At 38.3% G+C, this 72,089-nt stretch overlaps 4 protein-coding genes across 4 annotated transcripts; all 4 read left to right on the top strand.

Moving 5' to 3' along the window:
• The first annotated feature begins 2,108 nt into the window (after positions 1–2,108).
• LOC146146852 (uncharacterized) lies at positions 2,109–5,493 on the top strand. The gene is made up of 10 exons (XM_083387122.1): positions 2,109–2,144; positions 2,225–2,408; positions 2,812–2,992; positions 3,182–3,355; positions 3,472–3,632; positions 3,701–3,914; positions 4,053–4,174; positions 4,404–4,608; positions 4,758–5,070; positions 5,179–5,493. Exons 1-10 carry the CDS (start codon positions 2,109–2,111, stop codon positions 5,491–5,493), a joined length of 1,905 nt encoding a protein of 634 aa, XP_083243248.1.
• A 9,846-nt stretch (positions 5,494–15,339) lies between these two features.
• On the top strand, positions 15,340–23,573 carry LOC146146851 (uncharacterized). The gene is made up of 10 exons (XM_083387121.1): positions 15,340–15,375; positions 15,948–16,134; positions 16,990–17,170; positions 17,756–17,926; positions 19,126–19,286; positions 19,746–19,956; positions 20,500–20,618; positions 21,506–21,710; positions 22,452–22,764; positions 23,262–23,573. The coding sequence occupies exons 1-10, from the start codon at positions 15,340–15,342 to the stop codon at positions 23,571–23,573; spliced, it is 1,896 nt and encodes a 631-aa protein (XP_083243247.1).
• Positions 23,574–25,625: 2,052 nt separating this feature from the next.
• Positions 25,626–30,305, top strand: LOC146146850 (G2/mitotic-specific cyclin-A-like). Its single transcript, XM_083387119.1, has 5 exons — positions 25,626–26,394; positions 26,971–27,161; positions 28,225–28,396; positions 28,913–29,055; positions 30,114–30,305. Exons 1-5 carry the CDS (start codon positions 25,626–25,628, stop codon positions 30,303–30,305), a joined length of 1,467 nt encoding a protein of 488 aa, XP_083243245.1.
• Positions 30,306–45,205: 14,900 nt separating this feature from the next.
• Positions 45,206–71,703, top strand: LOC146146849 (T-box transcription factor TBX1-like). Its single transcript, XM_083387118.1, has 8 exons — positions 45,206–45,265; positions 47,271–47,854; positions 52,630–52,746; positions 53,369–53,525; positions 57,336–57,503; positions 66,063–66,130; positions 68,774–68,907; positions 71,207–71,703. Exons 1-8 carry the CDS (start codon positions 45,206–45,208, stop codon positions 71,701–71,703), a joined length of 1,785 nt encoding a protein of 594 aa, XP_083243244.1.
• Positions 71,704–72,089: the final 386 nt, after the last annotated feature.

Here is a 72,089-nt window from a genome sequence, read left to right as displayed (position 1 = left end):
TTGTCGCGATGACTCGCTCGATTCCCCAACTGATGATAAACACTTTTTCTAAACTACACTATGTCTCGCTTTGGTTAGTATTCAAGAATAATACAATAAGAATCTGTAAAACGAATTCAATCAACATACGATGCTTAACTAGAGCTTCCGAACTGGCACTGTAGCGCAAAGTTTAGGTTTAGTATGGCGTTGTGTCCCCCGCCCATCTCTGGATATTTCCTTAGTGTCCTAATGTTATTGTATTTGGTTTTTAATCCATATTTTTTAAATTGATTTCAAATTAGGTTTCGCAAATCTAAGAACGTTTTCTGAGCTACAGCAAATGTTTCAAGGATTCAAACGAATTTAGCGGTAAGTTTTTCGGCATTAAATTTTCGCCAGTGCTTTTCTAAATTTTCAGTTGGCGAATCTTTTAATTTCCTAAACTGTCGCCGGCTTTAACGCTTTACAAGGACAAGCAAAATGTTTCCATTTGTTCGATTTTCTGTACACATTTGTTACAACAAGTTAATATAGGCCTACTTGCAAACCTTAAACCAATTTGAACGAGTCTCAGTTTAGGCATATCCTGGTTTAAATTTCAGTGGCTAAAAACAAAATTTGGTGAAAAATGTACTCTTTGCTGAACTGTTTAATTATATCGATATTTCGTGAGTGGTAAGTAGATTAAAAAATGTTGGCAGACCAGTTGATCGCCTGAATAACTTATCGCTTGAATTTGTGTTGGCAGACCAGTTGATCGCCTGAATAACTTATCGCTTGAGTTAAAACTAACCACACACAGAAAGCATCAAAAATTGCAAGTGACGCAAATTGACATTTCGAAACGCGACATTCGACGAACAAACTGAAGAACATTCATCGATGTCACCACTTCAAGTATCCGAGCGAATACCTATGAGTAAACACCGGACGACAAAATTGCAACTAAACAGACCAAATCGATCTGGATGTGATTTTTGCACAAGCCATGATACATTTAACACGCAAACGTTATGTTAAACAAACTTGAATGTGTGTACATTGAATAATTAGAGTGCACTTCATTTATTGCCGTAGCAATAAGCAGTAGCTACCAATATTTTAAATTTGACTAACATGATTTGGTTAACATGGAACGCTGCGGGAAAACAGATCATATCCATATGCGCATCCTGTTTGCATAATCACTACTTCAGCACTACAGAGAGACGATGATTGCGCTTCTTTGTTATTGCAACAACCACATCTAAATTTTGCAGGTTGTCGGATTAACAAGTGTGTCCTTGTAGACCAATTATCAGACCCTCTTCAGTCAGAAAATTGCGGATGAGGTACTCACCTCGAAAACGAGATGTTAAAAAACTTGGAACAACAAGTGTACTTTATTCGTCGATAAGTTACCAAATATTTTGTCTTGTTACAACATCATTGAATCAATTTGTACGAAGCGGAAAAACAAATCATATCCGTATGGTGTGTCCTGTTTGTATAATCGGGACTTCAGAGATGTAATAATTGCACGATTTTGTTATTGCAACAACCCAATAAAAAATTTTATATGTCTTTTCAGACCGATCAACAGCCCTCAGCGGTCATCTCATTGCACTCAACTTGAAAACTGTGATGTTAAACGCTTTAAAACTTTGAACAACAAGTGTATTTCATTCGTCGTCGGTGTTACGAAATATTTTGTCTTGTTACAACATTATTGAATCAAATTTGTACGATACGGAAAACAAATCATATCCGCATGTGTGTGCTGTTTGTTTAATCGGGACTCAAAATGGAAAAAGAGATAAGCTAATTGCACGATTTGTTATTGCAGGATCCAAACTCAAAATATTGCAGGGAGCATTTTAATACGATTTATCTCTGTGAAGTGAGCTGTTATTTCAGGTGCGCAGGGTCGTTCAGAGTCGTTCACGAGGCAAGTTGTTCCTGCTTGTGGCCACGTGTAATGAAGAAGCAAAACATTCAAGTGTCATTCACGGCAATATGGATTTGTAATTTTTACAAGATTCGAGGATCTTGTTTACCGCCATGGAAGTCTATAAAAGTTCTGCAGCGCTCACTGCAAATCATTCAGCTCTACCCAAGGAAGAGATTCAATTGGAAGAGAAACAAAGATGAAGATTCTGCTAGTTCTTCTGGCGTGCATTGCCGTAAGTTGTTGCCATTTCTTTAGGAGTATTTTTTATATTTTATAGACCTTTAGCTTACGATTGTGGACAATATTTTTCAGGCCTCAAACGCATTTTGCACCTATTCCTACTCCTACTACTACAGAAGGCAGTTCTGTGTTCAACCCGCACCACAGACCTTCTGCTTCAACATCTATTTCAACAGAGCCTGGTGTTCCTCCAAGTTCTACGCTCCCATCCTCAAGTACTACCCAGGAGATGACTGCGGAAAAGATGGATGGCAAGGTACAAAATGGCCATGCTTTAGGTTAAAACTTAGGAAGAATAACTTATTCGAAACTAATTGTAAAATGTCAAATTGTTACAGGATAGGCAACGGTGAGATTTCCTTAAGTAAATATATTATTGATGAAAGGCACACACAAACATATGTGTTTAATAACATCTGTGATCTAGCCCCTCGGATGTTGCTTTGTGACCAACGATTACGGCCTCTCTGCAGGCCTCTCTGAGCCTGCATAGCTCAGTTGGTAGACCGACGGTCCCGGCTTGACCGGAGGTCGTGGGTTCGAACCTCACTGCAGGCCAGTTGTTTATCTGGCTTGCTCTGCTTGTATCATAGATCGACATATTCGGCGAGTCTGCGATGGCTTTGCGGTGTGAATATATTATTCGTTTTCATTTGCAGAACGCACCATCGCCGAAGTTGAAACTGAAATGAGCAATTTGCTCAAAGAAAGTCTTGCCACCATTGTTAGCGAAATGACCACAAAGAAGAACGAGTGGATCGCAGACGTTGAGAAGGTTATTGCTGATTACAAGACCGATTTCGCCACATACATCAACAGATACTACGAGTACTATATCTCGTAAGTAGTTCAAACAAATTGATTTTATCAACAATAACAGTACCTAGAGTAGTAGATTGGTGATATTTGTAGATCGGTATATAGATGTTTGTGTAGCGATCACTGGTAATTTGATTTGGTGTTATAAATTTTTTTTACTGGGTCCCTCGTAATAGTGTTATTGAATTCCAATCATTTTTGACGTTCTAGAAAAGCCAGCACTGACGAAGAGAAAGTAGAACTCGAAGCTAAAAGAGACGCCAGGATTGCCAAATACAACGACGATCTTGACAACAGTAAAGCAGAGGCTTTGAAGAGCTACAACACCGCGATGGAAGCAAAGATCCAGTCTATTACTGATTACCACACCAAACTCCTTGAGAAGTATACTAATTTGTTGCTGTTTTAATTGTTATAAAATAATAAATTTCTAATTTTATGTTAATATATTACCGATTGTACAAATTAAAAACAAATTACAACGTTTATTTATATTTTAGTGCCGTAAAATGTCTGACAACCAGACAAGAAAAAATCAAAGAATACACCGAGCAGTTGACTACCAAAATTACCGAATACGTTAACAAATACTACAAGTATCTTTTGGCGGTCCTCAAGGTTCGTGAAGACCGTTACAGGAAGACACTTGAAGTCGTTCATGGTAAATTTAGATTACAAATGTATAACGTTTAAATAGATTTAATTCTTTAACGATCATATTTTTCCTAGGTGACTACGCCGAAGGTTTCAAGGATAAAATCGATGCCGTCATCCAGTCGTTCCACGACCAAGAATGTATTCTGATCAAGACCAAATCTCTGGAATATTTGGCCAAACTTTTGATTACCAAAGCCAAGCTGGTTTCCTACTACACATGTTCCTACCGCTGCTACCTCACCAACGGTTGTCTTCAATTCTACAAACGTAGCTACTACAATACTTGGTAAATATATTAAATGAAATTCGATCTTAAAAATAACAGTAAAAAACATGTTTTGATTTAACAGAATACAAATTATATTTGGGAAGGCTTGACTTAACTTATAACAATAAAGCTTAGAAAGAGCATTTTACTTTTTAGCCGTTCTTTGGGATGTTGGTGGAGCTACACCAGGTGCTCTTATAAAATGTATGGTTGCTTGTCCGGTTACTCCTACTGCTGGCGTGGAATCAGCTACAAGGGATTGAAAACATGTGACGTTGGTATGATACAGTTAGTAGTTATATATGACATGGACAAGGTTCACAACTTAACGCATTTTATCGCGCTTTAATTTAACTATAGTTGCACAATGGTACTAAAAAAAAACAGCACGATTTTTTTGCTTAATTAAGTGGTGACGTTATTACGTAACTTATTACAGTAACTTATTACATCATATGTAAAAACAAAGATAAAATATTTTCCTTGTCTACAAGTGTTTTTCAACAGGAACCATTAACAAGAGCGTGGAAGACATCAAAGCAGAACTTGAAGCACAACTTTCAAAGGCTGTAGGAGAATATACGACAAAATTCAATGAATGGAAGGCGAAGTGGGCTCAATACCACGTCGATTACATTAAGGCATACAAAGAAATCATCGAAGCAAGACACGCCAACATCATCAAGTCAAAGACTGCTTACTACGTTTGCTTGTAAGATAAAAATCTTGGTCAATCTTAACTGATGATAAACTATAAAAATTTTTAAGAAAAACACGCAAAATATTAGGAACGTTTGATAATATTTAGACCCTTATAAAAAACCGCATCTATATTATTTTAATTTTTGTGTTGCGTTTCAGAAACAACAGTACTGAATTGACTGATGAACAAAAGGCAGAAATCGCAGCCCTTACCCAGGAATTGAAGGAAAAAATGGATACAGCAATTGCTGAGTACACTGCAAAATTGTTGGCTAGTCTCATCGAATGCTTCGCAAAGTTCCACAAGAGCATTGCAGATTACACAACTAAGGTGAACGAAATGATCAAGAGCATCACCGACAAGTACACCGAATGCTTAGCCACTCGCATTACGAAGATTGCTGATTACAAGAAGAAACTTGAAGATAGCCGCGACAAACAAAGATCAGCTTTGTTGGATTCTTTGGTCAAGGTTTGCAAAAAACATCTTTTGGCTAAAGTTTTAACTTATCTTATATTATTAGAAAATTATTAGCTTGTCATATTTATAAGATTGTGATCTAAACTATTGTGTTTGCAGTCCAAGAATGCTTTCTGGAAGACATACGTTGCAATGTATGAGTTCCATCACGGCGAAACCCTTCCCGATTCGGTCAACGTGCTTGGTAATGCTTACGCTGATAAGCTGGTGATCTACTGCAACTCGATCCTTGCTGAGTTCGATGCCCACTGGACAGACGTCCTCGACAAGTTGGTGCTTCACTACACTTGCTGCGCCAAGTGTTACGTGGGAAGATTCTGTATGCCGAGATTCTGCTACGGAAGCTACTTCAGCTGGAAATTCACACTTCCTTGTGTTAATTCCTACAGCTACTGCTACACCACATATGTGTAAGTTGTTGCGTTTTAATGATACACTTTTTTTGCTTTGATATGCCAGTCATAAGCTATTATACAGTAAAAACTAATAGAACTTTTAACGCGTCTTATTGACGCAGAATAATTTATTTCGAATTTGTTGCACTGTTTGCATGTGACGTAATGTAACTTTTAAAATTGTTTGCTGCTGTTGATGTTTCTTTTTTTTTGTTTTGCAGACGCACCTGCAGTTACCGTGTCAGGTATTGCAGCGGATACTACAGATACTGCGCCTAACCTTGAAATCAAGAAATGTTGCGCATTCCGAATGCCCGTAGTAATACAGAAAAATAAATTCATCTGAAATATACCTGTCTGGTGTTTTAGTTTTTTCGATACTCGAAGTTTTATCTAAATCATTATTGTTTTTGTGTGAAATAATTCTTAAGGAAGAAAGTTCTAAGGGGTTAAATGAATGTTAGCACTTGGTGGAGATAATTAAAGACACAAGATACTCTTAAGAATAATCGACACATATCATCAACGAAGTTAGGCAAACCACAATCCTCTGGCCTCTAAAATATTTACGCGATCGCTCAACAACAGATAAATTTTAATGCAAATAAAAAATACATACTTAATCTATTGATAAGATAAGTACCACTTCGTATTTGCCTTAGTTAAAACAATATAATTTTATTGAAATAAACAGAAGAACAAGTAATTTCACAACATACAAATATACTTGAAACTCAGGCATATCTGATAACAATGCAAGTATGGTAGTATGAACAATTTTATCCAAAAGACCTTTTGGCAGGGTTTACAATATGCCACTCTGGTCCAAACGAATTGCCTGCTAAATCAGAAGCTGTACTCGACGGATTCAAGTAGAGTATAACTACCAGCATTTTTAGCAATTTGTTAAGTCATTTGTCGAAATCACTCAAGTGCACTTAGTGTCATAAGTCATTAACTTAAGTCATTACAACACTGACAACTACCATAGTATATTTACTCTAAAAAATATATAAAAAAGACGCACATAACACGCCTTGGACATTATATTTGAACCTCATAAAATATCCAATTTATTATACCGCGATACCAGGAGACTGTACGCTATGAAAAATATAATACTCTAGGTTTAATTTCTAAGTCTATCGCTAAACTAATTCATGTTTAGTAATTCTTTTTTCACCTGAAGCTAAAATGTTTTAATCCATAATCACCTCGTTCTTTGGTACCCTACACTGTGATAAAAGTAATATTTGATTTGGCGCAAGTTTGGTTTTTCGCCAGGACTTCTTCATTCGCGGATCCAGGATTTTAATTTGGGGGACACCAGACACTTACCACTTGGGTACATCGTTTATTTATAGTTTAAGTAAACAAAACCTAATTTGTAAATGGTCGTTTTTTGTTTTGTTTAAACAACGGAAAGCATGCGAAGATTTTCGGTGGTCTCGAACCATGTCGGGTACAATTGATGCAAAAAAATTAAATCAAATAAAGAAGAAAATGGTACAAGTCGGAAAAAATTATAAATTGGGGCGGCTTTTATCTGTTGTCTCCTTGTCTATGGATAATTTTTCAATTTTAAACTAATATGGAATACGTCACGTTTCACATAGCCACGGTCTACAAATGGCAAATTGAGTAGCAGTTGTGATATGATTAAGACACTAAAACAAACGCGTGCTGGACTGTGCAGGATCAATTGGAATGTTTACTCCGAGAACGGTGACACCGCCTTCTTTGAACAATTGCAAGCTTTTTAAGAGATTTATTTCCTTGCAACATACTTAAGCAACATGTTTGCATAGGCCGAGTTCTCGTCGCAATTTTACAATTTTGCAAGGGAAGGTTGTCGTGGCCATGAGAGGCGAGCTTGACGCAATCAGTGTGACTTGTGTGTTTAGCGAAACTCGTAACTTATGGCGCGCACACGTTGCAATTGTCGCGATGACTCGCTCGATTCCCCAACTGATGATAAACACTTTTTCTAAACTACACTATGTCTCGCTTTGGTTAGTATTCAAGAATAATACAATAAGAATCTGTAAAACGAATTCAATCAACATACGATGCTAAACTAGAGCTTCCGAACTGGCACTGTAGCGCAAAGTTTAGGTTTAGTATGGCGTTGTGTCCCCCGCCCATCTCTGGATATTTCCTTAGTGTCCTAATGTTATTGTATTTGTTTTTTAATCCATATTTTTTAAATTGATTTCAAATTAGGTTTCGCAAATCTAAGAACGTTTTCTGAGCTACAGCAAATGTTTCAAGGATTCAAACGAATTTAGCGGTAAGTTTTTCGGCATTAAATTTTCGCCAGTGCTTTTCTAAATTTTCAGTTGGCGAGTCTTTTAATTTCCTAAACTGTCGCCGGCTTTAACGCTTTACAAGGACAAGCAAAATGTTTCCATTTGTTCGATTTTCTGTACACATTTGTTACAACAAGTTAATATAGGCCTACTTGCAAACCTTAAACCAATTTGAACGAGTCTCAGTTTAGGCATATCCTGGTTTAAATTTCAGTGGCTAAAAACAAAATTTGGTGAAAAATGTACTCTATGCTGAACTGTTTAATTATATCGATATTTCGTGAGTGGTAAGTAGATTAAAAAATGTTGGCAGACCAGTTGATCGCCTGAATAACTTATCGCTTGAATTTGTGTTGGCAGACCAGTTGATCGCCTGAATAACTTATCGCTTGAGTTAAAACTAACCACACACAGAAAGCATCAAAAATTGCAAGTGACGCAAATTGACATTTCGAAACGCGACATTCGACGAACAAACTGAAGAACATTCATCGATGTCACCACTTCAAGTATCCGAGCGAATACCTATGAGTAAACACCGGACGACAAAATTGCAACTAAACAGACCAAATCGATCTGGATGTGATTTTTGCACAAGCCATGATACATTTAACACGCAAACGTTATGTTAAACAAACTTGAATGTGTGTACATTGAATAATTAGAGTGTACTTCATTTATTGCCGTAGCAATAAGCAGTAGCTACCAATATTTTAAATTTGACTAACATGATTTGGTTAACATGGAACGCTGCGGGAAAACAGATCATATCCATATGCGCATCCTGTTTGCATAATCACTACTTCAGCACTACAGAGAGACGATGATTGCGCTTCTTTGTTATTGCAACAACCACATCTAAATTTTGCAGATTGTCGGATTAACAAGTGTGTCCTTGTAGACCAATTATCAGACCCTCTTCAGTCAGTAAATTGCGGATGAGGTACTCACCTCGAAAACGAGATGTTAAAAAACTTGGAACAGCAAGTGTACTTCTTTCGTCGACAAGTTACCAAATATTTTGTCTTGTTACAACATCATTGAATCAATTTGTACGAAGCGGGAAAACAAATCATATCCGTATGGTGTGTCCTGTTTGTCTAATCGGGACTCAACATGGAAAAAGAGATAAGCAAGAGATAAGATTCTGTATGCCGAGATTCTGCTACGGAAGCTACTTCAGCTGGAAATTCACACTTCCTTGTGTGAACTCCTACAGCTACTGCTACACCAGATATGTGTAAGTCGCACTTTGCTACTAGGCTGAGGATTGATTAAAAATAACCCGAGTTTAATTCCCGAGTCCCACCCCCGACCATAAAATAAACCCGAATCCGGTTCCCTAGTCTCGAGTCAGACTGCGGCTCAATGTGCGATTTCTTCGAGTACCGAATCCGACCCTAGAGCATGTATTTTACCAATTTACAAAACTAAATTAAGATGGATTTTTGGCAATCCCTATAAGAATATCATAGAATTCAAACACTAATGCCACATGGTTGGAAAATATCCACCATTTGCTACTTAACAATTTACAGTTGGCGGCAATATCAGGTATTAAATTTGGTACTGCGCATGCGCAGGTGAATGTCGGACTCGCTAATCGGGTAGTTTTACATGGTGTTACTCGGGTCCAGATTTTGCTATGTGAACCACATTTTTGCTTTTAAAATTGTACGCCAACCTTTAATTAACTTATAATTAAAACGAATGGAACTTTTAACACGTAATATTGTGTCACAGCGATTTATTTTAAACGTTAAATTTTCGCACTGTTTGCATGCATTGTAAAACGACTTTTACCGTGGTTAATTTTCCATTGTTTACTTCATTTAATTTTATTCTTTTGTTTTGCAGACGCACCTGTAGTTACCGTGTCAGGTATTGCAGCGGATACTACAGATACTGCGCCTAAACTTGAAACCAAGAAAAGTAGCGCATTCCGAATGCCCGTAGTAATATAAAAAATAAATTCATCCAGAAAATACTTGTGTGTTGTTTCAGTTTGCTTCGTTACGCGAAGATTTATAACAATTCTAATGAAAAACATTTAGTCGAAATATCTAATTTATGTTGGTGACAATATAAAATGTTGGGGCGAATTCAATGTAATTTTTAAGAGAATTAGAAGCATTCCAAAGTAAGTGTTTTCAAACATAGGAGTTGTTTAGCAATAAAATTTAATTTGTACTCAGAACAGAATAAAACAGTTTTTTTGACGGTGATAAAAATGGAACCTGTTTACCTCACAATTTTATACGAAGTATAGCCTGCTTTATTTTAACATTTAAAACAACTGCAATATATTTACCAAACAAAATTTATGTTGGTTATATTTTTTTTTTTTTAAATACATACTTGGAAACGTAAACACGATAACATTTTTAGTAATTGCGAAAGACGGTCAAAAAGTTTCTCTGGAAAGGACCTCTTGACAGAATATAGTAGAATCGTACTGTTGCATTATATTTCCCCATGTTGACATGAAAAATGGAGGTTATTTAAACTTACCTCAATAATTTTATGTTACTGCCCTTTCACGTTATTTGTGATGGAACAATATTTTTTGTGAAAAATATTCATAAACCGTTGATGGTATGAAATCAAAGAAAAAAAATTAAAATAAGGCTGCTTTTAAATAAAATAAAGCCTTAAACCGATTGATCAAAGATGCAGGCAAGGCAGGCTAGAAAAACAACTAGCCTGCGGTGGGGTTCGAACTCACGACCTCCGGCCGTACTGGAACCGTCGCTCTTTCAGCTAAGCTGCTCAGTGGTTATAGCGAGTCGACAAACAACCAGTAAAGCATTGCTTGTTCAAGCAACTTCATATTGAGGGATATATCAACGGTGACATACTCAGTTAATGAAATGTGTGTATAGCAACTGTGATATAGCCCTCACTCATTAAGTCATTTTTAACCAACTATACCGGCTTACGTATCGCAGTAGATCGAAAGGCTTCGATAGACTAACCGATTCAGTCGATTAATGATGAAAGAAAGACAGACTGGAAAATCTGCTGTAAGGTTTAAACTCAGGACCTTTAGCCATAATGGCACCTTCGCTACACCAACTGAGCTACACTGGCTCAGTGGTTAGCAAGCCTAAAAACAACTATGACATCATTGCTTGCCACATCCTGCTAGTACAAACAAGTTTATATCACGGGGATCTACAGCAGTGCTCTTCAACCTTTTTTGGTTTGGTGACCCTTAAAGTTGTTCTGACGAACTCATGCGCCCTGTTTACTTAAAAGGTAAACTGAGGTAAGAAGCGATATGAAAAATCATTATGCATACCAATGTCATAATGTCAATTAAACCGAGCAGAGCTGCCGAAGTTTTGAGCAGAGCTGCCGAAGTACACTGTCGGTGAGAGTTTGATTTTGTCTGCAGGCTGCTTGCGAGTACTATTGCATGTCATACAACAGCATTCAACGTCAAATATTAATGATTCATTAAAAGTTTGTGACGTACCCTTGTATACCTTTTAGTAATGGTGCACCCCAATAATATTTTGGTGCACCCTAGGGTGCACCGTGCACATCGTTGAAGAGCACTGATCTACAGTACCACATTCAGTCAATATATAGACCGGTCGGCGGTCATGTTCAAATGGCGGATTGCGATCCGGTTCCGGATCTTTTCAGCGTTTTGTGCAGATCTTCCAATGTAGTCTTATTTACAGTATTTCCATGTGAATACCAATTGTCAGTGTTAATGAATTTTGTAAAAAATCAAGCATAGAACGAGACTCCCAAATGCTAATCTTTGTGAGCGTTTGAGGATATCAGTAAGCGACAGAAAGCCCCAATTCGATGCTATTGTAAGACCCAAAGTCTAAAACAGGGGTCGGCAACCTACGGCCCGCGGGCCGAATGTGCCCCGCCAATGTAATTCATTCGGTCCGCCGCCCCTTTGACAATTTCAAATAACTTTTGACTATTTTAACTACGTGAGTGCGAAACCTTTCCCGCTTCGTGCGAATCATCTTTCTACGTCCGGCTTTTTTACGTTTTGATGCGGTCTTTTGAACTAGATCAGCGCTTCGTTACCGTTAATGGAAAACGCATTAAAAAATATTGGACATATATTTTTTAACATTTTGCATTTTCGGCAATGTAATAAAAACTTGCAAGAAATTTAAACGAAATGCCCGTATACCTAAAAAAATCGCACTCGCTTCGCTCGCCACGTGCGCCCTGACTTCGAAAGGTTAACAAACACTAAACAAGATTAACTATTAAAGTTATCGCGTTTAAATAAATAAAGCACCATAAAATTAAAGCGTGTCCCATATGTTTACTATTCGTATTTGGTGGATCATCATGTTGTCAGGTTTGACTGTGGTGAATCATGGCAGAAATCATTTGAACACCCCTGGTATAGACAGTAGACACTTTATAATAAGTGAATCGAGGATTTTATTATGGTTTTCTTTGTAACTGACAATTCTTCCGTTCTTGGGAGAATTCGTATAAACATTTATACATTGGAGTTGAGTGTAAACGAGCGAAGTGCAAAAACAAGATGTTAATTTAATGGTGAAAATAACGGCCCAAATAGACGTTGAAAGCGACATGCTTCATTTTAAAGCGACATGAAATTGCCGAAACGTTTGAAAATAAAGCATGTCGCTTTTAACGTCTATTTGGGCCGTTATTTTCACCATTAAACTTATGAACAGATCCGTAAATAGTGTTCCAAAGATGTTAATTGGTTTAAATTAAAATCACTTTTAGTTTTAACACTTTTTTTTAAAGAAGAAGGCTTGGCGAATTGGGCACATAACCACTCGATTAACTAGTGTTTTTTAAGGTAATGTAAACATGTTGAGGGACATTGACTACACAGCTGCACAAAACCGAAAAATAAATATCACGTTCATCTTGATTTAAACTTTGGAGAAGTGGCCTTCCGTATACAAATCGTCATAGAAGATTTTAAATTCACACAAAGGTTAAGCAAACTGCAATAAATAGATTGGACAAAATTGGCAGTCTAAAGATCACATCGTTCATCTGTGGTTGCATCGCTTATTTAGTTTAACTTGTCATAACTTTTTGAATATGGCCTTTATGTAGTTTTAACGTTATGTTTATATTGAAAGGCGAAAAAAATGGCATGATAAGCATTGCGCTAATAATAACAACCGGGCAAAAATCATTAAAAAGGGTTTTATACAGTCAATGGTGGAAAAATAGGATGCTGAACTATACAGTGTGGGCTTGCTTTATGGCTGTGTGAACGTGAGCGCTGTTTTGGTTGACCAATCATAACCCTTTAACCAGGGGTCGGCAACCTTTTGCTAGGCACAGGACAAACTCAGTAAATTCTTGGGGGGTCGTAATAAATTTTCACTAACAATTTTGTTATAAAAACGTGTGGCTTTTAAAGCACCTAAATGTTTTATGCAATTGAATTTAAAAAAACTGAAAAAAGGAGCAACGCGCGAAGCGCGAAAAAAGTGCGCTTGTTTGGTTAAAAAGGGCAAACCTTGTAATTTACAAGAAGACGTGACGCATTGCGCACAAACAAAATGAAATATGGACATATTTTATATACTCTTGTTTGTTATAAAATACGAATTACATCACAGAATATTATATTAGATTGAGTTTGGAGAAACTCTCATTTTAGAGAGATGGCCCTTTAGGAAAATGTACTTCAAAGTGAAACAAGATTCTCATAAGGCGCGAAAATGGTTTGCCTTTCCGTGTGGTTAAATTAGTTAAAAACATGAGGCAAAAACTTGCGTCAAGTTTAAAAAAGAGGTTACGGGCGCGATGATTTTCACTGTATGGCGGGATCCGGCCCGCGGGTCACAGGTTTCCGACCCCTGCTTTAAAACGGATTGTTTTTTGTTTTTTTTATGAGGCGTGATCAACATGTTTGCATGGGCCGAGCTGTCATCGCATTGGTTCAGGTTTTTTTAGCATAAGTGGGATCTCGTGGGCATGAGAGGCGAGCTTGACGCATGCAGGGAGGCTTGTGTGTTTAGCGAAACTCGTAGCGTGCGACGCGCACACTTTGCGAGTGGCGAAATGACTCGTTGTTTTTTTAAACTCGAAAACATCGCACTTCACTTTTCAGGTCCGCTTGCCTTAGGTGGACAGTAAATGCTTCATATTGTATTGAATTCAACCCTTACTGCTTTGGTTGATGTACGCGAATATAACATTAAAAAACGAAATATTGGCTAACACGAATAGTAAGGACATTAATGTCCCATACTAGACTTTACATACTTTTCAGTTTTTATTTTTTTACTGCTAATTTATTAAAACGTTTTAAAACCAATTGGGTTTGACAGTTTTAATCATCAAATGTCTTGTTATTCGCTTGCACACGCTTTTGTCGAAGTCATTAATTAGCAAATCGGTTCCTAATTTGGTTTGCAATAATTTTAACGTTTGCATTTTGAAAGTCAAGCAAAAAAAATTGATAAGGCTGTAAATATTTTCTAATTTATTCCTGCCTTTTACCATCTGCAAGTCGCAGCAAATCCCTTCAATGGCTACCTCAAGTTTTGTAAGCTCAGGGGTAAACGTCCAACACATGACCGAACAAAAAATACTAAATTTGTTGTTCAACTAATTGTGAAAAAAATAATAAATTTATTATACATCCAATTGCCATTGTTTATTCACAATAACTATCGCGGCAATTGCGACAACTAACAATTACTGCTGATTTTATAACATTATACTGTAATGGAGGCAAACTTTCACATAACTATAAACCTTGGTGTGAAGAAGCAAGAAGCAAAAGTCAGCTCACCGACGGCGACGGACACTTAGATGCATAATGCGCATTACTACCACACAGCTTAAGGCCAATCTTTCGAGTACAAAAACAAACGTTTGCAAAGAAGCAGACAAATAATACTCATTTGTAAACAAACGTTTTTATTATTTGTAAAAAAGCGCCTTTAATATTAGAAAGAATTAGTTATTAAACTTTGGCACGGGAAAAAGTTATAGGATAAAAATTGACACGTCAGCAGTTCGACCCTTGCTATACCCATAGAATAGATACTTATTGACATCGAAAGCCGAAAAACAAGCAGTAAAAGACCGATAGCCACCCGCAGTGTTGCAATACAGTAATAACAAAGATAATGATCCGACCGAAGGGCGATCGTCGTCACAACTCGCTGTATTGTCAAACACATCGCTCGATTGAAATACGTAAGCGGGTTGACAAGCGGCGGCCTATGCATACCTCGGTACGCCACGGCGTTAATCCCGTTAAGCAACAACGCGATGTAACGCCTATAGTAAAAATAACAAGGCATCCAGGAGGCTACTTGAGCATGCTTAACTCTACGCAACTGCCAACGTGTTGCGTCACGGCTCGTTCCAACGAGGATCACAACATCACTTGTAACTGCACACAACTGCCTTCTGTTTGTTTGGTCTCGTGTACGCGCGGGCCTTTTCTCCGCTCTTCCGTTGGCTATAAGAGCCCCCCACTTACCAAGCCATCGTTAGTTTGACTATTATTATTTCTTTGCCGCTGGGAATCGCGCCACGAAAAATTCTCAGGGACCATCATGAAGTTGCTCCTAATACTTTTGGCCTGCATAGCCGTAAGTATTTAGCTGCTTTTAAAGAACTAAAGACTGCAGAATTTCGTCATGACGATTTTAAATCTTCAGTATTCTTTTGTAGCAATATGTTTAAACCCCTGTTAACTACTAAATCACAATAGTGTGTTTCAAACTTACGTCGCTTTCTAAAAAGTGCGATATTTATTCGAATAATTTATTTATCTTTTGGAATAAATTTATTTTTTGAAATAAATTAACCGTTTTTTTTATCTATTTTCCAAGAGTCAACGCGAAGCAAGAAAAGTTGTCATTTGAGGTAGACGCTTTCAGGAAAAACTAAATGTCTATTCAATTTTGCATAAGCGCAAACGCCTGGAAAGAAAATAAAAATTTGGCAGATGTTTGTTTGAATTTCCAATGTAGTTAAATAGAGCTTTTTCATGGCGTCAAAAATGAACGTATACGCTGTTGTAAAACTGTCTTCACTTCAAGAAAATAATGCTCTTTCGATCTACTTCTTTTTCGGTCTGCAGATCTTCCACAAAACTAGCTTATCAAAGAAATATCAGTTGGAATACAGCAATCTAAAGTGTTTTGAATTTCGGTTGCAGGTAACAAATGCATCGACCGTCGTGTACAGCTACAGTTACTTCTGTCATATGAACTACTGTGTTTTCCCATCCAACCAACTCTACCACTATCGCCTTCGGTTCAACCCGTATTGGTGCTCGAGCAAGTTTTACTCGCCCATCCTCAAAATGTATCCCGGTGAAGATTGTGGCACTGAAGGATGGAAAGGTACGTTATTTTATTTTATAGAATCCTTACGAATTATTTTGACTTTCACACAAAAAAATTAGGTAGCATATAACTAGTTCGCACAATACGAAAACAATAAGTAAGCATACCAAACACGATTGCGCCTATTATATTGGCTTTTATACGCAATAAAATTTTAGGAGGGTATAATTCCCATAAAACGAAAACCATAACAAAAAACGTTTTCGCGTTATAATGTATTTTTGCGTTTTGTTTTGTAATCCACTAGGCCTATATTCTTTCCTAGGTCGGCAGGTAACCGCAGACATTATGAATTAAAACCTTCGCCATGATTTTTTGCACATCTTTCTCCTAAAACACCACCTCATCCGTTGCATTTAATTGCTTCAAGTGCAAACTCCAGTTTCGCTTTAAATGTAGTCACTTTTTGTTTACAAATGAAAGACACAATGAAACGAATTAATATTGGATACGAGTGGACCGCAAAAAAACATAATAATACACGCAAAGTTAAGTTGCCGACATGTTGTTTTGGGGAAACCCTGTTAATTTATTGGTGAGATAAAATGCGATGTAAAAATGCCGTGGATGATGGTGGGTAACTGTTTTGGAAGAGGACTTACTAGGGCAGGGATGGCGAACCTTTTCATCGCGGGTCAGTGGTTCGCCATCCCTGCACTAGGGTATAACAACAAAAATTAATTTAAGGCAGAAAAAATGACGTTTTTATAGCAATTGCGAAAAGTAAAGGTTGTTAGATTTTAATGCGAACAACAATTTAAAAAAAAACATTATCTTTCTACGGAATGCATTTAAGTTTGGTTTGTGGCAAAAAAGTCAACATTACGTATAGAGTGTATTCAAAAAACGCAGAGACTCCAATTGCCGAGACCGTTGACGAAATGAGAAACCTACTCAAGGAGAGCTTGCTCAAAGTGGCGCGCGAAATGAACTCACAGCGCGACGCCTGGACGAAGCAGGTCGATCAGAGGCACAAGGATTACAAGGAGACCTTCGCCCTCTACGTGAACAAGTACTACGCCTACAAGATGACGTGAGCATTTCTCTAATGGACTTTACCGCGCGGTAAAGTAACCGTTTTACCAAGCTTAAAGTTTTTTTTTATCTAATAGCGACTATCTTTCCTTTGATTAACGATAAATCAAGTTAATAAAGTTCGATCGAAATTTCATACGCGGCCGCGATCGGGAATCCTTGTGGTCACGTTCTTTTTTGAAGAAAATTTGATGAGTCTCTCCCAAACATTTATTTCCAGAGTAAAACACAGAGTAATAATTAGAAAGGTTTCTTAAATTTATATAAATTTGCACCATATAATTCGGGTAGGAGTAACAGCCCTATCGTCAAGGGGAGAATTCAATACACAAATATGGAAAATAAAACAATACACATAACAGCAAGTTAATTTTGTTTAGTATTTGTTTGATGCCATTTAGAGTAGAAAGCAGGCCATTTTTTGCTCTAATTTTTTAACATTTTCACAACTTGCTTGTGTACGCGGCAGCAGTGCAGCGATTAATCAACAGAAACCTTCTATCAACGGGTTGAGTAAAAACTATACGCACTCTTTTAAAATTATATGTACGAAAGTTTGCAAACAGCAATCCCACCCTTTCAGGTTCGCCACCGATGTAGAAAAGGCTGAGCTCGCCAAGGAAAGAGATGCCAAGATTGCAGAGTACAACGCCAAGCTCGACGAACGCAGAACAGACGCCTTGAAGGCCTTCAGCGAAGCCGTTCTCGCCAAACTGCAGAGCGTAATCGCCTTTCACGAAAAACTTGTCGAAAAGTGAGTTGTCTTGTTTTTCTTTTATTTTTTCAAGACCTCTAAAATAACAGCGGGTGAAACTCGAAACGCGAAAGTTTTTTTTAACTTTAGTTGTTTTATCGAAGTGAACTTGGCGGCATGGTGTAATCGCTATTTGACTTTTAACCATACAGAACTTATTAGGCCTACTCCAGCAAAGCGCAGATTATCACATTTATAAAGCGTGGTACAAATTAATGGAAAAACTTGAAATAATGTAAAATTGTGACCCAAACAGTATTATTACTTGCACAAATTCCTGTCAACCAAGTAAAAATGCCAGTGAACAACAGCATTCCAAAATTGGACGGCGAAACACTGACAAACTCTTTTCAAAGACCTCGCTCCAGTTTTGCTGATTTATTCTCTTTCAAGCTATATTCAAGCTATGTTTGAACTAACGTCAATGCAGTGATCATTTATATAATTGTTATTATTTGTTGCCTGTTGCTTTCTAAAAACATTGTTATCGAAAATCAATCTTCGAAGTTATTTTTACTACTTTGAAGGGTTTATTGGCTTTACAGTAAACTGTTTTTAGTATATTTGTTTAATTTAACAATTTAATATTGTGAGTGTGTTGTACTTTATTTTACATTTTGTGTCATCGTAATATTTTATAATTGATCAAAGGTCGAAATGGAAAAGTTCATACAATTCAGTTACAAATAAAATCACTTTACTCGAATTTGCCATGACAATTTTTAATGCCTTAGGTGGCATTATACCATACATCAGTGCTCTTTAACTGGTGTGCACAGTGTACCCTAGTATGCATCAAAGTATGAATAGGGTGCCCCAGAACAAACAGGTATATAAGGGTGCATCACACTATTTTTTATGAAATATTAATGTTTAACACTGAATGCTGTGTTATGACATGTAGTAGAACTCGCAAGCAGCCTGCAGCCATAATCGAACTCTCACCGACAGTGTTTAAAACTTCGGCAGCTCCGCTCGGTTTAATTAACATGATAATATTGTTAAGCATAATGATTTGTTAGATCGCTTTTTACTCAGTTTGCCTTTTAAGTAAACAGGGTGCATGAATTTGTCACAAAACCTTCAAGGTTCACCGAACCAAAAAAAGTTTGAATAGCACTGCCATACACAATACAAAGTCTATGTAACTAACTGTCTGCTACACAGTCCTGCAAATGTATTTGTTAACACCTCTGTAGTGCCGCGAAGTGCCTTGCAACCCGCGCCGCAAAAATCCTCGATTACGAAAAGGAAATCAACAAAAAGATCAAGGACTACACCATCAACTACTATAAGTATCTCCTCGCCATACTCAAGACCAGGTCCCAAAAGTACAAAGAGGTCCTTGTAAAACTTGACTGTAAGTATACTTTGTTGCATTCTATATCGGATTAGTAGGTGACGTTTGATACCACAGGCATATTGTATAACATAAATAAATTAAACCTTAACTTCTTATTGTCTAACAGTCATTGCTACAAATAAATAATTAAGACCTTTAATTGCTTTTGGAAAAAAAAAAAACTTTAGGAAAAAAAGCCTTAATGGTGGTATTTTTAAAACAATTGTATAAAGTGATATTTTGTTGAAAACTTTTGAATAACCATTATTTTTAAATTTGATTTGTTTTGTTTTTTATTGATCGATTAAAATGGCTAATCATATATAGTAGAATATTTTTTAGAGTTTACGATTGGCGAATTTTTATTATTTTTAGAATTTTTTTAAATTGAAAACAAAATACCTAAACATAAAGAGATCTAAAAACGCGCATTGCCCAAATGGCCACATGTCTGACAAAGTCCAGCATTTTTTTAAGGTAACCCAGATAGCGATACCAGCATCGTCGATCGAGTGATCGTTGTTTTCGCCAAGCACGAAATGTTTAAGATCAGGGATATGGTGGCGGCCTATACGAAGCAGATGCTCGTTGCCAAAGACACATTGCTCGGATTCTACACTTGCGCCTACCGCTGCTACCTATCCAACTCCTACCTGAAGTTCTACCGTGCCTACTACTACAACGGATGGTAATCTATCTAAACCGGGCGCTTAAATATCCCAACACACACTTGAAAAGTCTCGAGCTATAATTTGTATATTATGCTAAACTTACTTGCTTATAATACGTTAACAGTGTTCGAAAACTTCAAATAAGACGCAAATATACAAATTTGAGGCAAGTTTCATTTCTAAATTAACTAGTGTGGGCCCGGATTTGAAACAACCTGAAAAAATAATAAAATGAATCTGGTTTTGCATTTCGCAAAGACAAACATTCTTATTCTATTAAAACATGCCGACTCGAATATAGTCGAAAATTTAGCTCTTCATATTTAATCAAGTGTGTTTGTTGCGAATTGTGTAAAATCACTAATTCCCTTGTTATCACCAGTTATTTGAAATCACTTTTTGCCGACCATAGATCTACAAAAAATATAAAAAAATATCACAAACAAACAATCCTTGAATAGTAAAATGTCATCATTTTTAGTACTTTTCAACTATTATGTGCCACGGCACGCATAGCCTAACTACCGCATTTTTAACGTGACAACGCATACTGTTTTCAGTCAAAAGCTTGGACGTTGGTATCAGCACAGCAGCTACAAGTACGTGAACTACTCCATGGGAAAGTTCAGCTTCAACTGGCGCAAAATTACCTACAACGGACTTAAGACTTGTGATCTTAGTAAGTGTTAAAAGAATAGCAATTTTGTGCAAATGTCACTATAAGCCACTGCTTGATGATCATACTAAAACACTCGTTGCAAAAGTTTATGCAAAGAAGGATTTCTCTATTTTTAAGGAGCAGTTCGTCAAATGATTTACGGGCGTGTCCTATAATCGTAACCCGTTTTGCTATTTTTTAAACAATTTTGTTACGAAAAGTGCATTATTTTGGATTTCCAAACTTTGAACTTCAGCTACGTAGAAACGACGTTTTTCTCACCGATTGCGTTAACTTTTTGCAATATTCTTGTCAAAACCTCCTATAAAAATGAGATTTGCCCCCCTAAAAATCTTTATGCGTTCCAAGAAAAAAACATTATTATACATTCATCCCAGCTCTATACTGGCATCGAATGATAAATATAAATAAAGTTTGATGCAGTCTCGGTTACTGCTAAGCAGTCTAATGCCTCTAAAAGAACTAGAAAAAAACAAATAAAGATTTTGAGGTTTTGCAAGTTTTGGGGTGTTTTTTGACTGCCAAAATAAAAAGAGTAGCCTACCCACAAACCAAGTTGTTTAACCATAAACTGGATGTATGCCTTTTCTTCCGTGTCACTAACATTCCGCGTTTGCAAATACTACAACTACTTGTCATACATATAGCCTACGATTACACCCACGTTTTTGTGTTATTTTTGAGACTGGTAAATTCACCTCACGCCTCTTATTTTTACTTATTACAACAGTTAGCTACTTTGCGTTTAACCTCTGAGCATTAAAATATATATGCAATAAAATTCACAATTTTACCAATATAACGTTTTACGAAACAAAGGGCACTTACATTAGTCAGGGAACGTGTAGGTCAGTATCTGGAAATTTACGTTGTTTTGTTCTGCTCAGACACCTTAAACAAGCCGGTGGCCGACGTGAAGTCCGAATTGCAGAAAAAATTGGACGAGGCTGTGGCCAAGTTTGTGGTCGACTTTGCTGCGTGGAAGGCCAAGTGGGTCCAATACCACGTCGAATACTACAACAAGTACAAGGAAATCGTCAAAGCCAGACACGCCTTTGTGATTGACAGCAAAGTCAAAACCTTCCAGGCCTGGTAGGTTTGTAAGATGAATATAGTTCGTTGACGGGACCAGTCGTGAACTCGATTATTTTTTGAGGGGGAGAGGGGGGATTAGTAGCGCGTTCAATACCGATGCATATTTTAAATGCACGATTTCACATTCAAGATTGCGGGCATGTCAAGCTTACGTCCTGAACAGTGTTGGGTAAAAGTTCTATTACCGCAACAAATTCAGGATTCTTTTGTAGCGTTACGAAGCAAAGGAATGTTTCGGTTTTTAGACAGTAGTGTTTCACCTGTATTCCGCGAATATTCTTATCACAATGGATTAATAAACTAAATCAAAACTTTTGAGACCCTAAATCAAAATTTTTAAATTGCATGAGTGCTATCTTGAATAATTTCTGCTTGCCGACAACTGTTCAGCTGACGTGTATATTCAAGTAAAACCCATAATAATATACATGATCACACGTTTTCTTTAGGGTATATCTATCGAGCCACAGCGGCATAACCAGTTTGTTGATTGAAATTAAATTTGTACAATCTTTTGTAATGCATAGATAAAAAGGGATCTTAACCAACACATCGAATTCCTCTCTGTGTAACAAATGCGCTTTCAATAAGGATTGTGCTACTTGATACGCTAACGAAAGCCAATTTCATTTGTACAAGCTTTGATATTCGTTTTATAACTACAAGCTTTATGCTTTAAATGAGCTTGTTTTTTTGGCATTCGCATTTGTGAAATCTCTTCCGCTGATCGATATGCAGGAACAAGAGCCTAGAGCTAACCGCCGACCAGAAGGCGCAAATCGCCGACTGCACCAAGGAGCTGGCTGAGCTGTACAACAAAACGGTGGCCGACTACCAGGAGAAACTCGCCCAAATTATCGTCGACTGTGCGAGCAAGTTTAGCGCCAGTATCGAGCGCTTCCGTCAGCACGTACAGTCCTATTTGGACCGTGTCGTGGCCTCTTACGCTTCCTGCCTGACCGACCGCGCCGCCAGAATCGCCGACTATAAGAAGAAGCTCGACGGGCAGCACGCCTCCCAGCGGAGCGCCATGATTGCGTCGATGTCCGCTGTGAGTGCTGTCGAGCTTGACTGGAAGGGCTTGGAAATGTCATTTGTTGTGGCAAAGTAGAAGTAATATCATAGCCAATGCTGTATAGCTAGCATATTTTAAACGTTTCCAACAATTCTTTATTAATTTTCAACGTGGTAACGAAAGTACTGGTCCAGGTCTAACCATAACCTTAAGTCATTAGGCTTCAAAATGATAAAAATGCAATACGATATCACGCGCTTGGCTGTAGAATGCAATTTGAGTTGTCATTTGTCCGAAATAATTGCTTATTTGCACCTTCCTTACAACACTGTTTTTATTTGGTTTAAATCTAGTATTATAAGTTTGGCAAGAACAGCACTACACCGCTTACGCGTGGTATAATAGAAATGCATCGGCGTCATTTTAGAGCTTTTGTGATTCGGCATCTTATAATACGACATTACTTATGTAAACGTGACCATTGAGAAACCAAACTCGCACAGAATTAAACTTACGAATGCGCTCGTTCATAGGCCAAGCTTTCGCACTTCAAGAACTACATCGCTATGCTGACTGCCTACCACGGTGAAAATCTGCCTGAAGAGGTAATGGAACTGGTTCAGGCCTACGCCGAGAAGCTGGTCATCTACTGCAAGTCTGTAACTAGCGGTTTGGATTCCTACTGGACCGACGCCAGCGCCAAACTGGTGCTGCACTACAGCTGTACTGCGCGCTGCAGACAGGCCCAGTTCTACATGCCTTCATATCGCTTCGGCAGCTATTACACCTGGAAGGCGTGCTACCCGCAGCAGTCCAGCTACGGCTACTACTACAACGCGTATTAGTGAGTTTGCATGAAATAAGATTTGTTACTGAGTCGAATTTTAAAAGTTGGGTTATCCTTTCGCGGAATTAAGTTTAGATAATAGAAGTAATAAGAAAGATTCAACAGAGTGTATAAAAGGGCCAAGGGCGTCACAAATAAAAAGGGCAATACAGTACCTGGTCCTAAACCTATCAGTAGTAGGCTACTTTTTTGTTTTGACTGATAAACGCTCAAACCAAAAACCAAGGATGTTTCTTGTCTTGTTTAACGAAAAAATAAAAGTTTGGAGTAAATAATGTAATTTTTCACATTTCAAGGCCTTAAGGTTATTTATAGCCTACTATAGTCTTTTGTTTGTTTCACCTCTTGAAAAACTTAGCAACCAAGTTAAAGCTTCTATAAAAATACACCAGCAAATGTTTTGTGCGGCTCTGCATACATAGGCCACATCTACACTTTTCCAGTCTCAAATACCTTTTATGTTTCAGTTCCAGTTGTATCAGCTCGTAAACATCAGATGAGATGTCGAACTGCTCAGGGAAGGAATTTTAAAATCGAATAGATAAACTGCAGATGATCCTTTTCACCGAATCAACTTAGATGACGCGTGTGCTTTCTGGTAGATTAGAACATCATTTCGGAAAATAAATTATAACTGTTGGGTGTAAACATCCCATTTCGTCATGGTGCTTTTTTGTAAATACAACCCAGAAGCCTAAACATTGAGTTGCATTTGTGAAATATTTCGTGATTTACATTTTAAAGCAGCATGGTCTAATTTAATCGCGGACCGTTGGAAGCAATTCGTTACAAATAGCAGACCAGTGTTGTAAGGTCGAATCCAGTATTTTAGTTTGGGGGGGGGGGGGGGGCATACAAATCTTATATATGAATTCACAGGTTACGTCATAATTTAAGTAGTCTTACGGACGATTTTCTATAAGACCTTGTTAGCAAGCTGAGTTAATCGAAGCGCCAAAAAAAATTGCATGACCCATAAAAGTAAGATCGCGGGTCAATAAGAAGAGTCGGCCGGCCTATAATTAGACCACGCTGTTTTAAGGATGTAATTTTCACAACCAGTATTTGTGTTAAGAATAATGAGGAATTTATTTCGATAATCCATATTATGGGCAAAAATACCACAATTTGACCTGATAGCAAATTACATCAGTATAGTCAAGTAACAATATGTTTAAATTGAAGAATGCCAGGACAATATTAAACAAAAACCAAAAATTATGTATCAGCTTTGAAGCAAGTTTCTGAAAGGCTTTAAAACAAAAATCGTTGCTACTGCTAGTCCATTAAGAATGTGGTTTCAGATTATAGCAAACAATTAACTTATTTTGGAGTTTATGTGTTAGTTTATTATCTCCCTCAAATCGTTCGTTTTTCAAACTAAATTTAGGCCTTTTATGCTTCTTACCCTTAAATTAGGCCCTTTTCGGAGAAAACGGCCCGACAACAAGTTTAAACACAAAAGTCTATAAAGGCCTTTCGAAGTAAAACGAGTATGGAAAACTAATGCTATGCTATTGTCTGAAATTTTATCTTATTGATTAAACGTAATAACAAATATATAAGGCAATTCACTTGACTTGTTTGTTGACATCAGTTTTACCAAACAATAGGCCGTAACATATATTTCGTACTCTATGACAGAATAAACAGCATATTGTCTAATATTTGTTTTTGTTTTACTAACCTGAAAAACTGGAAAGTTGGTTTGTGAAGAGTAGTTTCCTAATTTCGTTGGTTACACATGAAAGTGCAAGTTTGAGTCAAATTCTGAGCAATTACAGTTACTGGTCTAATTGTAAGAATATCTGAAAAGGTACGTGCAGGCATACCGAAGATAATTAAACCTGTAGACATAAATTAAATATTTGTTATAGTGTTCTATACACACAACGTTGTTCAGTTAGATATGTTAGCTTTTAGAGTAATTTATTATATTCAAGTCAGACGAAGTCAACGTTTAAGCCTAAAATGAATAAATGTCCAGCATATAGGAGCAAAACATGTTTAAATTTACACAGCTGTTCCGCTAGGAACACCTGCTCACAAAATGCTAGCTGTGCGTCAGCCGCTTGGTACCCTTGACAGCAATGTGCCAAGAGTTCAGCCGTCACGGGCAGCAAAAACTGATCATAAATGGCTGGGGAAAAAGCACAACAAAAACATTCAAAACGACAACTGCTTTCCAGGCCTACTCGGCTGCGCTGAATTAAACAAAGCCATGTCCTCAAATGGAAGTCACGAATCGTTTGGCCAGGAAAACTGCAACACTAACAGCTACACTCGTGGACAAAATCAGTTTCCCCGACTGCCGCTAAGCGTTATTGAAAATAACAGTCGCAATCTCGAAGACAATGACCACAAGGCAGCTCATAAAGGCCGCTTCTTCCCGCCAATTTCTGAGACAATTAGCATGGACACGTCTTCTGACTCGTCATACCGAAGTCTGCCAGAATCCGAGTTGTCCCAGGAATCGGGGATAGGCTTCTCGCAGAAGTTTCCGATTTCGACTGGAAAATCAAAGCGTCAAGGGCGATGCTACGGCGGCAAGGTCGACTTTCGCTTTGATTATTCGGACGAGTATTGCGCTGACATAATGCAGTGCCTGAGAAAGTCCGAAGTGCAATACGCACCCAGCGCAAATTACCTTAGCGACCAGACCGAGATCACGGCACCGATGCGGGTCAAACTGGTGGATTGGCTGGTTGAAGTTCAGGACGAGTACAAGCTGCACAACGAAACGTTACACCTGGCCGTCGCGTACGTCGATCGATTTCTGTCCACGATGTCAGTTACGCGGGCGAAGTTACAGTTGCTAGGTAAGATGCTTGGTTTTGTGCGTTAAATGCAACTGGGAAAGTGCATTTACCGTAGGTGGCAGATATGTCTCGTCCAATTTGAACCTTTTTTAATACTAAATTCAGCATTATCTTAATGTACATCATTTTTCTACTTTCGTGGACCACATGACCTAGAATAGATTATTTTAATCACCAAAACTATCATTTTGAGTTGAGCTTTCTAAGATTGAATATCAAAATTGCTAAGCCAATTGAAAACCATTTACCATTTTTTTTAAATTGCCAGAAATAGCATTTTGAGTGTATTCCATGGCACAAAAATGAACATATAAACGAGTGAAAATTTTGGTATACTGCGTACAACGATATACGTTCTGAAAAACTAACGATAATAACATTAAATCGACAGCTGGGCTAAAATGGGGTAGATTGCTCGAAAAAATGGTGGAAAATTAACTCCACAAATCAAGAACAGATTGATTGCGATTAACTTGGGTTATTACTCTGATCCTGGGTATTTTAAAGCAAAAAATAAAAACGTTTTAGCATCGTATAATGCAAGACCCGGACAGCGTTGTGGCATTTTTAATACAGGCACAACGTGCATGTTCCTGGCGGCCAAGTTCGAGGAAATCTACCCTCCAGACGCTGACGAGTTTGCTTACGTCACGGCCGACACTTACTCGCGAGCCGAGGTTCTGATGATGGAACGAATTATTCTGAAAGTGTTCGACTATAAGCTGGTTGTGCCAACATGTCACCAGTTCCTCGACCTGTTTGGCGACGTGAGTTGTTATCTACAGGTTACTTAAAGTGGTAGGCGGTCATACGCGTGTGATTGTCAGAAAATAGCATTTTAAGTATAGTCCAAGACGCAAGAAAAAACACAAAAACGAGTAAAAATTTGGCTGTACTGCGAGCAACGAGTTACTGTGCTGTAGTAAAATTACATTTTATGCAGAACAGTCTCATACCACAAAGTCTGTGAAATCTCGCCTTCAAAAGATATATAAAAAACGCGCGGGTTTTATTTTTTGCTCGTCAAACCGAGTGCTATGTGCCTTTTCGTGTAAAGTGTCCAAATACATAAGTTCTGGGAATGTCCGATACTTGAGATTTTATTCTGATACCGATACCCGATATTTTTGACAAAAAGGTTGCGATCCGATACGATACCCAATGACGTCATTCCTATGCTCAAACAAGCAAAATAGCAAATTAAACGTTCAAACGTTTTTGCCAGGTATTAAGTCCATAATTTGCTTGAACATTAAGAGATTTAGTTACCGCCAGTTGTTAGCGTAGTTACCTTCAATGTTGAAATAATTAAGAAATCATGGGTAAAATTTCCATGTTTGGTATCGGATCGGCACCCAGGGACGCCGGAGAGGGGGGGCAAGTGCCCCTCCTGCCCTTTGCAAGGGAGGGGGGCAAAAGTGCCCTTTTCATGAACAATGATATATTGCTTTCACAACGTTAAATATTATGCGACGGAAATCATAAATGGGGTAGGGCTTGAGCTACGGAAAAATGCAAAAAAATTCGTAAAATGACATGCTTGACATTTGTTAAAACATTTTTGGTACCATTTTAAGCCAATCTAGAGGACGTGGCCGCAAAAAATTTTCCGGGGGAATACCCCCGCACCCCCCAATATTTCGGCTCGCTACGCTCGCTTGCGGTCTATGTTGCCAAAAAAGTCGCCCTCCTTGCCCTGCAATCGCTCCGACGTCCCTGTCGGCACCGATTCCAGCCTAGTACCGATACTACCACTTACCATCAAGGATCGATTCTGATCCGATACTCGGACATTCCTAATAAGTTCGTATCAAACAAACTCTAATTTAGAAAGCCAAAGTTGGCCACGAGCTACGATCCCTGTCGAACTACCTGGGCGAACTGATGCTGCTTGACGAGGTCTACCTTAAGTTCCTGCCTTCAGTCAGGGCAGCAGCCTCTCTCACCCTGGCCCACGCCACCATACGACACGTCCGGGGACCAGCGGCAAATCTCAACGGATGTAAGTGTTATTTAAACGGTTTCTAACTTTCGAAATAGAATAAAGAATGGTTTTACACCATATACGATGATATATAAATGGACTTCGGCCTTAAGATCGAAATAAGAACAAAATGGACGTCGTGATAAACAGTTTGGAATAAAACCAATATAGGACTAATGCCTTATAGTCGCAACAACGTAAATAGGAATAAGTCTCAAATTCGCCGGAATAAGGCTTAAATGACCAAAATCAGTCCTATACAACATTTTAGCTAACACCAAAACCCACCTCCAGGTACATCAGTAATATAATACCAAAAAACAGTGACATATTACCAATGACCGACGCTCATAATTCGAAAGTCCTTAAATTGGCAGCCGCAAGCACAAATCAATGTGCAGAACAATATCCATATTTTAATCCCAAGTGGCGTCGTCAGTGTTCTGTTTTATTGGACGTTGTTACGATGAACGGAAGTGGCGTATTACATTCGAGAAAAACACAGCACCCACACCTGCTTTTAAATTTGCGCAGATTCGCTCAGTGAGGCAACCAATCAGTGCCGGGAATTTCCCGGTACAAAGGGCTGCGTGGCCCGAGAGGTCAGCCGCTTCTGCGCCGGTCGACTCGAAATGACGTCATCATTGCGCGAGCCCATGCGCAGCAGCTTGACAGAGGTAAGCCTGGCTTATGAGCGTTTGTCCTATTCTATGAAAAGTATTAGGAAAGTTTATATGCAATAGTGAAGTCACATTAAATTAACAAATGCATAACACAAAATGCTTTGTTCGAGAAATGTTGCCCTAAATAAAAAAATAATTCTGCCAACTTATTTAACATTTAAACGTTTTTACTGCCCAATTGCTCAACCATCTAATCTAGACACTTTCGGCGCTATCGAGTAAGATCGGTATTCATAAAAGTACGGTGTTTTCGGAACTTTAAAAATATTCCCATTAGACAAGACAATACTGGCGAATCGCAAAGGTTTGGTCTTTGCCTCTCTAAATTTGCAATAAAGATTTTGTGCCTTGTTTTCACATTCGAAGGTAGTGTTTCTCAAACTGTTGGTCGCGACCCTAATTTTGGCCGCCGTTTAATTTGGATGAGTCGCCGACTGCAGTAATCTTACATGGTTAAATTTATTAGGATTACTTCTGGACAAAATTTATCCAACATTTCTAAAAAAAATAGCGGATACGAAACAAGTGAACCACATCAATTAAATTCGAACTTTTTTATGCTAATTTCTAATGTTTTGTTCGATGACAAAAAGTTCAGTCAAAAGAATTTGGGTTACCAAAGCTTTGCTGTTACATTTACACATAGTGTTTGGGTCGCAGCGAAAAAAGGTTGAGAAACACTGTCTACGGCAGAAATTCTCAACCAATGGGCCATGAAAAAATTTGGGGTGGGCCACAGACCAATTTCATAAAGCTAGATGTATTGAAGAATTTTGTTCATTAGTCTGGAAAGTATCTCACTAATGCACGAATGAATAAATTGTCTGTTTTGAAATATGTCCTGCCGTTTATTGTTCTAAACCTATTAAGTGTTTTTTTTTCTTTTTCAAAAAAATAATTATAAGCCACAAAATTTTGTGCAACGAAAATGGACCATGAAAGAAAAAAGGTTTAAGAACCACTAATCTAAGGTATACGATACGGAACCTCTGCATCTGCATGTTTAACACGCGCCATTTTATCCACATAACGGAGTACTTATTTTGCCTTAGCTGTACGAGTGCGTTCATCTGCTGGCCAAGAGCCATCGATCGGAGGCCGAAAAACAGTCGTTCGTTTACGAGAAGCACTCGAGTCCCAAGTACAAGAACGTGGCAGCTCTACCAGCACTGCTCTCTGGCGCCACCACCATCGCGACGGCCGGTCTGTCGTGGGATTCCATCGTGGCGTCGTGGACCACCTGATTGGTCAGAAGGTTTCATGACGTCGGCGAAAAATCTTCTGCCCATTACTCGACGAACAAGAAACCAACATCTACCAGCTATATCAAGTGCATATATATATATATAGACATTGTATAAAGTTCGTCATCCAAAAATGTTTTTTTTAAGGCAAAGCATGTGCCGCAGGATCATAGCTTTCCTCAGCAGCATTATATGAAGTGCATTGTCGTTTGAACTAACTTCTTTTTTTCGTCCATTTATTGAACTCTTTTTTTCCCATTCTTTCTATACTCCCCTTTCCTTCCTCGATATATTGTTCTACACTTCATTTATTTTCGCCCCGATGAAATATCACAGCTAACGCTCTGTGCAATGCGCATTTTACTCCTTATATATTATACGCAATAAATATTACTTATATTCATATATAGGTGTAACGAAGGGTTTTTTAACAGTTTTCTGTTGTGCTTTGGAACTATTCTACTTTTCCATATAAACTGCTACAAAGAAAATTGTAAAATTTAAATTCATCACCTTCGGTAGAAAAAGAGTGGCCCAAATAAATGATAAAAGATTCCTTGTTTTATTTACATACGTTTCGGCAAGTGCTTATGCCATCTTCAGTGCGGTTTTATCATTTATTTGGGCCCCTATTTTTCTACTGAAGATTATGAACAGATCCGTGTTTAGTGTTCCTTAATTCATCAGTATTCACATTTTTCCCATTTTTGCGCATTTAAAACTTTGACTCGGCCAACGGAATCGCGTGGCACTGTGGTCACAAAAGATTTCTAAGAGTGAGACATTTCTAAATGTTTAAACTAGTTATATTTAAACTTATATGCCGCGGCACACCATCAGTGTACCTCAAGATATTTTTAAGTGTGCCCAGTGACACTTTGCTATTTTGCCAAAAAAACGCATTTGCATTACACACAAGCAAAATGTAACACTTGAATGCACTCTTCCCAAAAAAATGATAAAATTAGGGCATTCATTGCCTTACATATATTAAGGGTAATTGTCAAGCTATAAAATTGTTATTTTGTAGAAAGTTGCCGCGTACATTTTTTTTATTTGCTGTGCGCAAGCTAAAAAGTTTGGTAACCACTGATTGAAACCAGGAGGCCCCTTCGGGAAACATAAACTTATTGGGTCAAACGAAGAAACACAACGGTAAACATTCGAACTGCGGTAATTTAAAAAAAATAAGAACAAAAAAAAGCACACCTTCTTGGTGTAACACTAACGCTTTTGTAATTAACACGTACCAAGTTGTCATTACATAGAAAAATGAAAGTTATTATCACGTGGGGGGCAGATATCGTTTATATTGCAAAAATCACAGTCAAAATCAAAAAATCGTAAAAGTGTCGATATTTTTGCAATTAGTCAATATTAGGCCTACCATATATCAGGGTAGCTAACATGTCGATCGCCACATTTCACCTGGTCGATCGTGTCGAATATGTGTTACGTCATTACAGTAGCTTTCGCACACAAGCGGGACATTAAAATGACCAATTGTTGTCTGGAGAAGCCTAATAAAGCGTTATTTGACGTAACAAATTGAATTCCTTTGTTGGCTTGAAATGCCAATCAACGCTCGAAATGTTTAATAAGTGTTTTGTGACTTTTTTACAGAACCAGTCGATCGAGAGTCTTTAAAATGTATTTCAGTCAATCGCAACCAACATAAGTTGGCTACACCTGCCATATATGATGTTGCACAGTGGTGGAACGCTTTCGGGAAAAATAAATGAAAGTATTCAGGGTGTTCCTGTAAAACAAAAACAATTGAGCCGTGAATCTGCAAGATAAAGCGAATAGTGTAGAGTGCATAACGGACTGACTTAACTAAAACTATTCGTGGTACAAAGCGTCCCAAGAGAGCGAACAATGCCTTGTTGTCTATCAAGCAGACAGGCAGGCTTTTCGGCACATTGCGGTCTGGCTCCTGTGCCAATATACAAGGCTTAAGTCTGTTCGCGATCGCAAAACTTAAAATCCGACTGAAGAGGCGACTCGTCATCGCGACAAATATAGGCCTGTTGGCTCTAAAAATAGTCGAGAGATGTATATTTGTCGTTGGCTCTTGGGATTAGTGGTTGGATTTTGCATTGGAATAATTTCCCTTTGTTAGAAGTGTCCATATACAAGCTGCAGCTAAATATCACTTTTAGATAGGCATAACAAGTCATCCATAACTATGGTAACATTTCATTTTAGTACCAAACCAAAATGTAAACGCATTCAACTACAAAATCAGTAAAATATATACCTAATGGTTATAAATACACCAGTTTTTTTTTTTTTTTTTTTTTAAACAACTTGGTGTGGACAGAATGCATGGAAAATATCTATATTAACAAAAAAGAAATATTAAAACGAAACATAGCTATTTTAGTTTGTTCATGCTAAGAATGAAACTTTTGAAATTACACGAGATCTGCGCCATTTTTATAACCATAGCCTACTTCTACAACTTCGTAACGGAATAAGCAAAAACGTTATCTTTAAGTTTGAATAGAAGGACCTATTTTATAATATAGCCTTATCGACAATCAAAAAATGTTTAACTCAAATTTATCACACGAGCAAAAAATAGTTGCTCATGACGAAAGTCATTGTGGAACTCGCAAAAAAAATAAATCATGTTCGATAAAAATACTAGAAGTGGTTATTGAAAATAAATCAGTTATTGCACAGGATATTGACAAAAATGTGCGCCGATTCACAGTAACTAAACAGTGCGTTTGTTCAGGACGGCCTGGCCAAAATTTGCTGCTGGTACTTTATGGTCATTTAGACTTTAGAGAGAGTCGTTGGCGTGATCAGCGATTATCCCGACGATTAAAGAAGCGTGCCTCGGCGGCTTGCACTGTCAACAGCAATCGCGCCAAAAAAACAACTTCCGACCGTCCAGCATAAAGTCCGGCCTTCGCCCTTAACAAGACAAGCTTTGTACCGGCGTTTCGCGTTCAGGCGAAGTCCGGCGTGCTTAGAACCTGGCCTAGCGGCATTTGTAGTGGCTCGTTTGCGAATGATGCGCTGTCTGCCGAGGCCGACGTCACTCGTCGCGTCAATCACGAGCCGACGGACGGGCCTCGACTTGTTGTATCAGGCAGCGCGGAAACAAGCAGCCGGTCCGAACCATACCGAACGCGGCTAACTACTGTATACCTTCCTCCCACACGCGAAACTTTGCTGAGTTTCTGTTAAGCGGGACTCTACATTTATACGTCCAAATTAGGTTGTTGAAACGAAGAGACATAACGCATTGTAAGCCTATGACAGTGGTCTCCAACCTTTTAGTTAACCGCCCCAGTTTAAATAAAATGAATTAGCATTTTCGTATGATTCCAGGTTGTTTTTTGATAAGTAAAGCTTATACTAAATAAGACGAGCGTTTAATTATATACTTCCAGAGAACTTTGGCTACACAGCATGTGTATCAAATTAGAAGTTTAAATTAACACATGGTTTTAAAGCTGACAAATGAAACAAGAGTTTTTAATTTGCTTTAACATTTTCAAATACTCATTGCGCTCATTTAAACCACCCCGAATGAAATGAAATCATTTAAACTGCTAGGGGGTAGTGATTGCGACCCAAAAGGCTTTTCGTAACCCCACATGGCGCCGCGACCCATAAGTTGTAGACCACGCCTATGGAGTGTGGGCGTAGGCCTATATATAAACTACACGGATGGAATACGCTACGGTTAAAAATCGATTTTAGGACAAAAAAGCTGCGCCATTTCTAAAGGATTTTCAAAAAAATGGGATAATATACTTTGGAACACAATACATGTAGTTTTAGTAATTTAAATAAAAATACTACAGCCATTATATTCTATAAAATCGTTATTTCGTTGTTTACAAATGTTTCGGCAATATCTCGTGCCATCACAAGTGTAGAACTACAAGTGTGAATTTTAATATTTTGATAGCTGGATAATAGAACAGGTGAAAAGGAGAATATGCCGGCACATTGCTTCTAATAAAAACTCAAATGTTGTTTGCCTGGATAAGGGAGTCACCACGTGTTTTGCCGCAAAGCGATCAAGGTCAAATCAGGAGATGCTGTCTGCCGTTTGCTTGTCTACCTCCAACTCTCACATTTCTCGGGCGAGGTTAGAGGAAACAACAATCATAATACGCTGTACATGTGGTCGCTATTTCGGAGCATTGTGGTTTATAGGATTTAGTTAAGCGTATAGGGATATCAAAGCCCTATCAAACAAGCTAACATTTTGAACGTTTCGAATATATATTTATTCATCGTGATCATCAGGTGTTGGCTTTGGTCGCTAATTGAAAGAGGGTGATTCTCAAACCTTGGATTTGCGGGATTTCAAAAATTAACGCATTTATGAATTTATTTATGGCAGATGGCAGTTACTTTATATTTTATATTGATATTGGTCGCGCGAGGAAGAAAATTCTCAATCATATCCGGTATTGTTTCCCAAAATGCCGTCCTTAAACGACGGATTTCTTTAAAACAAATTTAAACGTATAAACTGTACACTAATTTTAGTAGCATTAACGAAAAAGAAATCATTAACATTTCATGGAATGCAAGTGCCCAAGGATTTCGCCAAGTATTTCCTGAAATGGTTTACTTTTCTCGAAATGGTTGTGAACATCAGATGTGGGCTTTAGTCGACATTTAAAATCTAATTCGCCCGATGAATATTTCTCGGTCATATCCGGCATTATTTCCCAATTTGCCGTCCTAAAGCGACGGTTTTTTTGCTAAGAAATTAAACGTATAAACACAGCACATTGGTTCTAGTACCAAGTGCAAAAAGGAAAAAAATTACATTTCATGGAAAGCTTTAGTGCCCAAGGCTTTCCGCCGCCAAGAATTTCTCGACAGGCCTACAAACATTTGTCAGCTCTCGCCGGTAAAATGACTGAACGAAATTGTTCGAGACGACCCTATACTTCAAAGCGATTTTCAAGTAAGAGCGCACGCTTTGTGTAGCAACCCCAGGTGAATGCCACAGGTTCAACAAAAAACAATCGCAACACAACAAGATATGACAATAAAGTTCGGTGACTGGCGCGCGTGCAATTAAAATACCGATATCCCGACGACGCCGTCGCTGGCAAGGAAAACGCCCACCAGTGTTCCTAATAGTCAACGACAAATCGAACAAGTCCGCGGTTGTAAATCGTTAACCGGCAGCAGTAGGGCTCGGTAGCCTTAGCGGTGTCTCGTCAAGACGTCGCCACCGGGCCTGCCTCCGCTACAAGCCAACATCTCTCCAATGAATTAGTATCACTTAGCGTTTGGCACGTGACCAGGTCTCGGCGGGCACCTCGCATTGCCTCTCCCAAGTCTAATACCGGTCCTGTAGATTTTCCAAGACTTCGGTCATGGAGTATTAATAGTTGGGCTAGAAACAATAGCCTTTATTAACGCCCGGGCGGAATGGTCGGCCCTCATTTCTAAGGTGAGTGCAAGTATTTTACAATCGTGCTCAGTGCATTCAGCTCACTAAATCAAATTAGAAATAGGGTCGTATGACATGAAGGTTCACGCCATTCTCTCGCGTTTAATCCTGGATCGGAAATTCAACTGGTAATCGAATATTTTTTTAATCTGATGATACTTTAAGCAGGTGCTGCTGTGAACCCCTTGGAAACAGTTAAGTAAACATATTTGATTCGTTTAGTTTTTAGTTTAACGAAATGGTGAGTAATGGCTTAAAATGTGTTAGGAAAAAATCCATTTTAATCATGTGCACTTGTCGTACCTCAGGGTAACTCAGGGTAAACGACAAAACCTGCAAAATCGGTGTTAGTGGGGCAATCTTTACAATGGTATATAATTAGTTCATTAGGGGCTGTGATATGACAAACATCAAACCTGTCGCTGACAAGTAAAGGTTTTCTTTGCTTTTATTACCCCGAATTATCGTAATTATTTAGGCGTTTAGTGGCGAAAAGCTTTTTTTTGGCAACCTGCAAACGGCGACTGCGCTTTATTGAACCGGCTGAAGCTTAGCTGTATGTATACACACACCTTTATCGTTGCGCATACGACAGTTGTCGAAATCGTATATAGGCCCTGAAACCCAGTCGCAAAACCGTCGTACCCTCGATCCAAATAAAGCACGACAAGCGGCGTGCTTTTTTGAGTGGTCGTCTCGCAAACCAGGGAATGACACAGGGTCCCGATTTTCGTCCGTCCATCTGCTTTCAAATCAAGCATGGAAATTACGCCGAACTAAATCGCCGCAGCCGCAAAGGACTTCTGGTTTTGCGCGGGCTCGAGTTTATATGCCGATGGATTCATCCATTTCGCAGCATAACCGGCACGTATATCACGTGAAGGCGAGGAATTTTTTAAGGCAGACTTGACACAGCGGCTATGCTAAATCAGCGATCAGGGGTTTCGATTTTCAGTGTCTACAAATCTGCACAGATCAGGTATCGGTCTATCGGCGTTCTAAACTGAACTTAACTAATAAGGATAACAGGTAAAACCGCACAGAGGTAGCACAAACGAATATTCCAATAACACTGTACATTGCGTGGGTGTCATGTTTGTATTATTCAAGGTGCAACCTACAGGCAGACCAGAAACGATTGTGTCGCCTTTTGGCTTGGTTTCTTGCTTGTTGTGCAACTAATTAAAACGAATTCTTTATCACAAGTTTGAAATCAATAATTAAGTGAAACCGACACATAGCTGTTTTAGTTTAGTTTGCTCAGTAGGTCTTTAAACTAATTGTATTTGGGCAACATAGCCACGCGCCAAGAGAGCCGCAAACGGGCGATTGGACTTACGATAGGCGCAGTAAGTGATAAGAGAAACACAGGCAATTCGTGTGTAGAGTATTTTCGCAATCGGCAATGGTTTGCTATAGCGAAGAAGTCGATATTGGCAAAGCGCGTGATATATTCAATTGCTCAGGGATGGGCATATAGGCGGATAATCTTACGAGTGTTTGTACAGGATTCGTCCGTAAGCCGATTACGTTCGATTGCGGCGCGAAATCGCTCGTGATTTCGCGGGTTTGACTAGGTGCCGGTGCTACTATGGTCGTCTTCAGCTCGCTGAAAGCGACGAATGACAGGTGCGTGTTTGCATTGCTGGGCCGCTTTAATTTGACACAAGCACTTGTCTTCGTCGCTGCATCCACGGAGCGGCGTTTACTTGCTGCAACCGGCAGCGCCAGGCCCCAACCCAATTCCCACGTCGCGAGTCGAAAATCTGATAAGCGCCTTCTATAAACAAGGTGACGCGTTTCGGCAACGCAGCTACTGCAGCGCGCTGCTGTGATTTTGTGTAGTGGAATGGCCTGTACAAAACGTTGTCACTTTGGTGATTTCACCAATAGTTTACGTTACCTTGCAATTAAATCAAATGCAAAGATTTTTGTAAAGTTCTGGGTTTGAATTTTTCGCAGATAAACCGGAGCATATTTGTAAGCAAACGCCAATTATTTGGTATTTTTGGTGTTTATATAACAAACCCTCGCTTAAAATTTTACCAATATTGACAAATAATTAAGGCAATAGGGCTCTCAACTAGTGCCCTACCACAGCCAATACTAAAACAGTGCCGGTAAGTTGCATATTGCTATCTGTTTATCAAGTACTATTTGTATATATTGTATTTTAGCCAAAAATGATCGCTTTATTTAATTGCGAAAGTTTATTATTTTGAAACGTTGGCATGCCTGGCGACCACCTTGATTAAGTCCAGGGAAATGTAATTGAAGTAGGCGGAAGAATGTAAGTTTCACACTTGACAAACTACTTTATCGTTAAGAGGGAACACAACATGCCAAACATTTGGCGGAACGAGACTTGAGATTTGTGGAAGTTGCCTATTGCGCGATCGCCCGTTGTCCGGATGTTTTAAACTCAAAGTGACTTCCCGGACTAAGCCTTGCCTATCTAGAGCGCCGATGTAGCGCGTTGTATATGTATGGCTTCGGTTGGCGGTAAAGCAAGCTGACACGGCCTGTACATTAGCCATGCGCCTTTGCCCGATCCTATAAGGCGACTGCTGCGAGATATCAAACTTAAATTTTTCCTTGCTCGCCCGAAACCACATTTCTCCAGAGATAAGGCTTGATTGGCCGTGCAGGCGAAACAGGAAATTCGCCCGGGCGACCCTCGAGCATTTAAGGTTTTCCGTTGGTCTCAGGTTGCTAGAAATACGCAATGCGCCTTCTTGCAAATTGAATTAGGTTTAATCCACTGACTTAGTTTTGCTGTGCAATTTACATTAGGCCCGCTGTATGTAAATACGTCATTAGACCCATGAAAAATGATTTTAGTTGGAACTGTTTGTAGTTGATAACATTTCGTTACCTTAATTTGCTAATAAAATGTCCCAAAGTCCTTAAACAAATGCACAATAACCTTTTTATAAATATCTAAGAGTGCCGGAAGGTATTGGATTTGAATGGTAAAACGCACTCGTGTTATAATTAGGTATTCCAAGAATAGGCACATGGACCTACCTTTAAAACCACCAAATACTTCTTCGTCCGGGCCATTTGATCTGGCTGTCACTAAAAGCACGCGTAACTTGAATCCAACCCAGCTCCCGCTTGATACAAAGTACCAGCGTCAAAATCGTGGAACTGTTCAAACATTTTGTTTTCCTCACGCGAGCAAATCCACCCGAAAAAGAAAAACCGCCAAGCCCACCCACAAGTTCTGCTGGAAGGCGGTCGCAAAAATCGCCTATGACGCAATAATTAGCTGCGTGCGGTGAAAAACAAGTGCACGCTTTGAAGTCTGCTAGCTGCTGGTCGGTTTGCGGCCTTTTTAGCGCAACTATGCCTTTGAAGGTGCCCAGTGCTGGGTGTAGAGCCAACGCCGCTGCCGGCACCGTGACTTGGAGATATTGAAATAGGGGCTAGCGGCGTCATTAGCCGTGAAACAAAGGCGGATTTCTAGTAGCCATATATCGGCCCGGGCACGTTTTCGTGTGTGCCCACGTCTCATGCCCGCCGACGAGTTGGGAAAAAATCATGCCTGCCTCGTCTCGGGTTTAGCCTTTGAATTCACAAAATGGCTGCCAGGCAAGCGACGAGCACGACGCTGAATGCTTAGCACGGGGATTAGTCAGTCTTCTCGAGGGCTAGCCTCAGGTGTTTAGTGTCCCTAATGGCCGGCAACCAGCTGTGTACATAGCTTAGCCTAAAAATCGGTAGGAATTGCCTGTAGCGCCACTTGGGGCTACCGCAGCATCATCAGCCTGGAAAGTTTATTTGTTATTGCCCAATGGTGAAGTCTAATGGGAATTTAATACCTTTAGGCAGCTTAGAAAGTTGAACTTAAGTAACTAGAATTTTATTAAACGTGTTTGTATCAGATTATGTCCTTTGTAAAACAAGAAATTGAAATGCATCTTTTTGATGGTTACGTAACAATTCAAACATCGTTGACCTTTGACAAAGGTTTAAATTTAGCAGAATTTGTATAGTTGAGATTGCAGTGTGTCTAATTTTAGTCCCGTTGTGATGAAACACTAGTTATGATATTGAAAGCGTTTTTTTATTAGTGAGCTACTGGGTGATGTCGTTACGTATTCAGTTGACATATAAATTATATTTATTGAAAATGTAGATTAGATATTTTAATATATCCATGAAGCCATTATCAATTTTATCGTGTAATATCTGTGTCTTAAATCGCCAATTGTTGATAACCTTTGTTCAGCATTTCGACCAGTCGTAAATCAGCTGAAACCGTGTTCTGTTTTTACGATTGATACCAAGACCGAGTTTTAATCAAGTGAACGACAAGATATAGTTACCCATCATGTTACTGTGTTGTTTGAAAGTGTCGCATACTCCCAAATGGAGTTTTACACTCATAGTTCGATGCGTAAATCTGTCACTCTCTATGTGCATTTTCTTGCTTGGGAGTTGAGCGCCATTTTAATAGCAAGATCCTGTGTACATGAAATGTGCATCGCGATATACTTGATCTAATTTCGATCAGTCGTCACCGAAGGTAAATGTTAAACCTTCGCGGCTGATGTGTCTATAGCTGACATGCTGTTGTAGAATAACGTTCACCCAGTTCTCGGTGTTTCATTCAGTATTACAACTGGATAGGTATTTGTGAATTAGTGCAAATCTTGAAAGATTCTCGTATATATAATTTTGGTGTATACTGCCGATATGCATTTAAAATGAATATATATTTGAGGATTGTGGCTAATTTAACAATGTTGTTTCTAGAATAAAATTTTACTTAAAATATATATGCCCTAATGCAACCGCAATTTAGAATACTGTATATACTTAGTATGGCATTTATTTTATTTTACCCTTAATAATTTATTTGTTGCGAGGACAGGCATCGCGAAACTGTAGCTGCAGCGTGTCCAAAACTATTCTTGTAATACAGCTATAGCAATACTAAAAGGTCATGGCTTTGAGTTTGTTCTAAAATAATTGTGATTTTTAATTTGTATGGGCATTGGTTACATGTAAACCTTAGTAGACCTTTTGACAAGATCTTCGAAGTTGCTTTGGTCATGAAATCAATTTGGCAGAACGTCTAAAACTCCTCAGTACGTTTTGATTCTCGTCACTTGGTCAAATCGCTTCAAGTAACCGATTCTTTGCGTATTTGTACAGTATCATTCATTATGTGCAGTTGCTGACAAAGTTTCGAATAAGGTAACAGACGAGCTGTCGTACAAACAGCTTGGGTGTCATGGGAAAATGAATAAGGTCGAACATGTAGCAGTTTCTGTAACGAATCAAATTTAGAATTGTAGACAAAGCTTCTTTTATTGTTGGGGATACGGACGGTTTGATTATAGTACTTCGTTTATCAAACAGGTTTGTGTCACAGCGAAAGGCAACTGCAAATTAAGAAAACAATAATTTATTGTAAAACTTTAGGATTTTAGAACACAATACACGTTTTTTTTTAGTAATTTCAATGAAAATACTAAACCCATTATATTCGATAAAATCGACATTTGGCTGTTTACAAACGTTTTCTCACAAACGTCAATTAAACGACTGTTTTTCTATTTTCGAATTACTGAAAATCAGTCACTATTTTGGAGCATAATGATTGGAGGTTGTAGTAAGACGTAATAAGAATATCGAAGCCCATACAGAGGTAGGTATCATTTTGAACGGTTCGAATAAGTCTTTATTCATTTTCATCATCACATCAGTCACTATTTTAATCTATCATAAAGTGTTTTATCCCAAAGTTGGCCCGCGAGTTCAGCTTTTTTGGGCCGCGAACTAATAGTCAACTTTGTTTCAATCTGGCAATATCACTTCAATTTTTATTTTTTTAACTTTTTGGTGTTGAAATTATTTCATAACCACCGTAATTGAACAAAGGTATACATTCCATAAAGTTAGTATATATGCCATAGACTATGTATAATTTGCCAGCAATAAGCCTAAGAATCGCAATTTAAAAACATTGGCCCGCAAGATAAAATAAATCTTGTTTTTGGCCCGCGATGAAAAGAAGTTGGACCACCCTGATCGATATAAAGCAAAACGGAAAGTAGATGATTAAATTACTTGAAATTTACGATGTATAACATTTTGATTTTTGCAGCCAAAAACACTTTAACGAAATTACATTTAACCAGTCTACAATTTTTTTCCCTAAGCGAAAAAAATGAATCCTTAAACCAGGCGTTATTGATTTATACCATTCTCATTATTACGAAAAAAGCCTTGGTAACAATATACTTGGGAAATAAGTATAAAAGTATGTTAGAATTTTACAAAAATTATCGCGACTTAAAGACAACTGAGTCCACAGTTTTTAACGAACACTGACGTAACCTATTACAATTGTCTCATGCCAAAATTATTATAAAACGCTTTTTTATTCTTAAAGGAATAACAAGAAAAATATTGCCCTACATAGTCTATGTGTAATTATTTTAAAAATAGCAAGGGAAAAAAATTGAACAAGCGAAGCGCGTGCGGCATTTTCAAAGCATCAGGAGACCATTTGCTTTAGTTCAGTGATTACAGTTTTCGAACTGTAAAAAAATACTTCTGTAGCAAGATAAAATTAGCGTAGTCATACCGCCAGTCATTCGACCCTGGCCCAAAGGCTGTCGTTACACTTTCTCGTACATTTCTCGAAGACTTAGCCGACGACAGAAAATGTGGTGCTTTCCTACCATCGCTTCAGTCCGACTGTTGTTTTAGAAACGAGCGGCCGCTCAAAGTAGTAAGGGCTCAAAAACTTGCGGCGGCCTCCGTTGATAAATAGAAATCGCGGCGACGGCTGCTGCTGTTATAACAGCACGCAAAGAGATAGCATCGTCCGCACAAATGTTGTTGTTGTGCCCATGGGGCCCTTGTCAGCCGACAGTCGGTGTTTTCGCCAGCTTGAACGCACAGGAGGTAACGCTGATTGCCAGCGGTCGCTCATTACTGTCAAAAGACCCTCAGCACATAAGAAAACCACTGTTGTCTGGTGTAGTTTTTTATCCCTAAGTTTAGGCAAAGGTGGCTAATTTTACCTGCATCACTTAATTCAAACACTATATTTCAGCAACCAAAATCTGAGTATATGCTACGCTGTGTATTTCGGTTATTTCGAAGCCTTGGTGGTCAAATGGATCACTGTACGACAAATTCATCCAAATAAACTATACACTTTTTTGCGGTTCTACCAGTAAAACCCCATAAACATAACGTAATTTAGACAAATAATACCCTACCTAATTCGACAAAAAAATGATTTGTTATATGCTAAGAACACTTATTTATCAGCTTTAACAATACAGTTTAATTTTTTTATTCTAATTTGTTGTTTTTACTCTTTTGTTTTCAAGCTGTCGTCTTTATTGTCTTGCTCCGAAATTCAGATCATTTAAGTTTGTTTTGTATGAATTTTTTGTAAAGCTTTTGTCCGTAAAAAAGTTATGGTGACCTCTATATGTGATAATATCTGAACTTCATATTATAAAACTGGTCATATCAAAATATAGTAGTACCAAGAGCTAATAAAATATTATTATCGTTTATTTTAAGTTCTACCCATGTTCCATTCCTGCCAGTTTTTGATTTTTTTCATATGCAATACAGACGGAGGTAAACTTTGGCTCATTGACACGTTTTTTGTGGCCGTTCCAACTAAATGAATACTATTCCAAATTGATGCAATGTTGTTACCTCAATTTAAAAGCTGTTTCTTTATTTTAAATGTGATTTTTTTGTGACAAACACAGCATTTTAGTCATATTAAACTAGAATCGTAGAATGGCCTACTCGCTAATTATAACATTCTAAAACTGGATTGTGACCTCACAAAGAATCAAACCTAAACGATTTTTTAACAGTTATTAAATTAAAAAAAAGTGTAGCTTTGTAGATGTGCGGCGGTTATATATAGAAAGTTCATAACTTATAGTTAACGTAGTTTTAAGCAGGCAGCAAACATAAGGCTTAAGTTAGTCAACCTAAATAACTGCAAAACTAAAGATGGCATTAACAGTTAGTAAGGAACGAAAATATGAAGATAAAAATATAGGTTTTAAACCAAAATGAAAATGAAATTTCGTATTTACTAATCAAGAAATACACCTCTGTGGTAGTTCTGCAATTAATTACTAAATCAAAACAGCAGTAATGCGAAACGTTACCATAAAATAAATCACAAAAAAATCAAATAATTAATATCCACCTTAAACAGAACTATAAGAAAAGGAAAGTAAGCTTGGTTGCAAATCAATTTGTAAACTAATATTGATCAATAAAACCGTGTTAAGCTTTTGTGGAAAAGATATCGAAATAGTTTTTAAAGCTTTTTATGTATTTTTTTACGGTACATTTATGTTAAATCTTTAAACATTAATTTATATATTTCATATTGTTAACTTTTTGATAGCAGATTTTTACTTGTGACTTATAAAAGTAAAGTAGCGTAAAGTGGCTGGTGTTCGACATAGTGGCAGACTGGCAGCCAGATTTGTCAAATCAGCACAGGTTTATCTTAAAATCTCCAAGTGCGAACCCATTTTACCAACAATGTTATGCGGTGTGCATCATCGCAATACCCGTCCTATTGTTGATTGGAAGGAAAATGGCCAATAAAGTTTCTCAACGAGGGCAACTTCAACCAAGTTAGGAAGCCTTTTGTAAACCTGCGTTGACTTGTTTACGACACGCCCGTGGTTGCGTGACGTGTCAACTTACAGTTTTCGATGGGCCCGCCTCTAATTTGGTCGATTTCTGTCGCAGATTGTCACCGTCAGTTGATTACCTTAAAAACACAAAGTTTGATCTTCAAGAACCAAACTTCGCGGCTGACGAGATTTGCCAACAACGGCAAAGTCTTTAAGAGACATAGAGCGACGTTTTTCCGTCATGGCACTTTTACCCCGCGTTGTTACCCCTTTTCTTTTTATAGCATTACAAGTTGCAAATAATTTCGCCTTGTAATGCCCTCGCGCCTGGTATGCGCCATATTGTATCTTCTTCGTCAGATTGAAAGCGCATAGTTTTCGCTTTGGCCATAAGAGGCGTTATAGATAAACTGTAGCTCGATAAGCGTATTAAGAGCCTCTGTAACGGTTGCTGCCAAATCTATGCTTTAGTATCGCATCAATTTAACATTTTTTTAAGTTTTAACCGGCACTTGGATCTTCCTACATAACAAAATATAACAATACACGTTAAATCGTTAAACACCTAAGTAAAGATTTTTAACAGTGTTTTCTCCTAAATCGAAAGAAAGCCCCCAGTAACTAATAACATTGCACAGTTTATTGGCAGTAATTTTGTTAAGGGGTTTATTATATCGCAGCACTGTGGTGAAGGATTTACCGATTTCCCTGCTTGTTGACAGGAGCGTAAGGGTTTAACGTCACTTGTGAGACCACTGGCTCGTAAAGCGGCAAAACTTCGTGGTTTTTTCGTCATTCGGCCGGCTATGTGCACTCGGATTGCCGTCGCTAATGATTCTTTCCGCTCGATATTGACTCATCATGTGGTAAGCACATCATACTATCGTACTTTTTTGGTGAATTTTATTTCAATAGTGTGTGTTTCGTTAATGTGTCAATCTGTAGTTATGGTAAAGTAGTCCAGGTTCTGGTAAAGATGGACTGGCTAACAGCTAGGTCAAAATAAGTATATACAATTTTAAATATACTTATCGCCTATATATGTAAACTTTTGCTGCCAGGCATAGTAATATAAATAAATAAAAAACAGCTCCTTAAACAATTACCAGAGGAGTTGTTTTTTTATTTCCATTATCGCCTATATACTTGTACCTAAATTGGGCTTGTCGTTTTAGTACTTAAAATGCCCATATTAATAGCGTAGCGGCCTTTAATAAAGCTTACTGAAATCAGTTTGCCTAACTAATGCCTAAGTAATTTTAAATGTTACTAATGTACATAGTTCACTAAATACAGTTTCGTATTACACATTGGTTTCGGTAATTTTTGCTCTATACGTCATATTGCGAGTCAAACAAAATATATACCTTTTTTCCTACCCAACACGCGTGTTATTTCGCATAACAACGCTATACAATCTCTCTTCTGAATGAAGAAAATGTAGGAAACAATCAGCATTAAAATAGCGTACACGAAGTAAAATAAATTGGAAATTGCGGCAACAAAACAATTATTTGCTACTTATCGCTGTAGCACTCTTTCTATACTTTATTCTATAACATGGACGATCGTGTTTTGTTTGTTGAAGGGACAGCAAGTATAACAATTTTAAATTAACAAAATAAAAATATTCTTACTTTAGAAATCTAATAAACAATAAAATCTTTGTAATTTAATATCGCAAAATGGCTCCTATTACAAAAATTGTGGTGTGATAAACAAAAGAACTACACAAGACAAAACAATTTAGGTACTTCAAAACATAGTTCTCGTGAATTAAAGCAAAACATTTTGTTCAAACAAGAAAACAGGGCGATTTAATATAATATTTTAGTATTTAGTAGGCATTCTTTAAGCATGGCTAAAATTATATTGTTTTTTAAAAAAAAAAACTCTATGAAGATCTCCGCTGCACAAATAAAAGCAACAAAAAACTGTTAATAACGAAACCTCATAAGGATGTATTTTGATTAGCACTGAAAACAGATGTCATTATTATCTTAGCGCTGGCGCCAAATCGCTAATATTGCAATCTGTAAAACAATTCTGCGTGATGGTTTACTTAATATCAACAACACATATATAAAACTCCGTAATAGAAATTAATTATCGAGACGATTGACCTTCTGACAGAAAGCGTGTACAGCGCGACTGATTACTTTGGTTTTACGCGTTGTATGTTCGACTTTAATCACCGAGGTTTACCTAAATGATTTTCGGGGAGAGTAATTCATATCTACATGTAACGTTGAAATGTTTATACTGCTTTACGTCCTGTCGGTTGCCTGGGCGCTACATCGTACGTTCTGCAACTGTATTATTACGAGCAGGGCGGATATAGGTAAAACAGACTAATGTGTGTGAAAATAAAATAGACCAGTCACTAACTTGGATTATATATAAAACGCTAAACAATTATACGATAAAATTTGGCTGTCATAGTGTCATACATACGATGAAACATGCACACACGCATATGTGTGTTAAAAACTGTGATCTAGCCCTTCTGAAGCTGCTTTATGACCAACGATTACGGCTAACGTCTGCGATGGCTTTCGGTGTATCACACAGACAAATGTGTTGGATTACTAAATAGACCAGTGACTAAACCAGATTGGATATAAAACGCTAAACAAATGTACGATAATAATAAATTTCAAAGCCAAAAAGGTCGAGTAGATCGACAGCATACTCGACCTTTTTGGCTTTGAAATTTATTATTAAGCTACATTACAGATCCGTGCATAGTGTACCCAAATGTACGATAAATTTGCATATCATACAAATGCTTTGATTTTTTTCTGCTTTCGCTTTCACCTCGCTGCCTCTACCAAAAGGCAATCGCAGAATAAAACAACTGATTTGTCTCAGGTAAGAGGAACCGACTCGTCTCCAGAGGTGGCCGACCAGCACGTGGAACACTCGGCGCCGGGCAGCGGCCAGGTGCAGCTGACCCCGGTGTCCGTCACCAAGCAACAGGGGCGCCAGTTTGACCACTTTATCCATTACCGCGAGCCGACCTGCTACAGCGTCGGCGACAAAGACCGCGTTGGGGGCGCAGCGGGGTCCCCTCACCCCTACGAGTACCCAAAGGGGCAGGACGAGTACCCCGGCAGCGCCCTGGATAAACTATACAGAAGCTATCAGCCGGGTAAGGACCTTGAAACGGCCGACGGCCAGAAACCGCATCATTACCACCATCCCTCGCCGCCTCCTTATGACGTAACAAAGGACGATGGGGTCAAGTTCGAGCGCGCATCTGTCTCCTCTGACGTCAACGACGACTCCGCCACGTCACCATCGCTGATGACGTTGTCGTGCGCACGTCACGAGCAGCAGCAACCGGTACGCAAGAACGACAAGATTGCGCAGGTCGAGGCCAGGCTCGAGATGAAATCACTCTGGAGCGAGTTTAACGAACTCGGAACCGAAATGATCGTCACCAAGGCCGGAAGGTAACGCTATACTTTTTTAATATTGAACCCGAAGGCTTTGGAGCAGCGGTTCCCAAACTGGGGTCCGCGGACCAAATGGGGTCCGTACAACAGTTTCAGAGGGTCCGCAATGAGAGTTATAGTCTTTAAATTTTTAAACAATAGTCATTAGCGAATGTTTTTAAACGTTGGAATTTGACTATGTTGCAAACATTTTTAGTCTTTAGTTATGCTTTAAGATTCGATAATATAGCGTGTTTGTTGATGTATTTTAATTACATTTTTTTTTGTGACACCATAAAGAATCCATTAGGCTGAACTACCTGCTATCAGCGAATCGTTTGCATTAGTTAGAAAGTTATATTAAAAAGAATCGTGACTGCACTAGTGTACAACAAGAAACATGGGTCAACTGACCCTTTTTTTACAGGGCCGCGAAATATCAAAATAATTGCAAAGGGTCCGCCAGGCAAAATTTTTATAAAAGTTTGGGAACCGCTGCTTTGGAGCATAGTGGTTAGAGGTTGTAGTAAGACGTAGTAAAATATCAAAGCTCATACAGAAGTAGGTATCGTTATGAACGTTTCGAATAACTCTTTATTCATTTTCAACATCTTTGATATTCTTATTACACCACCAACCATTATGCTCCAATCTTTATAAAGAGTTATTCGAAAACGGTCAAAATGACACCTACTTCTGCATGGGCTTAAATCCGAAGGCGTTCTGTTGTAAAGATGAACATTGGCCACCCGCGAAAATTCTACACAACGCTCAGAGCAATTTGTTGTAAAAACCTTATTTTTGCTTAACCAATAGATCAACTTAGTGTCCCACCGTTACACAGTAAACATCCTTTTTTTAGGTTGTTCGATTTAGGAAACAAGAGCAAATAACTTGTTGCCTTTTACTGTATTTTTTTAAAATGTCGAATTGAAGGCGTTCTGTTGTTAAGATAAGAGATAGACCGATATATCGGTGTGCCGATAATATCGGCCGATATTTGGCTTCTACCGATATATCGGTATCGGTAAATGTAGGCCGATACTTCTGCCGATGTTTTAGTACGAAAATATGATATAATTTTTCTTGTACAACAAATAACTTACCGGTTTTTTTATCAAAAAAATTTTGGTTTTAGCATCATGTCAAGGCATTATACAAAATAGTAGTTTAATAATTATTATAGTTATATAAACAAATCGGTTTTTGGATTTTATTTTTAATTAATTCAAGTTTGGAAAAATTCTTAGGTATATAAAAAAGCGGTATCGGTATCGGGTATCGGTTGACAAAATTGTAAAATATCGTGTATCGGTATCGGTCCAAAAAAGTGATATCGGTCGATCTCTAGTTAAGATAAACATTAATCTCTCGCAAAAATTCTACAAAACGCTCGGAGCAATTTGTTGTAAAATCCCTTAACCAGATCTATAGTTAGTGTCACACCTTTAAACAGTAAACATTCTTTAAGTTGTTTAATTTAGGAACAAGACTAACTGACTCCTTCCGTTTAATTTTAGTTATAGTTTTAGAATTCACCGTATATGTTAGTTTTAGTTTCCTTTTAGAAACTAGTTTTTATCCATGCTAATTTGTTTTCACGATACGAATGTCTACCATTTACACACTTTTTATCGGAATGTTTAATAAAATATATTGCAATTTTGACTAATTTGATTGCCAACTGTAACGGATATACGTTAAATATTAATTATTTCCATATTACGTCAAAGGTTTTTCTTTCTTTATTAAATTTATATTACTTGCATAATTAATTTATTTTTTACTGTTTTTTTTAATAAAATATAATAATGAATCAATTGTACCAACCCTTTAAGTTTTAAAACAATATGGCTATGTCAAAATTTGTTAACTGCATTTTTGCTTTGATTAGTGAAGAACAATTTCGGTGCTGCTTAAAAATCACCCGTGTACGTGTATAACTGAACGTACTAAGCATATAAATCCATGACAAACACTGTAGACTGGCTTAGATGTCACTAAACAACGGCTCGCGGGCCAGATGCGACGCGAAAAATTGTTCTTTATCCCTGTGCCACAATGCATTAATAAAGCTTAAATATGGTTCTTCGTAGTTTAGTAAATTAAATGTTTGTTGATGAAAATTCAAACGAAACTTAATTGGGATTTTAAACAGAACGACAATTTGATAAAGCTCATTATATATTTTGTTGGCAAAACGGTTTTACTGCTTCTGCGTATTATAAACAAGTCAGTTAAAGTTCGTCACAAAATAATATATTCACTCGATGTGGACGTCTCTTTGTAAAAAAGGATTAATGATCTCTGCAATCGGCCCTGTCGGCACTGTCGGCCGCGACGCTTCCATCGCCAGCAACGGCTGTGGGCTCTTTCTCGCTGAATCAATTCACGATTCCTTCGGAAATGTTTACGCTTCCCGCTCGATTAAATTAAGATAAGCGCTGGAATTTGAAAAAAGGATTATCCCCGAATTGCTTGCTGTCCTTTATAAGGGCGCACATCGCTGACCCTGTATACCCTTCTGGCTTCCATCAACGGCCCACCCGGCTAATGAGACGTGAATCTTAGGCGAAAACGGCTGGCGTTTTGCAGTTGCTTGACATTCCCGCCTTACCAATGCAACAACAAGATTTACATTTTTTTAACAGTCGCTTTGTTGCAATGGCCGAGGTGAACTGATACACAGAAGCGATTGCACTATTGTTTGCTGTTCACTTTTTAAAAAGCAAAGCTTATAGCAATATCCCGCAACCCTTTTTTTAATTTTTCACAAATAAAATATAAAATGTATAAAACTGTGAACGAAAGGTACCGAGTCTAGTTTTATAGTTTTAAACGGCGAATTTTATCTAAAGAAAAATTAATTTAAAAATCTTTGCAAATACCCATATTTGTCTAATTCTAAATAGGGTAATCAGCTGGCATCATATAAAGACAAATTGTATAGAAACCTTGACAAGCTTTCGCACAATCCTGCTTCATCGGGTCAAAGTAGGAATGAAAGCAATTAAAACGCACGAAGTAGAGAAGAAGCGCGAGTTATCCAAAAGTATTTCTTTAGAATTAGAAGTCGAAGTAGCGTTCGAAAACGGAAGGCGGTTAACCATTTTTATAGTTCAGTAGCTTTTTGCGACTCGAGCCGATACGCAATTCGCGTTTCGTGTGTTTTACCAAAACCTAATAACGCGTGAGCAATAATAAAAAATACGTCAAAGCTAATCGTCGGCCGAAGACTACGACTTGGCCGTCAAGCAATACAATTTTCAACAAAAGTGTTTTAGGCAAAAACCGTCTTAAGATTTCTTTTTTCTTGATTTTATAATATTTATTGATCCTTTACCTATTTTTACGCTCTTACCAGCCTGTCAAAAACAAGCACACTTAAATATTATTTTAAACGGAATAACACGTTGTATTATGTGTATTTGAGATCCCCTTTTTTAACACGGATCGCCAAGACATTTTTAGTTCCTCATGCGGACCACTGCTAAAAATATTTGCTTACGACTCTCTGAAAGATGGCCACATCGGCGCAACATTCAGCCACTGGGCGGTTTCGAACCGATAACGATCTAGCCTTCGCCAGCAGCAGGGCCAGGGGACTGGTTACAAGGCGGGCCTCCGAAAGGCGACCCATCGTGTGAACCCGGGCACTTTTCAAAACACTTACCCCAGCGCGGGTCAGGGGGTCAGCGCGATACCCCGGCGCCCAGCCTTTGATAGAGCGTCGTCAAGCCAAGGTCAAATTACCTGGGGGCCCGTAGCCCCGCGCTGTATTCGCCCCCTGGACCGCATTGTGGGCCCCAGCTGTAACCCTAGCTTGACGCAGGGGCGGCCCGCGTGTCATTTCGGTCGCCGGACTTTGAGGGCCTATTAACCGGCGGTAATCATCGGGCGGTCGTGCGACTAAGGTCAGGTCCTTGAACCTGTCCGGATTGTCACCGGCTATCGTTGCTTGACCGTCGTGCTGTCCGAATGTCCGGTCATCCATCGTGCGCGCGGCGCCGGAATCCGCCTAAAAATAAAGAATGCAGGGCCCGGCGTCGGCGGAAGATAAAACGCCCCGCCGGTTCGGCAGTCTGAATGGCCCTCGATTGTCGTGGCCTGTCGCCCCCCAATCGGTCTTGTGCTGGCTCGCTCGGGTTTCAAATGTAACTGATTGGACAGCGATTAGCGCGACAATCGCGGGCGTTTTTGCCCAATGCCGTGACCTCGCGGTTAAAGGTCAAGAGTTGCTGACCATCGCGTGCCTTTTTCTTTGTTTTCAAAAAGCCGTTACAGTTTCGTATGACACGTGTACTAATTTAGATATTAGTTCGCGGTGGAAATTTCTTGTTGAGCATAATAAGGCTGATAAAAAGACTCTAACAAATAGGTCGCATAATATTAATCAAAACATTTTTGTTTAAAGTATATTAATCCATTTTTTATTTCAAGCATTAATTTTTATTATACCCCATTTTATAAAATTTGGTAATATATGTATCAACTGTCTCATTGTAATTTGTATAAGTATAGTATTTCATTTGTAAAACATTTGTTTATATTTTGCATACATGAATAGAAGTTTAATGATTTTATCACACATTTTGTGGGATCTGTTGGTGTTCTTAGTGCTAATCGTATTTTTATACACGATATTGATATTTTTTGTGCGGTTCTAAAAAAGTAATAATTTAAGTGCATGCACAACAACAATTTGCCTAAATGATAAATCAAGTCGCAGTATAACACGTTAGCCATTAGTTAAGTTTATCTCATTTCCAACTTTTAATGCTTGTAAATCGCAGGCGAATGTTTCCTACCTTCCAAGTTAAGGTTTTCAACCTGGACATGGAAAGCAAATACATACTTTTCATGGACTTCGTTCCTTTCGACGACAAGCGATATAGATACGCTTTCCACACGTGAGTCTTTATTGGGGACGCCCGTTTGTTATACCTTGTTTATTCAAATAGCAAGTAGTTTTACTTTTAAAAAACATTCAAATAGCAAGCAAATCACGTTTAAAATGGCTCATCATCTATAAACATATAAAAAGCGTCCTTTTCCCCTCTTTGGCTATCTCAAAGCCAAGATTCTTCCGGCTTTTTTGTCGTATTCAAAGTCAGCATTCTTTAGGAAGTAAAGAGAAATATATTTTGCTAGAAAAGTTTGTTAATTCGAAATCAACACTGAATATGATGTTTTGGCAAAATATATTCCTTTTGACATTTTATAAGGTTCTTATATAAGAAAAAAACTGTAAAAAAGGTTTTCAACAAAAACAGCAGAACATATATCACAACAGATTATTTATTCAATCCTGCATTAGTGAGATACTTGCCGCTAAACAATTAATTTACATTCCTTTTCAATTCTATTTCGGAGCCATTTATTCTAAAATTTTAAGTTATTCTAAAATTTTAAGCTAAATTCTCAATAAATCTAGCTTTCTTAAATTGCTCTATGGCCCACTTCAATATGTTTCCATGGCCCACTGGTTGAGAACCGCTGGTCTAATCACTAACTAATAATAATCGGCATTAGGTCGAGTTGGTCAGTCGCCGGCAAGGCCGACGCTTCGATGCCCCCTCGCATTCACAGACATCCAGATTCGCCGGCCAAGGGAAGCCATTGGATGAAGCAAATCGTCTCCTTCGACAAACTGAAACTCACCAACAATCTCCTGGACGCTAACGGCCATGTAAGTTTGTGCGCTGATTTCGAAGGATTGTTTTTGTGATTGTCTACAGTCAGAGGAATTTTTAATATACTGTGCTTTGTTTTGATTTTTTGCAAGTCTTCTGAGAGCAAATTAAATTAGGTGTGCTGCAAAAAAGTTTACAGTAATTGTAAAACTGCATGTATATTTATGTTCAAAGCGGCTTTGTTGTCACTTTTTTGACTGAAGTCTGTAAAAACTGCGAAAAATTAATGCCGTTTGCGATAGCAATCTCTACTGTTTTAATTTTTGTTAAATCGAAATTATAAGTTTCAGTGAAAATGTACAACGTTTATTAGTTTGAAATTCTGGAAAAAGTTTAAAGACACACTTAAAAATGTATGAGAAATCTAAAAATATCTGAGTTGGCTAAAAATAAAAAGCTGGTTAACAGGAGAAAAAAAACTATGTTGTAAACTTAATTAACTTTACCACATTTTAAATATTGATAACCGTTGCCCTGTGCAGTTATTTTTCGACAGAACTATAACACTATTTTTTAGGTTGACATAATAAAATAACGCAGTAGTATTTTATAATACACTGGAAAATTCAACAAAAACCCGAAATTATTCGTAGAACTCTTTGTGTTTATGTGCTGTCAAAATCAGGCGCCATATTTTGGTACTGAGCGAATATTTTTGAAAGGTCCGGTAGTAAAAATAAATTGTTCTTTAATAGTTTATTAGATTTTATGCTTTGCAGTCTGTAGATTTATAAAAGCATGAAAAGTAAAATAAATCTAATACTCATCTATTGCTGTTTTACCAATTAGAAATCTACCACAGATACCCAAATGCAACAAATTTGTATAGGCTTAAATAGCAATCTTTTTTGTGTTATATTTTCCACGCACGCCTGTTTTATCGCAACTCGAACTTCAATTTTTCTTCAGATAGTTGCGTATCTCTAAATTGGACAAGTTTATTAGATGTACGATTAGTTTTTAACAGTTTTTTTCTGTGTATTTTTTGGTGGTGATCACCATTTATACCATTTTATACTTCGATAATATACTAGCTGCTAGGTCTTCATTCCATTTTTGCCATTCTTTTTACTTTTCTAAAATATTCAGCGTTTTGGAGCATAATGGTTGGAGGTTGTAGTAAGACGTAATAAGAATATCAAAGCCCATACAGAAGTACATGATGTTGAAAATGAATAAAGAGTTATTCGAGACGTTCAAAATGATACCTACTTCTGTATGGGCTTTGATATTCTTATTACGATTCAGCGTTTTGTTTTTCTTTGGCATTTTTATAGCTGTTTGTCTTTTTGATTTGCCAAAAACATTAACTAAGTATTTTCAAGAGTTTTTTGGGTTTTTTTTTGTCACTTTTAAGCAAAAATAACCGATTTGCGTTTCCCCGTCGATAAAACATCAAAAACAGGTGACTGACGACGCAAAGACACTTATGAAGTAGTTTCATTCAACAATGCGTTGTTTAAATTAATGTAGGAGGTCAAATCATCTCATTTGGGGGTTAAAAGATAATCGCCCCAAAAGCGTCCATAAAGACAACCCTTTAAAACGTAGCGAAGTGTCTCCGTATTTTCGCAAGGAACTTATGGACCGTTATATGGTTTGACATCGTCGTAAAAATATCAACGCGATAGTGTACAGCGTTTTTCTTCTTATCTGCCTGAAATGCAGGGCCATAGTCAAGTTCTGAGAAGCGTATTTTGCCGTCCATGTGTAATGCGATATCCTTGGCGTCATTCCGGCGCATTTTCGCCATTTTGTTTTATAGGGGTGCGTTTATGCGCCAATAAGTTTTCTGTGTCATACGCGAAGCTGAACGTATAGCCAGAATATTTTTACATATTATCGAAGGTCATCGTCTTCAAATTGTGGTCGAGTATATGCAGTTTACTTTGAAAAAGATGGAACAACGTTGTACAGCAAGCAATTTTTATTTAATTTATAAGTGGCCTGACCATATTGACTATACTGTTAAAGTTTAAAAGAAAAAAATAATTCAGAAGTTATTGCTGTTTTTATTAAATGTTGACATTTTTTTAAAACCTCTATTTGGTACCACTGTTGTTTATTCTAAGTTTAATTTTCTTCCTCCCGGCGATTATTGTTTGAAAGAAAATACTTTTCTATGGAAAAGATTTACAGTACAACAATAATATGAATAAATATTTTTTTTGGAGCCTATACAACAGAGATAGTCGGCATTGCCCTCAAGCGTGTATCCATTAAGTCCTTGAAGCTTACACGGCTGAACACTGTGTAATATCCCTATTCCTCGGTGATATATAGATAATATATACTTAAAAGTAACACATCAAGATTTTTTTTATAAAAATACCTTTTATTTAAAAGATTTATTATAGATTCCAATATATCTGTTGTTTCGATTACTTGCGAAATTGCAAGTAACACTTTCATGAAATCCAACAGCGATTAATACAGAAGAAAACCAAATGTGGATTCGAAACCTTTTTATCTTCAAAATTTGTCATTTTAAATAGATAGTGGATCCATTGCAATGTATCACCGTGTCTTCTCCTTATGTTAACCGGTGAAAACTTACAAAATTAAGTTATCTTTTTTTTTAAATGCCCCTCCCGAGCTATAATAAGCCTTTTTGTCTTCATTGTCGATATTGCTTGATAACACTGTAAATATATGTATTGGTTATAGGAACTATGCACCCTTCCACCAATGCGTATTGAATATGCGATTTGCATTGGCTGTAAAAAGGCATTTTTAAATTTAGGTAAGATATACAATGCGAGAGCAATCAGGCGAGGGTCACAATTCTAACTTTTTCTATTCGTTGATTTGCTTCATGGAATTTCTATTTTCTTCGTCGCAATTTTTCAGCGGTTTGTTCGATTTGTACTTTGCACTTCTGCAGATATATATATTTGTAGCGCGCTACAAGGAAACAGTGGGCAAACTTTTGAGACTATAGTATAGGTTTGCATGGACCAAACAACAGTTTTACAAAAATAAATACAAGATAAAAATCGCTAATAGTATTTTTTTTCTTTATAATAGTTATTTTGCTCAAAAACAATTCCAGTGAACGAGATACATGTTAAAAAGGTCTTTGAATGTATATTTTGTCAGTGAAAGATTTCTGCCTCTCACAGAAAATAACCAGCATCGCGCCAAAGTTGGTCAAATTATGAACAGCACCTAAACAATAATGAAACAAGACAAGAATCGCGTAATGGTTTACAGTTAACTTTTTTTAAAGAGTTAAACCAAAACATGTTTTATACTTTTAATTTTCGGCAGCTATATGTTGCTGTAGAGTAAGTCAAATTCTTCTATCACTGCAAATTATTTTCTTAAGCTTTTAATTGCCTTTTTAGGGTAATAGTAATAATAACAACTATAAAGAGCGATGAAATTTACAATTGTTCTGAACAAGTTATTTTCAAATGATTAAGTCCCAATCAAACCGTTTACAAATACCTCAAGTCCCCGACAAGTCATTTGCATCAAAATAAAACCATAAATTGACTATTGAAACTGGTAAGCTCGTCTGATGCTGGGCAAAATTTTAATTAACAAACAACAAAACGTAATGTAACGCAAACAACTGTTGGAGAAATTCGGTGAAAACCAACCAAATTTTGCTGAAAATTATTTATAAACATTTAAGTCTATAAGTCAAGTCGTTTCCCAAATGACTTATCACAAGTCATTTTGCCCAAAATCATCCTCAAGTCAAGTCAAAGTCATTGACTTATACCATTACAGCACTAATTTTTACCGTCCTTTATTGCCCCTACAACCACTAATCAACATGCTTGCATTTTTCCGCGCAGATCATCCTAAACTCGATGCACCGCTACCAACCTCGCTTCCACGTGGTTCTCGACGATAAGGGTTGGGAATCTGGCGGCGGCGGACTGCGAAGAGCTAGCGAATACTTCAAGACCTTCACCTTCGACGAGACCAAGTTTACCGCCGTCACAGCCTACCAAAACCATCGGGTAAATTGATTTCATTTTGTAAATCCAATTATCCGGCAAACTGAATGATTGCGTAAAATAAGAAGATATCTCCTCGACCTTACACGTAAATGACAATGACTTCAAATTTGGAGGGGGGTATTCTTTAGACTTTCCTGTCTTGACCAGAGTCAGTCATTTATAAGTTTCTTGTTATTTTTGTTTTGCCTTAAAACATTGCTGGTTATTGGCGGCAGGCACAATGGTATACCATAGTATTCTGTAAATTATTTTATGCCAGAACATCGGGTAATTGATTTCAGTTTGTTAACCTAATTTTCTTGCAACTAGATAATTGTGAAAAATAAGAAGATATCTCCTCGCGTAAAAATCCTACTTACACGTACATTACAACATTGACTTTAAATAAGAGCAAATAAGACTTCCTGTCTTGATCAAAGTCAGTCATTTATAGGTTTCTTTTTTTTCTTATTTTCTGGTTATTGTCGGTAGGCATAATGGTAACCTAATATTCTGTAAATTGTTTTTTGAGTATTAATCATCCGTTCTTTGTGTTTGTTTAACGCCCGTTTTTACAGAAAAAATGAAAATAACCCGCCAAAAAAGGCAGGGAAAAAGTTTAATTAAAGCTGTGCCCGTTGATGACAGGATGATTCCAAACTTTTTACTCTTTGAAGTTTAGAAAATATTTAACCCTTAAGCTACGTCAGATAAAGATATTTTTGTTTGGTTACCTGCTTGCTACACGCATATGATCACTCAGTTAGTGGCGGTATTTTGTATTATATAATCTACATTTGTATGTATATTAGACTGAAATACATTTATATAGATGCAACGCCTGTAATTTTAAATTGAAATTGATGTACCCAACTTGCGCCGTCTAAAAATTCAGTAAACGACTACAAGTTTGGAAAGTTATTTTTTTACTTTTTCAGCTGAGCGTATTATCGCTTTGCATTTGACCGCGGCGTCTGGCGTCTGGCGTCTTGGCCGCAGCGCGCGATAATTCTGCCCATGTGTAGATTAGATTGTGGGGTTATTAAATGTACTGATGTTAGAGTATGCTATTTCACTGGTTTTATTGCGGGTATAAAATGGATTAAACACATACGGAGAATAATGGAAACGATTTTTGTTATTTCAAATTAGGAAGAAAAAGGGGTTTGGCGAATGGCTTGTAGAAAGGGCCCACACTATTCCTTAGCCCAATAAGTAGCAGAAGATACACAACGTTTTGTCACATGTTTGACCTCCTGTCGATATTTGTGCGAATTTGTGTTTGATTTGAAAGCTTGAGAAAATGTTCGAAGAAAAAAGATTGCATTTAAAATAACAAAACATGCCCAAGTGCTTAATAAAAAGAAACACGACTATTTTACGAATGGATCTAATTTAGGTATTTTAGCGGTTTATCAAAAAATACAGCAAAGATTAACGGATAAAAATCATGCCGTATTAAAAAGAAAATCTCGCTGCAAAAACGTCGTATTTTTTTCCAATGAAACCACACCATATTTCATTTCAAACGTCAGGAGCAAGCCGAAACCCAATTTAGCGGTGCAAATGGTCGAAATGCGTTTTTGCGATGTCGCATGTTATGACAGCCGGGGCTCTTTGGCGGCGCGGGCCGAAACGCAAACAAAATACAAGAAGCACAAGTTTCGAGGTTATACAGAATTTCCCGCCGCACCAGAAGCACCATGAGCATCACCGGCATCAGTGTATTACGCCAAAGACCAAAGTGTTTACCCAAGGTGACTCGTTGGCATTCCAGCGCGCTTGGCACAAAGGAACGTGTGCAGGGCCGTGGGCGCCGTTCCCTTTGTGCGCGGCACGCAGACTTCTGACAGCGCGAAACAAATGGCGTTTCGTGACCGGAGCGCCGATATACGCGCCCACGTACAGACCTATATAGAGCATATATAGAGACGCTTACTTTTCCTAGGGGCGAGCGCTGACGAAGATAAATAAGCGGCGGCGAGTTTTGTCAGTCGTAGTCAATCGCCACCACCAGTCGTCGTTTTGCAGAAAGCTCGTTCCGAAGCCGGGGTCTGACTCAATATCGAAATGTTTATGTACTTTGGGCTTTCTGGGCGGGGAGAACCGCCCCCTCCCCCCATCGAACCCCGTTCTTTTTTTAGGCACGGGTGACAGCCCCTTCGCACCTTTTAGGTGTCGCTTCCGGACGTTTTGAAAAGGTTGGCGATCCGCGCGCGATATTGTCGCAGCTTTTCTGCCGGGATTAGGTCTCCTTCCGGCCTGACCTCCGCTCTTGTTTAAATCGAACGTGATTCTTTCGCACTTTGCGTTCCATTTTGCTGGTCGGCCTTGATGTCTGGTTAAATACAGACATTTGTATTGTTTTTTGTTTTCTTTTCCGGTGGCAATATAACGTTGATATAGAAAATTTTCGGGGGCAATTCAACATTTAAATGGAAATTTCTCGGAGGCAATTTAACATTTATACAGAATATTCTCGGTGGCAATATAACTTTATTAATGGAAACTTGAACGTTTTCTAACTATATATAACGGTTGTCGAAATGGTACCATCTTGTTTTTTAACACCTTTACAATTAGGAGAGTACAACACCCTAAATTGATTCAGAGTTTCCAAAATTGTATCGTTTGTTTTCAACAACCAATACAAATCCGTAATGTTTTCCTATTTCTCCAAGTAAACTGCAACAGTGTACAATACTGTGGGAAGTTTAACTGATCCGTCGCCGGTCGCAGAACCTATAACTCATACACGAAATGCTCCCGTTCGAATTTCGCTGCGCTGATGACGTAAGTCGCATCTTGGGTTGCCCGGTGGTATCGCGTCGGGAGTGGGGGGGGGGGGGGGGGGGGGGGGGTGGCTGCTGGCGAGCTGCCAAGACGCGAAAACGCGAGAATATGTGGGGTGAGCCGAGCAGTGCATCAATTACCGGGCGCGGCGATCATTCGTCGGGTCGAGGCAAACCGATATTACCGACTTATATCTGATTTAGCGCGGAGAGAAGCGCCAAGCCGTTGCCTTTGCATTTAACCGTCGTTTATACAGTGAGCGGAATATACGCGCAGACAGAGAACAAAGACTTTCGCTTCGCGCCCGGCCAGTCAAAGGTCAACCCATTACGAGGACTGGGGCTTGACCTGCGTACATAAGGGGCACGCGCAAGGCATACCGCCCCCCGACATTTATCATAATACCCCTATTGCCTAGCCTATAGAGTGGGCACCGGGCTAACGGGCTGCCGACTTCAAAAGGCGTCTAGTTGAGTGAGCGTGGCAAAAGCTGTCAGGCGCGGGCATTTCTTAAGCGATCGCTTTTTACCGTCAGCAGGTGACTGCGTTTGTCCCGCGTCACTTTGCCTTCTGAGGCTGTTGTTTTAAGACGCCGCGCGCTCAGCGGTAAAACCAACGCCGCGGAGTTTTTTTCACCCTTGCCTATATAGGCATTGTGCTTCCAATATCCAAATCCCATTGTCAATAGAGCGTCCGAGCGCCGCACTTTTAAACTTCGCCGGGCGCTTAACTTATGCGTGCCTATCGGCCGCCAAGCTTCGCCGTTTTGCACCTGCGAAAGTTTATGCTCGGCATATTTTTTCGGAAAATTTATACTAGTTCTGATTTGCGCTCGAGAACGATCTTGGCTTCTAGGATTTTTTGTGGGATAAAATAGTGTGGATTGTTGCTTGCTGCGCTTACGTTTGCTTTAAAATCAATAAGTTTGCTTTAAACAATAAATCACTGTATGTAAACTGGACCTAATTTGAAAGAGTTATATATTTTTACTAGGATTAAACTTGTTCACTAGTTTTTGGAAACATATTTTTAACTAAGTGAAAACAAAATATATATCAAGTTTCGAATTATTTGTAACGCTCAAAGGAATGGCTTAATATATATTTTCGGTTTTCTCTCAAAAATCGTCGTATCGACGTTCATTAGTGATTTAAAAATTTATTGTTTTTATTGTTCACTATTTTTGCAACATATTTTTAATTAAGTGAAAACAAAATATACAGCAAAGTTTCAATTTATTTCAAAAGCTGGCAGTTAAAATCGTTACTTCTTTTATCTAATAAGTTATTATCCAAAAAGAATAATGTCCGCTTTTTCACTCCATATATATTTCTCCCATTTTCGGCGAAAACTGCTACAACGTATAGCCCAGGGGTTCCAAAGGGTGCAACACGTCATTGTGGGGCATTTTGCTCGCACGTGCAGGTCGAATAGGGGTTGGCACGAAATCGAAGCGTCGCTTGGGAGACGATAATCCCCCTTCTCGCGTTTTCTTCCCGGCAAGGTCATCGGCCAAGTCAAGGTCATAAATTTGGCGGATTACGTTCAGTTTCTGGTCTCGCCGCCAGTCACGCACCACCGGTGATATCGAACCGTGCCTGTTGTGACGGTAATTTATTATTTTTTAAAGTAATATACCTGCCTTTCCTCTCCGGGTTGTAATGCTATGGGTCGGTTTGTGACAAACTCAGGTTTGACAGGAAAGCAATGGTATAGATATTGTTTACTTTTTTCTAGGCCGATTTCCTTTTTTCATTTAAGGTTTACGGCCGTCTGTTTCGAAAACTTGTCGCACACATTAGTAATAAAACATTTTTTGCCAATATTTATATTTAAACAGACTTGAAAGTTTATATTTAAACAGACTTGAAAGTTGCTTTGCAAACTGTATCGCGAGAATATATATGTTTGTTGTGTTGTTTTTTTAATTTTTTGTCAGCGAATGGTGGAGAAAATAAATAAGTTTCGGAAGAGATTTTTAGTATACTAAAAGAAAATGAAAAAATGCGACGTTACTTCATTTTTATTGTTTAGAATTTATATAAACTTTATCCTACTGAAAAAGCACTATAGATGACAGCCTAAATACGGTAGCACAGGAATATTTATTAATGCTTAGTTATTTCCTTTTAGCGATGGTTTAATTTTTATTAATCGATATTTGGCCCAAATGGGGCGCGCAAAACTATAAAAGGCCATTCAGGGGCAAAAAGGGGTGTCGTTAGCGCAACGCTGCCACGGGGAAGATCATCAGTCATAAAGGTCCCGGCGTTCACGACACCGGATAATTCCACCGCCTATACATTACGGCAAGCACAAGTGTACGCCGAAGCCGGAATGGCGCGGATTCGCCCGGCACCTGTTGACAATTATTCATAGCCTGAGCGCCCATAAAGAACACAATTGCAAGCGAGAAGGCCGCTCTAAGCCGCGAGTAAGTCGTGCGCGTCCTCTGCCCGTCATCACGTGCCTTTATATTATTTTGGAAGTCGGCGGCTTTTTTAATGAATCGCGAAGCGTTAACTCTTTGGGCTCCACAACACTCTAATAGGATAGTTTCGTATGCTGCGGTTTTTACGGTTGTCTTAGGTGCTCGCTGAAATGTAGTAGATGCATTTTTGGAGAATATTCATACTTCTAAAACTTCCACGGTTGCTATTTTTCGTGGCTGTGACGTTTAGAGCGTTGCTTTATTATTGTCTTACGGCTGTTCGGCAAAATCGTTTTGGAAGGTTTATGTTCTTCTATAGGTTTGATCGGGGCCTTCTACACTTCTGCAACTACTAGATTATTTGTTTTGCTTGGCTGCTTTTAAACCAACAATTTATCTTGGAAGTTGAATACTTTTTAATGAATTGCGGAGCGTTAACCCCTCACAACGCTTAAATGGGATGGTTTCGTGTGCGGTTTTTAAGGTTGTCTTTGGAGCTCGTTAAAATACAGATGCCATGTTTGAAGACACACTTCGAACACACACTACAGTTGTTAGTTGTCAATTTCAAAGCGTTACTGTGTAGATGTGTTCTGCAAAATCTTTAAAAGTTGGCGGTTTTTTAATGAATCGCCAATCGTTAACTCTTTGGACTCCACGACGCTTAAATAGGTCGTTTTTTTTTCGTGTATTTGAGGTTTTGAGCGTTGCTGTATAATTATTGTATTACGGCTGTTACGCAAAATCGCTTTGGAAGGCTTGTGTTGTTTTATATCTATAGGTTTATAGGTTTAATTACGCCCTTGCTACACAAGCAAATCAATCAATTTAGAGTCGCGACCCATAGGTTGAGAATCACTGCGCTCTAAAGCACGGCCGGTCGCGAAACTCGCACCATCGAGACGAAAGCCTTAAACGCCTTTTGAACCTTAAAAGCGAAAATTTGAAATTGCCGGCGTTCATTAGGTATTTAAAAATTCTCATTATTCTACTTGTTCAATTTCCTTTTTTTTTGGAACTTAGTTTTTACGAAGTAAAAATAAAATCTATAGCAAAGTTGCAAATTGTTTCAAATACTGACAGGTAAAATCGTTACTTATTTGTTCGAATATGTTAGTAGTCGTTAACCAGTGTTGTCCGTTTGTTCACCCCTACGTATATTTTCCTCCGAAGTTTGGTCTTCTCAGTTCGGCGAAAACTCCCAAAACGTATAGCCGAGGAGTTCCGAAGTGAAACACGTCGCAGTGTGGCATTTTGCTGAACGCTTCTCAAACCCTAAAAGCGATTGAAAGTGCGAGGTAAATCTCCCTTTGCGGCGGAAATAAAGGAAAGCGCCCGACGCGATGCGCGCTCGAAATATTGGCCCGGGGGCACGCTCTCTGCTACGCGCCGCGACGCCCCGTTTCACCCTGATGGCCCCCTAGATCCGTAAACAAACAAAAAAGCCCCGGCTGGGCGCGCAGTTGTTGAATCGGCCCGCGTGGCCGTTTTCAAAGCGGCCAGCTCCATATTTTGTTATTAGTAATCCAACTTTGCATTGTCTTAAGCGTAGTTTTTTTTTGTCAATTTTAATACAGAAGCGTGGTTTTGGAAGGCTAATTGGGTTAAAGCGTTTAAATCGCTCATTTAATTTTGTCCAAACAGTGCTGAATGTGTTAAAACAGTGCTGGAATTTGGCCAATGTGCTAAAACCATTCCTTAAATTGAGCAAAAGTGGTAAAACATTACTGAGAGTTGATCAAAGTGTTAAGACAGATGAATTTGGCCAAAGTTATGAAAACTTTGTTTGAAGATACGAAAATAGTTAAAACATGGCTGAGAATCGACCAGAGTGTTAAAAACAGTGTTTAAAGAAAGAAGAAAAATTGACACAGGGACGAAAAGTAATAAAAGTGTTGATAACAGTGCTGATAGTCGACAAAAGTGTTTTAACCCAATTCTGAAAAATCTTGACGAAATAAATCCTTTTTTCGACGAGCTGCCGCGGTTTTCTTGCGAACGATCGCGTTTTGCGGTTTGCGGCCATACCTTCGCGCCCCCGTCATAATGCGTCGCTTTTAAGTCCGGCGGGCCGCGGAAGGGGGCAGGTGGGGGTTTTAGAGGGGGTAGGGTATAAAAGGGTGCGCGGCCCCTCGACACCCGGTGCGCGTGACTCTGTCGGCCCCCGAACACGTTTTGTTCGCGCCTTAATGCCGCGGTCGGGAGTGCCTTGGGTGATGGGTTTGTGTGTTAGTTTGGGTGATAAGCGTCGTCGCGGGTCGGATCGTCCCAAGTCGCTTCCCCCCTTTTCGCGTTTGCGCCCTCTTGCCGTGACGTCACAATCGCGCTTATTGTTGCCCAGTTACGTCGCCTGGCGACAGCGGCGTCGCTTTGAAAAGGATTACAACCGATGGCCTGTGAGTCTAATTTGTGAATCAAGTTTTACCAAAATTTATCTAACCACGTGTTTTTTATTATGACCTGTAAAAAATATCGAAATATCGTTTGCGACTTCTCGACAGCTATATAATATAACACAAATTTTAACTCTCGTTATTCCCTTCCAAAGCTCCTGACTTCGACAAACTATCAGATAATTCTAGTTTTCTAATATAATGCATTTGAGAAAATGGGGCTAATTCTATTTCAGTTTGGTTTGTGAATTGCTTGTTGTGCTGTAATTTTGGTTCTAATCTAATTCAGATTTTACCAAAAATTATAATTTGTTGTCAAACAGCGTTTTTTTCTTTCAGTCGAAATAAAGAATTTAAATGAATACTCTTTACTTTAAACGACTTACAGGTGATTCTTAAAGTCTAAAAGCATAGGCTGTGCAAAACACCCAAAGGTTTACACAAATATTTACCATTCACATTCTTGTGATAACAAATTGCGATGTATGGAATTGATTTTGATTATTTAAATGTAAAACTAGTTCAAATACCAGTTTAAATTTTGATTTTTAAGATATCGGTATCTAATTTAATTTGAGAAAACTAAAATGATCTTTTCTAATTCTAATCTATAATGGCCTGTCTACTAGGCATCACAGTCGTGGTCGAATAGCATTTTTCAAAAGACTTTTAAAGCGCATTAGTTTAAACTGTCCAGTTTTATGACGAATTAATACAGAGCCAATGCCCTGGTTTACAGCCAACGGTTTTATGCCGTCTTCAACGTCTTGATAGTTCACATGGCCGCCTGAAATTCAGCCTCCCAAAAAACGTTCCGAAATGTCCAAGGGTAAAAATATCCGACAGATTCAAAGTGGCCGTGTTACACTCTCCCATGTTATTTTTTATTGCACACGGTCGTATAGACTGTAGACTGTGTAAAGTTACATCATCGTCCGTAATTGCCATGTTCTTTTTCGTCAGATCACTCAACTCAAGATTCAGAGCAATCCGTTCGCCAAGGGTTTCCGAGACTGCGATCAAGAGGAGTGGTAAGTGCCGAGTTTGCAATTAGTGCCTATGGGAGATTTCTCATTTTTTTACCGCTATACAGTTCCCATTTTTTACCACTATAGACTGAGACCTTATCTCGCACTGGTTATACCTGCAGTTAGTGCCATCAATTTTAGAAAATCAGTCTTACGTCATACAAGTGTCGTCTGTGCAGTTTGATTTAACCCGATAACATCTAACGCTTTTATAATGAATAAAACCAAAATTATATAATAATGAAACACCAAAATCATAGTATAGGATGCTGCCCCCAAATCGTCTAATCAGTGTTTGTCAACATTTTTTTGCGACGACCTGATTACTATACATAAGGATATAAAAGCGAGTGTTTCGCGACTCAGTTTTCTTCACTGAAGTTTTTGTAAAAAACATAACACATTGGCATAAATCAGTTTTTTAAATTAATCTGAGCAACGTCGTCGTAACTATTCCGCAATTTTCGTGTTGTAGAAAATTTCCTTAAAACCAATCCCCATAAATGTACAAAACACTCAAACACTTTAGGCAGGTACAGTTGTTGAAATTGAATAAAGATATATTCGAAACGTTCAAACTGATACCTACTTCTGTATGGGCTTTGATATTCTTATTATGTCGTACTACAACCTCCAACCTTTATGCTCCAAACTTCAGGTGCACTATGCACGAATCTGTAATGTAGCTTAATAATGAATGTCACATTAACCGATGATGATACAAGTCCGTGTCAAAACGTATTTATCAAGATGATGTCGATCTACTCGACTTATTGGATTTCACGTTCTTTATTATCAAACTCATTAGTTGTAATAAAATAATCTAGTTTCTGCATTTTTATTTGCTTCGGCAAGTCATTGTGTCAAGGGCAGACTTGGATAACAAGATAATTCTAGTTTTCTAATTTAATAAATTTTAGCAAAATGCGACTAATTCTAAACTAGCACAAACATGTTATCGATTCACGTTCTTATTAGAATAATGAGGGATTTAGATTAAATTGAATGTGAATAATTAAACGTGATTCTAGTTGAAATTTGTTTTTTTAAGGAATTCGGTAATTCTAATTCTAATCTAATTTGAGAAAACTCAAAAGGATCTAATTGTAATTCTAATCTCATTTGGAAAAACATAAATGCTCTTTCAATTCTAATCAAATTATAAAAAGCTGAAATAAATCTAGCTGTCCAAGTCTGGTCAAGGGTTATGGGAAAACAGGTATTCGGCGATAGTTCCACCAAACCCTGTCAGGTTTGAAATACGACCGTTTCTTTTCGCAGCAGTCGGGCCTTGAAAATTGCTCTCTCAATACCGGGAGAACACAATACAGGGGACGCGGTCAAATCGCTATCTCCACCCATTCAGGAGCGAATTAAAAACAGAAACAACATCCCGTGTTCCATAAATCCTCGGTCTCGTCTTGCGCTTCCAAACTTATACGGTCTTTTCGAAAATCACTCGTCGCGAAGCAATTTGGCCGGGAGTCGGCGGGTATTGCGAGACTCTGCCTCCTCGCTTGTATACGCTATCTGTGCGGCTTTATTTTGCGCGACTGCTGTCCGCTGATTTACGACCTACACAGCATCAGCCGTTGATTAACGACCCACAACTTCGCCTCATGATTTACTACCTGTAGTAGTCTGACGTGACTTTTTTCAATTGGAACCTGTAGATAACCGACGGTGTACACTCCCCTTAAGATTTACTGGCAATGTAATTCGTTGTCGGAAATTATATTTAGTCGTGCAAAGGGAATGTTTTTTCAATGTGGAAAACCACATTTTTCACTGTAAAAGTTTTTAACCAATACCGTTTAAATTTACACAACTTAAAAAATATGAGGCGTTGTTTAAACGTTAAACAACCAATTTGCCTTTATAAAAAATGTAGGAATCCTTTAGATTAGAAATTCATTGCCCAAAGCTAAAGTTAAACATATTCTTTTCAGTTTTTGTTGTGCTCAATTTGTGTTACTAAGTGCTCGCTTCTTCTTGTTTTTGTTTGTTGCAACTTATATATTTATTTCTAAAAAATACTTAATGTTTCATCATTTCGTTGAAAGATGTTTTGCTCTTTTTGTTTTATTAATTCTGCCCAAGCCTAACACGAGAAAGAAATGTCGCCACGCAAAACAAGAAAAAAGTGCAATAAATAGGACAAAACACCTTATATTAACAGCATATGAGTCGGTCATTAACAAACAAAAGATATGGTCAATGAATTTGTCGAATGTTTTAAGATAATAAGTAAAAGACAATATCCTAAAATGCCGCCCACTTTTATAATAACTTAAAATAGCCTATTGATACATACAGTTAAATTGAAAAATAAGACCATTAAGAAATCTTTGGTTTCGAACATATAGATAATCATGTTTTGAACGTAAAATTATATCTTCAAATTTTACAAAATAATTCAGCCAAAAAAGTATTCACGTTTTATACTAGTTTTCATAATCTGTCTAAACATGATTATCTGTATGTTCGAACCAAGGATTTCTTAAAGGTTTTATTTTTCAATTATAAACAGTCTAAAGATCGTCCGATCCGAAAGCAAGAATATTTATTTTACATTTTATTTTTTTGCGGGAGATTTATTTTATTCGAAAGTGTTTGAGCTTATATCAGAGATTTTTACTTTTTCAGTGCCATGGAGATCTTAGGCGGTGTTTCGTCGAGCAGCAGCCGCCCAAGGAGTTACCATCGACCCAGTTCATTACAGCTGATGGGGGTTGCTGCCAAGCACAGGGTCTTGCAGATGGGTGAGAACGCTGCAAAAGGTAACTTGGAAATCAGCGGCAGAAACGACACTCTCGGTATAGAGCAGTTGTTCTTGACCTTTTCCCTTGCTGCCACCCTTTCAAATCACCAACCAATTCTCGCACCCCCTTCTAAAATTCCTTAAATAACTAAAACATTGTAATTTTATTTTTTTACAAGTAACTGATAACACTAAACCAAAATGTGAGTTAGTTTTACATTTGATTGAGCAGAGAAATAAATTACAGTAAAGCATTTTCTGTGTCTGATTCAGCATCCCTGCACCACCTTGGAACAGATCTCGTACCCCTTCGGGGTTCGAGCACCCCTGGTTAAGTAACCCTGGTATATAGGCTATTTAATATTTTGTCGGGTATCTTTTGCATCGAAATCATAGAAGCAACGCCCTATGTGTTGTGTAATATTGTCGTTTCGCAACGCCGTGGTCTTACTGGGCGCCTGTAGTCACGTAATCCCGCAGCCAGGACAGAGCACCTGTCAACTTAAGAAATAACTGTAGTCGCTATTTTGATATCTATTCTTGACTTTCTAGGATGGATATATTTTGATTTTTTTAACAATCATAAATGTGATAAAAATCAGGTGGCGCTCTTGACATCTTATATATAGTCTAATTTTAATAACCAATTGCGCAACTGACCTTTTTAAGGTCAAAATACCAAAGCAGTTACGTTTGACTTATTTGTTGGATCGGGTAAAAACGGCTATAAATCAAAACTGAATCGAATGTTTGTAGTTATTTATTGTCTGTACGGAAATAGACCGACCCAAATCAACTTTGGTATATAGCCAATATTGATTTCCTTACTTCGCGTTTTGCAATCACGAAGCGCAAATACACTGCTCTTTATTAGTTAAGGAAGCTTGTCTTAAAACAAAAGAAGCAATTTTCGTTTCAAATATATTGTTTTTTTCTTAATTATATATTACACATTTAACCCATTTCCTTCTTCAAATAAGTTCCCGCCGGTTTGCTTTTAATGATGAACAAATATTTATTCATATACACTATATAGCCTATAGTGGCCCACCAAACTCCGCGCTATCTACTTTTGCACAAGACTGTATAATAATTATTTCCATTTCATAAAGTCAATATTATTCCACTCGACCCGACATAACACGAATCGAAAGGTGTAACAGGATTTCACAAAACCCTATTCAAAACGCGATTCTAACGGCAGCATTTTCAGGCCTTGGTGGTTTATTTCGAGTGGATATTAATTGCAAGCCAGATAAGGTGTAGAGAAATCAATTCGCAAAAGACGCTATATTCGATTTTTGTATACAAAATGGCGTAACCAAATGTGACGTGTAACGGTGTTAGCCGCACGCGCACCTTGAAGTGGTAAAACAAAAGCCTGTTATTTATGCTCAGCGAAATGTTAAGTTTCAGTTCAAATAAACGTTTGTAACAAAGTGCTCTTACAAAACGCAATTGAAATTCGACAAAATGCGAAACAAGTTTGTTACGAATGTGTGAACGATTTGCGTAATGGACAAGCGACGAAATGTTAAGCCGATTTTTCTCCGTCGGGCTCCATGCGACGATAGAGCCGCGGTAACCGACTGCTGTCACAAGGACTATGGTGATAAACGAGAAATATGTGGCACGAAAAAGTGTGAAAGAAATTGTTGTCTTATAAAATCATAACATCAACCCACCTGCTGACTTTACATTAACTCCCTGCGCTAGACTGTTTTTTGTTTGTTTTTATAAATGCGTTTAATTTTAATCTACTTTAAAGCAAGGCTGCAAAATCCGTTTTGTGAAATTTTAAGAGACTAATGTTACACATGCAAACAAACCTAGCTTATTTAAAACTCTATTGTTTTTAATGAGCGTTTTTTTTTTTTTTTTTTCTGTTATGTGAACATCGCGTGTCATGCTAACCGAGTTTATCGTTTAATATATTGCATTGATACTCTCAGGTATTAAGTTTAACTTTGTATATTAAAATGTGATTTCATTATTACAAGTATTGAGTATTCAAACTTGTAAATTAGTTCCGTTACATGTCCATTGTAAAAAAATGGCTCTACATGATACGTTAAAACCCAAATTATATTAATTCAGTTAATATATGTTATGTAGCGTAAACAATACAGGAAAATATTTTTATCATTGAATAAAAAAGAAGCAAAACTGAACACCACGATGTGTTTGAAACAACTAGTTTGATGTGTCTGGCCCATTTAAGGATCACCTCCAGTGGTCAAGAATGACTTTTCACTGCTTTTTATCGTTTATACGCTACGCATTGTTTAATGCGAGTAACCCAACTTGTTTTTTCGCAGAGTCAAACGACTCAAAAGCCAGCAATCGCTCGCCATGTCCCGAAATGATGACGTCACCAAGTAGCACTTTCTCGCCACCCAGCGGCAGCGCAGGATCTCTGAGCTTGGACACATCAACGAGCGGGCACCTGACCGACACATCGGCCCACCACCATTTCGTCGCACAACCCGCACCCCTAAGGGCAGACGAGCACCCCCGATTAACCCTAGAGCCCCCTAACCCCTTTATCCCGCCCCCTGCTCACCACCTTCACTACTCGCACAACCAGGCGGCCGCTTCTATGACGTCACCGTTTGATGACGCAAGAACGAACGGCTTCAAGTACCACCAGGCGTCGTATGGTGGATACGGGGGTTATTTGCCGGGGGCCCACAGTCGACCCTCGCCCTACCCCATGCTTCAAAAGCCGACTTACCCCGCGCCCCCAAACCCCGCTTCGATTTACCCCGAGTTTAGCGAAGCATCGAGCCGATATTCTGTGTTTGACAATCGATAAGCATTATATCTGCGTCGCCGTTTTCATTGAAAGGCTGACCGAAAGTCGCCATAGAGCAGGGGTTCTTGAACTTTTTTTACCGCGTATCGTTAATGTGTTGTTTTTTTTGGTTCACTTGGACCACGGTAAGCAAGACATTTTCAAAATGACGTCATACAATGACATCACACAGAAATCTGCTGATATCTGTCCAAAAAATGAAAAATAAAGTTTAAATAAATTCAGTGCGAAAACGTTTATTTTTTAATGCAACTTTTTTACTTTGAAAAATTGATTACCCCTAAAATATGCACCAATGTTTCAATTAGCGCTTCGTGGACCCCCTAAAACTAGTTTACGGACCCCCAAGTGGTCCATGGACCCCAGTTTAAGAACCCCTGGCTTAT

Source organism: Ascidiella aspersa, chromosome 4, assembly GCF_963924565.1.
Source record: "Ascidiella aspersa chromosome 4, kaAscAspe10.2, whole genome shotgun sequence".
NCBI classification, from domain to species: domain Eukaryota; kingdom Metazoa; phylum Chordata; class Ascidiacea; order Phlebobranchia; family Ascidiidae; genus Ascidiella; species Ascidiella aspersa.
The sequence above is the reverse complement of the archived record's forward strand: the minus strand, read 5'-3'. Positions and strand labels throughout refer to the sequence as shown.

Bases quoted from the DNA above. Each gene is read 5' to 3' on its own strand.
- LOC146146852 (XM_083387122.1), top strand. From the start codon at position 2,109: ATGAAGATTCTGCTAGTTCTTCTGGCGTGCATTGCC. The intron at 2,993-3,181 runs GTAAGTAGTTCA...TTGACGTTCTAG, and splicing joins TACTACGAGTACTATATCTC to AAAAGCCAGCACTGACGAAG. The intron at 3,633-3,700 runs GTAAATTTAGAT...TATTTTTCCTAG, and splicing joins GACACTTGAAGTCGTTCATG to GTGACTACGCCGAAGGTTTC.
- LOC146146851 (XM_083387121.1), top strand. From the start codon at position 15,340: ATGAAGTTGCTCCTAATACTTTTGGCCTGCATAGCC. The intron at 16,135-16,989 runs GTACGTTATTTT...CAAAAAACGCAG, and splicing joins TGGCACTGAAGGATGGAAAG to AGACTCCAATTGCCGAGACC. The intron at 20,619-21,505 runs GTAAGTGTTAAA...TGTTCTGCTCAG, and splicing joins ACTTAAGACTTGTGATCTTA to ACACCTTAAACAAGCCGGTG.
- LOC146146850 (XM_083387119.1), top strand. From the start codon at position 25,626: ATGCTAGCTGTGCGTCAGCCGCTTGGTACCCTTGACAGCAATGTGCCA. The intron at 28,397-28,912 runs GTAAGTGTTATT...AAATTTGCGCAG, and splicing joins AGCGGCAAATCTCAACGGAT to ATTCGCTCAGTGAGGCAACC. The intron at 29,056-30,113 runs GTAAGCCTGGCT...ATTTTGCCTTAG, and splicing joins TGCGCAGCAGCTTGACAGAG to CTGTACGAGTGCGTTCATCT.
- LOC146146849 (XM_083387118.1), top strand. From the start codon at position 45,206: ATGTGCACTCGGATTGCCGTCGCTAATGATTCTTTCCGCTCGATATTG. The intron at 47,855-52,629 runs GTAACGCTATAC...TGTAAATCGCAG, and splicing joins ATCGTCACCAAGGCCGGAAG to GCGAATGTTTCCTACCTTCC. The intron at 52,747-53,368 runs GTGAGTCTTTAT...AATCGGCATTAG, and splicing joins TATAGATACGCTTTCCACAC to GTCGAGTTGGTCAGTCGCCG.